The sequence below is a fragment of the Talpa europaea genome (assembly GCF_964194135.1).
Source record: "Talpa europaea genome assembly, chromosome: 11".
NCBI classification, from domain to species: Eukaryota; Metazoa; Chordata; class Mammalia; order Eulipotyphla; family Talpidae; genus Talpa; species Talpa europaea.
In genome coordinates this window covers 68286100-68358188 of record NC_140078.1, presented here as the reverse complement: position 1 = coordinate 68358188, position 72089 = coordinate 68286100, and the positions used below count along the sequence as shown (strand labels likewise).

Here is a 72089-nt window from a genome sequence, read left to right as displayed (position 1 = left end):
ATCTTTAGGCCACTCCCGTTCCCACTAGGCCGTTACTTTTCTGACAATGTAAACAAATCTGAACTCTGAATCTACCTGTGGCTACGATTCAACAGATCCCTCAGTACACCAGGTCAACAGGCCCCAAAGTGCATACAGGAAGGCACACTCTTCTTCCTTCACCCAGTTGGCAAACGCACAATTTATTTTCAGACATTTTACTTCCAATGCAATAAGGAAACATGACATCTCATGTTTGAGGGGGCATCTCAAAAATGAGGTGCAAGAGAAAAAGGCAAATGCAGAGATTGACAAAATCCTTCTTTCCTTTCAAATCTCTTTGATGCTTACTTGGTCCTCAAAACTATCACCGCTAAGCAGGAGTCAGGAAACCTCGCTGGCCAGGCTTTGAGTTCCCCGCTGAATAACCCCCCCCACTAAATAAGAACGCTGTCTCCTGACAGGGGTGTGCTACCCCACTCCCAGTACCAAGACCTGCAGGTGACCTGCGCTTTAATGCAAGGCTTAGTTTTAGACCCCAGCGAGCAGCTGACATTTTGTGAAAACTTAACATGCATCCTTTCCGCGGGAATTTCTGTTCTCACAAGGCGTCTCTGCTCCCCCACAGAGCAGGCCTTGCTTCTCAGGACACTCGCTCGCCTCTCCGCAGCCTCCTCGGTGTCCAAAACGACACTTCAAGACCAGAAATCGAAACGGTCACCGACCTCCACAGGACCAGGTCGGGGTCCCTAACCGGTCGGCGATGGGGTGGGACGGCGGGTTCCCGGCGAGCCCATCGCCCGCTGGCGCGCGGCACCGCGAAGGCCCGGCACCCTCCACCTCGCCGGCCCGAAGCAACCGGTTGTGCGGCCGCGAGACGCTTCCTCGACCGCGCAGCGGCCACCTCGGTCCTCGGAAGTTAGGACAGCCGCGCGGGCGGCGCGCCCTGGGCCCCCACTGCGGGTTCGCGCCCCGGCCCCGGAGCGAGCCCGGGGGGCGGGTCCGCGGGGGCTCGGCGGGCGGGAGCGCAGGACCCGCGGGGAGGGGCGCGCGGCGGGACGAGCGCTCCGGGGAACTTGGGCGCCCGCCCGTGCCGGCGCGGGGCCACTTTCCTTTCACGCCTGCCCCGGCTGCCGCGCGCCGCGCTGCCCACCCGGGGCCGCCCGCCGCCGCCGCGGCCGCCCGCTGCAGAGCGGCGAGGCGCCCAGGCGCGCTCCTGAAGCCCGGCCGGCCGGCGCGCAGGGCCGCGGAGGCGCGCGAGGCCGCGCGCGGGCGCCGCGCTCCCCCCGCGCGGCCCCCGCCCCCAACGTGCCGCCGCCGCCCGTTGGCGCCTCAGCCCGCGCGCCCGCCGCCCGCCGCCGGCCGCCCGCCGGGGCTTTTCCGTTGGCAAAGTTGTGCGGCCCCCCCGAGGGGGACACCGCGCCGTCCCCCGCCCCGCGGCGCCGCCGCCCCTTCAGGCCGCCGCGCGGGAAGGCCCAGCCGGCCGCCCCGCTTTTATTACCTGCCGGGAGTTTTCGCGCGCGCGCTCGCTCGATAGCTCGCTTTTTCCCCTCTCGCGCTCGTTCTCTTTCTTTCTTTCCGTCTTTGCGCTCTCCCGCGCGGGCGCGTTTTCCGCTCGCGCCGCCCGCGCTCGCCCGCTCGCGCCCTCCTTCCTGCTGGGCTCGGCGGAGCGGGGCGGCCGGCAGCTCTCCCCGCCCCCCTCCACCCGCGCTCCGCGGAGGCGGCGGCGGCGCTCCGCGCTCCGACTCATTCCAATATGGCACGGGCGGAGAGCGCATGCGCCCGCGCCCCCCCCACCCGCGCTCCTCCCGGCAGCCCGCGCCCCTCGCGCCGCGCGCGTGGCGCCCCCGGGCCGGGCCTCGCGGAGCCCGTCCGCGCGTGTCCCCGCCCAGCCGCGGTGCCCGGAGAGGCGAAGCGCCCGCGGGCTGGGGTGCCGAGGACCCAGCGCCGCCGGCCTCCCCCGCCTCTGGAGCCCCCAGCCCTCAACTTGTCGCGGAGGCCGTGGTGCAGCGCACGCGGCGCCGCCACCGGCCCCCGACGACGCTGCGGCCGCGCGCCGGGGAGCCGCGCCTGGGAGACGAGCCCCGGGGGACCCGGCGCCCACCGGTCCCTTCGCCGGCCACGAGGACGGGGCCCCCGCGCCTCACCTCGGGGTGTGGACCTAGCTGCGGGGAACCCCGAGGCGCCCCGGGTGGGTCCTGCAGACCGCGCTGGGGCCGAGCGCGCCGCGGTCGCCCGCACGTGACCGCCTCGGACAAGATGGCAAGAGCCGGGGAACGGACGGCGCCTCGGCGGGGTGCTCCATGCGCGCGCGTCGCCGCCGGAGAGGGCTGCGTGCGCCCGCCCGCCCGGCCCGCGTCGAGCAGCGGGCGCTCCCTTTGGAGACCTGGAGGAGCCCTCAAGTGCTCCCCGTCTGCGAAATTACAGCCGGGCCCGCTGCGCATCCCTTTTCGCCAGGCTGCCGCAGGAGGCGCCCTGTAAATCCGAGTTTTCCTGCCGCTCGGGGCCCGGCGAGGGGGCGCAAGGCGGCTGCGGCGTCCGGGTAGAGAAGCTAAGGGTCCCAAGTCGGGACAGAAGCCCGAAGGTGGCAGCAATCTGGCCTCGTAAGCCGAGGTGCCATGGGCGGTGACGCTCCCGGTGCTTGCTCCTTACCTGCGAGCGCAGGTGCTGGTGGAGCACCCTCTCCCCACCTGCTCCGAAAAGTTCCCTCCGAAGGGGAGTCCCCGCACCTCCAAGACTCAGGAGAGCCCGGACTCCCGGCTCAGGGGAGGCGGTCTCGGACCCGAGTACTGATGGCTCTTGAATTAGAGGAAGAAGGAGGCGCCCCCAGCACAAGGAGGAGGTTTGGGGTGTCAGACGCGGGGCTCAAGCTACTTCCTACTGACCTCGCCACTGCGCAGCAAAATATGACTGCACTTTACGGACAGAACTGCTCAAAGTCGCACTGCTAGCTGGATTTGAACCGAGATTTTTTTTTTTAAAACACTATTTAAAAAAAAAAAAATGACAGAGGGGAAAAAATACATGACAGATAAAATAGCCATACTCCTACTATAGAATGCAACTTTTCTCACAGAAAGCCTTTCATCTATGTACATGTCTTAACATAGTTGCAGCCATGCTATCTTTTTTTGTGTTTGCTACGATCACTAACATTTTTCATTTGTTCACATGATTCATTTGTGAGGGGTGCAGGTCTCCTAACGTGGGGTATTTGGGTTCTTTACAAGTTGTTTGCTGATATCTCCTGGGCATCGAATAACGAAGTGGAAGGCTAGCCCTAGCAGAGTGATCTTGATTCATATTGTCCTATGACTTTCCCAAAGAGCTTTCCCACTAGCTCTACAGTCTCCCAGGAACGAGTGTAAGGAGTATAATGTACTTTTCTAAGCATTGGGTACCCTCTTTTCCGTCACCCTGCTTTGTTAGTGTCTATGGGTAGTTCAAGTTTACTTTAGCATTCTTAGATGACTTAAAATGAATGTCTTTCCACCCATTTTTTTGTCCCTGTTCCCTTTACTGTAAATGATTTGTTCATATCCATTCATTTGTTGGGGACTTGCACCTCTTCTAACTTTAAGTAAGCATATTTTATTTTGAAGCTGTTATTCCTGTGTCATCATTGATGCAAATATATCCTAGTTTTGTTTTGTTTTGTTTTGCATTGACGATCAATCCTTTTCTAATCTTTGTGATATTTTTGATTTAATGCCAGCAGAGTTAGCTTTGTACCACCCTTCTGATAGTTTATTTTCTGCTAATTTTCTACAATTCCATTTTCTATTTAGTTCTTTGGTGATAATCCATCCCCCGCTTTTTAAAAAGATTTATTTATACATACGAGAACTGGGGTTTAGGCCAGAGGTACAGAGGGTGGGAGGATTTACCAGAGACAGAGTGGGGAGCAGGACAGGTGGATCTACTGAAATACACTGCCGGGGGGAGCAGCAGGTGAGACAGGAAAGGTCTGCTGTGCCATGTGGGTTAGCTCCCTGGCTGGCTGGGGATCAAACTTATGCCACAGTGGCTAGCAATAGTTTGATAGCACTGAGAATTTAACCCCTGCACCATCATGGAGGCTCCGTCATCCCCCCCCCGCCCCCATTTTTTAATGCTATGTGAAGTGAAATATGGATTTAACTCACCGCTACAGCTTACGCAGTCACCACTCATGAAATAATTCTTTACTCTGTTTAGCAAATCTACTTTTATGCAAGGTTTTGATTTGGGTTGGTCTATTTCTGAAATCTCCATTCCCATTCATTGACCTCGGTTTGAGCAAATACCATATGGATCTAAATATTGATTCTTTAAAATAGGTTCCTACATCTGACAGGGCTAGATTCCCAACTCTGTCTCTACTTCCTACTGGTTCTGTGAGGTGGGGGTTATAATTCCCTGTACTCACTGCCTAAAGGGTCAGTGTTTGACTATCCCACATAAACCCCCACCCCCCGGCACTTTGCCTGCTCCTTTCAGGCAGGCCAGCTCTCTTGTCAGTGGGCGTCAACTCAGGGCCTTCTTGTGAATAAGAGTGTGAGTTCGAGGCCTCCACTCTGAAGTCAGTAGCATCCTGGACCAGGGCATGGAGCTATTTTCAACCCAAAAAGAACCCAAGTTCCATAGCCTACCAGTCAGTGGCCTCGTTAACTACCAACCAGTCAACTTCCATCAGCTCAAGTGTAAAAAGCAAAAACAAAACCTGCCCAAGTAAGGCAAGCCACATCATGATTCTGCTAGGCGCTAACGCCATGTGACTCTCCACTGAGACCTAGTGGACTAGGCTGGTCCTGCTGCCTTGGTGGCACAGGCCGTTGCCACATGTCCCTTCAACATTTGCCCCTCTCCATCTTGGCACCTGCAAGTCCCCCCACTAAACTTCCCTCTCTGTTATGTTGTCAGGGAAAAGGCAGTGGACTTGGGGGCAGAGAACTTGGGTTCAAGTTCAGATTTAATCACTGCTTGTGACAGAGACCTTCTTTATGGGACCCTTAACTTATCTGGGTCTGTTTCCTGAGCTCTATAAAATGAAGATGATGCCACCTATTGTGTTGAGTTCTGAGAATCAAAGCACGATGTTTATAAATATTCTTTGCACACTATAGAGCACAACAGAATTATGAGAAATAATTGGCCTAGTCCCAAAGCCATGTCCTCCAGGAGATCTCCAAATAGCTTCCCACATATGTTTGTCTACCTAGGGCACTTAGCTTGCTTTTCCCTCTTGGGAAAAGCATAGCCCCTCCTCCCATCCCATTTCCATCCTTGAGTGCCCAGGACCATACCCCACTCATTCCCAGGGAAACCTCTCTCCTTCCACAGTCTGCTTTTTCCAATTCATGGGGGGAGAGGGGACAAAGAATAAATTGTTGAGCACAATATTCTGGATTTCCTATTAATGGGCCATATACTGAAGCCTTTTTTAACCTTCAACTTCAATTAAGAACTCACCTCCCTGGTGGCTCAAGGGGTTAAGTGTCAGCACTATGAAGCAATCCACAGCTACTGCAGCTCGAGTTTGATCCCCAGCCAGGGAGCTGACCCACATGGTGCAGCGGACCTCTCTTGTCTAGCCCACTGCTCCCCTCAGCAGTGTGTTTCAGTCGATTCACCCGCTCTCTTCCCCATTCTGTCTCTGGTGAATCCTCTCACCCCCCGGCACCTTTGGCCTGCACCCCAGCTCTTGTATGCATAAATAAATAAATCTTAAAAAAAATAAATAAAGTTGTCATTCACACTCACAAATGAGATTAATACTATTTTTTAAAGGCTTATTTTATTTATGCATACAAGAGCTGGGGTGTAGGCCAGGGGCATGGGGATGTGAGAGGATTTACCAGAGACAGAGTGGGGAGCGGAACAGGAGGACTGACTGAAATATACTGCCGAGGGGAGCAGGGAAGAGATAGGAGAGGTCTGCTGCACCATGTGGGTTAGCTCCCTGGCCGGGGATTGAATGCTTGCTGCAGTGGCTGCTGATAGCTTCAGATTGTTGACACTTAACCCCTTGTGCCACCAGGAAGGCCTGAGATCAATACTATTTTTAGATAATTTTCATTTTATTTATCAAGAGAATATAATCATTTGGTCTTCAAAAATAATGCATTTAATGATATTAAAGAAAATTATGATATTGAAAATATTAGTAATATTGTTGAAGAAAGGTGATCAAAGATGTGTTTTATCCTACATGGTCAAAGTATATCACTGCAACAAAGAAACATGTTTTCATTACCCCCCAAAAAGTTACTTTTTTGTCTCTTTGCAATCCATCCCTCCCTCTACCCCTGTATTCAGGCAGGCACTAGTCTGCTTTTTGTCACTACAGGTTAGTTTACATTTTCTATAATTTTATATAAATGGAATTATATAGTAAGTAGTCTTTTTAATGGTCTTTTGTCAAACAACATAATGATTTTGAGATCCTACCACATTGTTGCTTATATCAGTAATTCATTCCTTTTTCTTGCTGAATAGTATTCCATTGTGTGGCTTTACCACACTTTATCCATTCTGCTATAGATGGGCATTTAGCGCTACAATGAATAATGCCGCTATGAATATTCATGTATAAGTCTTTCTGTGAACATGTGTTTTCATTCCTCTTAGTTAACAGCATATATATTACATATTAAATATAAAATATAATGTATTAATAATTACATAATTTACATAGGCTCTATGAAAATATGTAATAAAATGTAATGTGAAAAGTATGACATGTAATATATAATATATATAAAAATATAAAAATGTACAGCACAATGTAATTCATATAGTATATATTAAATATATATGAGGGGTTAAGCACAGCACTGTGAAGCTATCTGCAGCCTCTGCAGTATGAGTTCAATCCCTGGCCGTCCAGGGAGCAACCCACATGGTGCCATGGACTTCTCCTGTCTCGCCCACTGCTCCCCTCAGCAGTGTACTTCAATCAGTCTGCCTATTCTGTTCCCCATTCTGTCTCTGGTGAATCCCCTCACCCCTGGCACCTCTGGCCTGTACCCCAGTTTTTGTATGCATAAATAAATAAATCTTAAAATAAATAAATATGAATATGCATAATAAAAAAATCTCAATCAGGGGCCTCCCCGGTGGCGCAGCGGTTGAGCGCTGGGTTGCGAAGCTGCCCGCGGCCTCAGTGGCACCGGTTCAATCCCCGGCTGCTCCCCGGCCACCGCAGGAGGGTCCCACATGGCGCGCAGACCTCTCCTGCCGCCCGCTGCTCCCCTCAGCAGTGTGCTTCAGTCCTTCTGCCTGCTCTGCTCCCCGCTCTGGCTCTGGTGAATTCTCTCACCCTCCCACGCTTCTGACTGTACCCAGTGCATGTATAAACAAAACAAACAAACAAACAAATAAATAAATGAAACATGCCTCAATTAAAAAAAAAAACAAAAAAACAAAAAAAAATCTCAATCAGTTGTCATTCACATTAGAAAAAGCCACACATACACCAATATATGTAAACATATAAATACACATACTTTTATTTAACGTGTATGGCTTTGATTGGGCATTTAGTCTCCATTCCTTGTGGTCCTCTAATCACCTGCTCTGGATAGCTTCAACCTAGAGAGGCTAATGCCAGGACCTGGGGGTCAGATTGGGATTGAGGGATTGCTACTGGAAACCAGGACACCAAGGCTTTTTACTCTGGCCAAGGACACCTGTCTGACTACTTGCAACCCAGGAGGTGGGCGGGGACAGGAGGGCCAGCTCAGGCATTCTCTAAGGCCATCATGACCCTCATAGAGGGGTGGGAGGTTCATGAAGAGGATTGGTCATTGAGGTCCTGGAAGAGACTTGGTAGGAGAAGGTCATCCAGGATAGAAAGTGGTAAGGGGAGATATTTCCATAGACCTTCCCAGCCCTACCTGCTAGACTTCGGCCAGCATAGCTTATATCCCCCTCTCTCCACACCCCGCCTGCTTGCCACAACTGGAGACCCTGTTCTCCACTTGTCTCAGCCCTCCATCCTACTCCCTGCCTTTCCCCAGGCTGCAATTTTTCCTGTCTTATTAAAGTATTATACACACTACATACAACAGCTATTAGGACAATGGTATGAATCTATACCTGCCTTCTATAGCTACACAGCAGTTTATTTTCCCTGATAGGCAAAAGCCTCACAATTACCTGCCTGAGCTTACCAACCAATGAGTGATACCACCTCTATACCCTCCAGCTTGGTCCCTGCATGTCAGTACTGGGTAGATTTAGGAGAAAAAATATTTCTGTGTAATACAGACAAAATCTGGGAAAATGTCAATGACTCATGTTTTCAGCTTTGTACAAAATGAAGTGTGATTAATTGAATGCTAATATTCTCATTAGTTACTTCATAATTTCTGAGATGTATGATTTTCATTCCTATAGGGCCTGGCTCCTAGGACCTCCAGTTTCTATTCTGCACTGTGTTCAACCAATCATTCTATCAGGTCTGGGGGACAAAATCTGAGGCAGTAGCTTAACTTTCTGACACCAATTACTTAATCCTTAAAATTGGGCTAGTAACACTTGGGCTGTTTAAAGTAGAACAGTACATTCAAAGATACCTAGAAGTTCTTTCAGTTCCAAGATTTGGGATTGAGCTGTGAATACACTTGTAAGTATTTCAGAGAATGAATTTTCTAGCATTTTTTCAAACAGTAGAGTCAGACTAAATCACTCATTCACTCATTCATCCATCTCTCACTGATGCCTGCTCTGTGCCCACACAAAGGCTTACACACAGGACTATGACATGACCCACCCAGAGCAGCTCCCAATTGAGTGACCCCTTTCTAGGGTTGGTTTTATATGGGTGTGTGTGATTGTGTGTGTGTGCAGGAGGCCTCATTTCCTTTGTTTGGCTGGAAGTAGAAAATCACAATTGTTGCCCAGTTTTACTTATAACTGTGGTGTCAGAGTCCCTCTCTCTCAAGGCCTTGCCTTTGGGTGCAGTTGGAAGATTGAAGCCAGGTAATACACACCTTCCCAGGGCCTTTGTGCTGGGTCCTAGAGTCCATCCAATGTGGCGTCCAGAGAGAGGCTGTTAGGGACTTTGTAGGTGGGGGTAGGGTTCTGTGGGTAGTGAGTGTCTGCTATTCGGGGAAGGATCCCAGCACCCAGAGGATTAAATAAGAGCCTTCATGTGGTGCCTGACTTGCAGCTGGTGCGCACCAAGTTTGAGTTCCCCTCTCCCCTGCTGGCTGCCCCAGAGTATAACTCACATCAGCCAGCCCTCTTCCTGGCAATAAGACTTCTATTTCCTGGAGGATGCCTTCCACCCCCAGTGGCCAGGCCCACCTCCAAATGGGGCAATTGCTCTTTGATGCAACAGATGGTCTAAAGCAGAGGGACCTCCAAGGCTAAGGAACAATGAGAATTCACACACATTGCTATTGGTAGTTTCTTACAAAGTTAAACACACTTACCCTTTGATCTAGTCACTCCATTCTTAGATGTTTACCCAAAAGAAATAAAAACATGTCCACACACAGAGTGAACAAGAATATTGCACAAGAATATTTACAGAAGTTACTGATGATAGCCAAAAACAAAACTACCCAAATGTCTGTCAGCAGAAGATTGACTGAAGTGTGGTACATCCATACACTGAAATGCTACTCAGTATTTGTTCTCTGAAAGCTAGTAAATAAATATTACACACAACAACATGGATGAATCTAAAAAACATTATATTGCTCAAAAGAAGACTGACACAAAAGAGAACATAGTGTGTGACTATATTTATTTGACAATCGAGGACAGAAAAATTCATCTCTATTGATAGAGATCAGAACAGTAGCTACTTCTGGGGTAGGAGATAATGACTGAGAAGGGGCCCAAGGGAATTTCTGGGAAGATAAACCTTCAAGGTCATGGTTTCATGGGTGTCATCTATGTGAAAGTCATGATTAATGCACTTTACTAAATGTAAGCTATTCCTGAACAGGAAAAACAAGCCTCCAGGGTGTGCTCGGCAATGAAGAGCCCCTTGGGAAAGGCCTTGGGGGGGGGGTGTGGGCAGGGGAGGCAGACAGTTGTCCTGTGCCTGCACACTAGTAGCCCTTCTTCCAGCCCATCCTGTGTGACCCTGGCCGGTAATGGGTCTCCTAGTTCTGATATCAGTGACAACTGAATATCTAGCCTGTTGGCTAATGAATGATGTCATGAACATATAAGTAGCAGTTTATAGCATGGAAATTTAAAGCTGTATACCACCTCTAATGTTTCCATCTGTAAAGAACAGACTTTTTTTTCTTGTCATTATTCCCGAAACAATACACAATCACAACTATTTACATAACACTTATATTGTACTAGGTAATACAAGTAACTCACATCTGATTTAAAGTATATGCAATTACCATTTTATATAAGGGACTTGAGCATCTGAAGATTTGATATCTGGGGAGGGTCCTGGAGCCAATTCCCCCATGGATACTAAAGGATGACTGTACTCTATATTTGAAAGTTGTTAAGAGGGTAATATTTTAAAGTTCTCATCACAAGAAAGAAAAATTCTGGTACTATGTGTGGTGATGGATATTAACTAGATGGATATTAACTAGATTTACTGTGGTATTCATTTCCTAATATATGCAAGTATCAAGTCATTATATTGTATACCTGAAACTAACATAATATTAAACCACAATAAAAAAGCTAAAATAAAAGTGACAGACTAGAGAAAAAAATACCATACATACAACAAAGGATTAAAATTCAGAATCCAAAAAGTGTTACAAATCAATGAGAAAAAAGACAATGAGAAAATGGACAAAGGATATAAACAGATTCTTCATATAAGAAAAAGTAAAGGTGGCCACTAAATAAGAAATGATGAGTCAACAAAATGAAAAGGCAACCTATGAAATGGGAGGAAATATTTGACAAGTATATGCCTGCTAAGGGGTTAGTATGTAATATACTTAAGAAACTGAACTCAATGCCATATAAACAAATAACCCAATCAAACAATAGTCACAGACCCGAACATTTTTCTAAACAAGGCAAACGAATGATAAGTGGCCAACAGATATATGAAAAACTATTCACTAATACTAGTCATTAGGGAAATGCAAATCAAAACCACAATGAGATACCCTCTCACACCTATTGGGATGGCTAGTGCTTAAAAGAAGAAAAGATAACAAGGGTAGACAAGGACATAGAGAAAAAGGAACCCTGGTACACTGTTGGTAGGAATGTAATTGGCACAGCCAGCCATTATGAAAATTAATCTGGAGGGTCCTCAATCCTTCTGGGTATTTATCCAAAGGAATTGAAATTGGGATCTCAGAGACACCTGCACTCCCACATCCAATGCAATATTATTCACTATCAACAAGATACAGAAGCAACCTAAGTGGCCATCAACAGATATGTTAATTATCTTGAATGTGGTGGTTATTTCACAATATATTTGTGTATTAAATCATCAAGTTGTACATCTTAAATATATACAGATGAATGTATGTATGTATGTATGGATGGATGTATGGATGGATAGATAGATAGATAGATAGATAGATAGATAGATAGATAGGATGAGCAAACTCAGGTAATGAGGGAATTCACATTGATGGGAGGTATTTTGGCAAAATGCTAATGCAACAAAGTGCAGTAAGTCCCCTAATGCTTGCATACCCTGTGGGCATAAGCTTTTTGGAGACGACATAGCACTTCTCCTCAGCTCAGAAATTCCACTTTTCTGTGTCCCCAAGGAGATCCCTGAGGAGATCTCTGCAGTGATGTCCAGGGTGACAGTCTGTAAGAGCACCCACTAGAAAGAGCCAAGAGGTCCAAGAATAAGAGAATGGCTAAACTCCAAGGATTCTCCTTATAGGCACACGCTCTGCAACAATGACATGAATGGAGAAGGGAGATGGAGATGGCTGGTTTGAGGGGGTTTTGTGTCCATGGAGAGAGACCACCCTCCACTGTCCCTCTCAAGAGAGCAGGCTCTGCTGGAAACACCTAGTGCTGGTGTCTGGAAGACATTTCTTGCCCTGCTGGGCTTCTCCCACTTCCCTACCTGCCCCCATTCCAACAAAAATCTAACTATAGGGGGTGATGAGAAAGGAGAAAATAAGATCTGAAAACAATTGAAGCCAAAATGAGGGGACAGAGGCAGGAAATTGGGACATCAGGCGACTTATCCTTATGTAATGGGCCTACAGGGCCCAGGCAGTAAGCGCACTCAAGCACTGTTGCTGGGAGATCAAAACCTTTTCAAAACTTTAACCTAATAAAGGTTAAATCAGCCACGTATGTTAAACACATGCACTACTATCACCCTGGTTATTTTTTACAGCAAATAGCTATAGCAATAACAAGCCTGGTGGTTGAGTAGAGGAAGTATTTTGATTCTCATTTATTCATTTATTTATTTATTTACTCAAGATTTATTTTTATTTATTTATGCATACAAGAACTGGGGTGTAGGCCAGAGGTGCCAGCTACCTGGCCAGGGTTCGAACTCATGCCACAGTGGCTGGCAATAGCTTGATAGCACTGACTTTAACCCCTGCACCACCAGAGAGGCCCTTATTCTCATTTCATAGAAAAATAACAAACTATGAGTGCTGGTGAACCCCAAACTTGTGGGGAACAGGCCAAGGGAGTTTTCATTTAATTTTATTATACTGCATGTAAAAATGTTTAAACATGTATTCATTTATTTATTTTTTTTTTAATTTCTTTTTTATTTATTTATTTTTTTTTTAATTTTTTTTTATAAATTTTATTGTTATATTCCCCATACAATTGCAGCCCCCCATTCTGACCCCAATCCCTCCCCTCCCGCCCCCGCCCCCCTAAAAGTGTCTCTGGTTCATAGTTTTTTGTTGATTTTGATTTTCACTTTCTTATAGTTATTCATTTTCCTGGTCCCTTATTTAAGTTTTCTAGATTCCTGCTATGAGTGAGACCATCCGGTATTTTTCTTTTTCTTTTTGGCTTATTTCGCTGAGCATGATCCCTTCCAGCGCCATCCATGTTGCAGCAAATTGCATGTGTTTATCTTTTTTGAATGCTGAGTAATATTCCATGGTATATATGTACCACATCTTCTTGATCCAGTCATCTATTTTTGGGCATTTGGGTTGTTTCCAAAGCTTAGCTATTGTAAACAGTGCTGCTATAAACATAGGGGTGCAGGTGCTCTTTGGAATTGATGTTTCTGTGTCCTTTGGGTAAATACCTAGGAGTGGAATTGCTGGATTATTCATTTATTTTTTATGTAAGAAAGTAAACAATTCACTTTAAACTTTTTTGTAACTTTAAAATTACTTTTTGAAAGTTGAAAACAGGGTGCCTCCCTGGTAGTGCAGGTGTCAAAGTCTCAGCGCCATCAAGCTATCGCCAGCCATTGGTGCATGAGTTTGATCCCCGGCCAGGGAGCTGACCCACATGGCCCAGCAGACCTCTCCTGTCTCACCTGCTGCTCCCCCCATTTCTTTTTTTTTAAAGATTTATTTATTTATGCACACAGGCCAGAGGTGTGGGGGGTGAGCGGATTCACCAGAGAGAGAGGGGAACAGAACAGGAAGACTGACTGAAATACACTGCTGAGGGGAACAGCGGGCGAGTCAGGAGAGGTCTGCTGTGCCATGTAGGTTGCTCCCTGGTTTAGGATCGAACTCGTGCTGCCGTGGCTGAGTATAGCTTCATAGGTTACATCTTAACCCCTTGCGCCACCAGGGAGGGTCCCCCAGTTCTTGTATGTATAAGTTTAAAAAAAAAAAAAAGTTGAAAACAGGAAGGAACAGAGTGTACTAAATCCAAGGAGGCCACTGAAGAAGCTGTTAGCAAAATGGTGGTGTCCCCGTCTGTAAAATGGGTACACCAATTCCTATGGTCACTGGAGCTGTAGAGAGGGCCTTTGCATTAATGTGGGTGTACTCTAAAGTCTGAGGGGTTTGTTCCCTGGATATTTGGCAAAAGGACAGGGGTCTCCCAAACCCCTTGTCTGGGGCTTCCTGTAGGATTGTTGTTCCAGACATGCTTGATGCTCAGGGCTCAGACACAGGCTCTGCCATCCTCCTTGCCTGGGCTGGAATCCTAGCACCACCCTTCCTGCAAATGAAATCCTGTCTGAGCCTCAGGTTCCTCATCAGCAAAAGCAGGGTGATCCTAAAAGCCCCCAAGCTGTGGGTTCCTGGTTCAGGAAATCCTCTCTCAGCCCTCAGGAAATATCTACTTCAACCCAGCCATAGGGTGGGGTCAGCTGATTTCTTGCCTGTCTCAGTTTCCCTAGTGTACAGGAAGGAGGCTGACCTTTTAAGATGGACTGACAGGTCATTCGCTGCCAATGCATGAGCCAGGCACCCAGGGCTGGGCTCCCAGGAGGTTGGAGCCTAAAGACACAGGGAGGTCTTGTGCTCAGTGGTCTAGGTCTAGAGCTCAATGGACTTCTGGGCAGCATCCCAGCCTCTATTAGACCCTACTAGCAGGCAACTCAATCCAGGGCAGGAAACACACAGGAGGAACCTGCCCTCTAGTGGCCACCAGTAGCTCAGCCTCTTCTCTAGGCTCCTGGGCCTGGGAGGAGGCCACTGCCTCCTTTACCATCTCTAGTGCTGGCAGCACAGAAACAAATCTATTTCACAAAGGCTGAAACAGGCTGATCCCAGCTGGCATCCAGGAATCTTAATCTCTGAACACCTTTGAACCCTGAGGGTTCAGAAATGAACTCCCCCAGTCTAGGACTCTGGATGATCCTATGTTCACCAGGTCCAAGTCTGCTAAGAGGGAGGCCTGAGTGTGCCCTGGATGAAGGTGGTCACTGTCGATGGTTAACATAAGTACAACACAGGGTGGGGAGAGCAGTATCTCTGGAGTGGGAAGTGTTTCTGCCCAGGCTGGGGTGATGCCTGTCCTCATGTACCCACACCCCATGTTTCCCCCATTGCAGTCTATGTCATCAGGCTGTGGCCAGTACCTGTGTGTTGGGGGAGCAGAGTAGCACAGAAGTTCAAAATTGGCCTAATGCTTGACGCAGTAGGTGCTTTGCCTCTGGACTCCCCTATCTCTGCCTCACATGAAAGGAGATGGGGTTGGGGGAGCATGGGGGGAAAAGGGGGATGTCCCACTACTTTAGGACGGGCCTCTGCATCCTCTGTCCCTCAAGGGAGGCACAAGCATGCACCCAGTCAGAGATAGCAAGTCTTTTCTTGTGTTCCTGCGCCAGGGGTTGAGGCTGGGACAGAGGACACCCCCAGCCCCTCCATGCCTCTCTTGCCAGACACTGAGCCCTTCATTCCTAGGGTTTAAAAACTGTCAAGAACTATGTCTCTCTGTCAAGGTATAAGGGCAGGAACTGGGCACAGTGCAGGTTTTCTGATCCCATGCAGACCGGGTAAAGGAGGAGTCAGAGTCCTCAGTGGCTTTTTGCAGGTCTTTTATTGGGGTTCACCAGGCATATGGCAGGCAGGGGTGCTGGGGGGCCGGGAGCCTGGCAGGCCTCCCAGCCCCCAGAAAATCCTCACTCTATCTGGGCTCTCTGGTGATCTCGGCTTCTCTTCGGCTTCTGCTGCTGCTTTCTCGGCTTCTGGCATCCCTGTGATGCCGCCCTTAAAAGCACAGTCTTAGCGCAGGTGTACCCACTTCAGGTGCCGCCATCAGGCATGCATTCAGGATCACAGGGTTCCCTCATCTATCCTGATGGCGGGAGGACAGAAAAGCCTGATACCTTTTACCTTACCCTACACAGGGGTAGGAGATTCAGCACAAATAGGTGACCTACCCTGAGCTGGGGGTGGTTAGCACCTGAGGAGGAGGTAGCCAAAGACAGCACAAGCCCTCTGGACAGAAGTATCCTGACTGCACATGGACTCAGTGTACACAATGTTGGGGCCACCCTGTGCAACCCCACCCAAGCCCCATGGGAGCACCTGTCCCTAGATGGCTCAAGGTGCTGACAAGGACATCAGAGCTTCAGACCTCCCCTCCCTCCCCACTTCCTGTTCCCAATTAGCACTAATTGGATAAGCAGGAGAACTCAGAAACTGTGTAGCAAAAGCGTCTGGGCTGCAAGATCCCAGGGAGGCAGCTCCCATCAGGGGCCAGGCAAACCAGGCTCTGAGGGATGGGCCCTGGGGTGCCTGTCTCTCTGAGGGGAGATCAAGTGACAGGGCCACAGCTGCCAAGGACCTCAGTGGTCCCTTTGGAAGATGGGAGTTGTCTCTGGGGGCAGGGCAGAAGCTGGGGGTGGGGAGCCTGACAAATACCCCTCTGGGCTGGCATTTAAGGCATTCCCGTGGGCTGTTCACCCTAACCTGGCCCTTTCATTTCCTCTGCTCTCAGCCCTTACTCTACTCACCCATTCATTCATTCACTCATCCCTTCATGTATTAGGTCTTCTATAGCCAGGTCCTGGGATGACAGAGATGGACGTTACAGGCTGAGCAGGTTAGCTGGACCTTGGAGGTCTGCTCAAGAGCCAGAACCTTGTCCTGGGGGCCCTAGGTGCTCAGAGGTCGACCGGTGATAAGACAGGTCCAAGGGCAGGGGAGGTTCCTGATGCTTAGCTTCTCCTCTACAGCAACAGTCTTCTCCTCTACCACCCACACCTGGGCCCAGATTGGCACAGGCCACATGGGGCAACCTATCAGGCTGATTCTATTTCATTCTTGGTGGGGAAGAGAAGGCCAGGTTGGCAGCACAGTGTGCTTGTGAGTGGAAGATCAGTCCCACATCCTTCCCCCTGTGGTTTGGTTGGCACTGATATGAGGCTGTGGGTCCCTCGATCCTTCAGACTGGACTCAGGGGTTGTACCAGGCTGTGCCCACATCCATGACCAGGCTTATGGGCACCAACTCTTCCAGGAAGATGTAGGATTGGGGAGCAGCAGGAACAGGAGGCTCCACATCCAGATTGCTCTGGGGTGTGACTGGCCCTCCAGGAAAAGGGAAAACTGCCCCTCAGCAAGAGGCTGGCTCTGGAACACACATGCTTAAGCAACCTGGACCCCAGGCCCTAGATTGGGGGCCATGAAACAGCCAGCCCCCTTTGTACAACACCACTGGGCTCAGGCTCTCAGACCCAAGTTAGGGAGGTGGGAAGGATGCCTCTGCTTCCCTGCAGGTGTGTCCAGCCTGCCTCCCTCCCCCATTCCCCAGAACATCCCCACAAGAGAGACAGAGGCTCAGCTCTGATCTACTCCCTTCCCCACCTCAGAGACCAAAATGGGCCTGGGCAATTTGGGGTTGCCATAACAACCACACATTTTCTTCCCTACTTAGCAGATTGAATCTGAGTTGCAGATTAAATCCTATTGAGTTTTCTGTTTAGAGAGCGTGTGGCCACTTAGAGATAGCTACGTGTCTTCCATTTCCCAAATGTCTCTGACGCCCACTCCTGTCTCTTGATGGCTAAGGCGGGAAGATGTGTCCTGCATTGACCTAAGCCCCGGGTGGTCGCAGAGCACCCTTTGAGGTCTGGTCCCCCACTTGCAGAAACACATGGATGACATTTGTGTGCAGTCTCTTGTGATCATGGGCAGCCCAGACAACCACAGGCTTCTCCTGTTGAGGCACAGTCGTTTCCAGGAAGAGCTCTGGATTCAGTGGCTTCTCTCCATCTGCTCCAGCACAATATCTGTGTGCTTCTCCTAGTTGTTGCCTGTCCCCAGAACCATCTTGACCTCCATACTTTCCCCAGAGCTGACCTTAGCCTCCTCTGACCTCCAATGCAGAGCTCCCTGGGTGCGGGCTTAGAGCTCAGCTCTCCCCAGCCATGAAGGAGACCTAGGGCCATAATAAAGAGTGGCCCCATCGTCTCCCTGGTAGTGCAGAGGTTAAGTCTCAGCACTATGAAGCTATCACCAGCTACCACAGCATAATTTTGATCCCTGGCCAGGATGCTAACTCACATGGTGGGGCAGACCCCCCCTGTCCCACCCGCTGCTCCCCTCAGCAGTGTATTTCAGTAGATCTGCCTGTTCTGTTCCCCACTCTGTTTCTGGTGAGTCCCCTCATCCCCCCACACCTCTGGCCGGTACCCCAGTTCTTCTATGCATAAATAAAATAAATCTTAAAAAAAAAAAAGAGTGGTGCTGCACCCCCCCGAGACGGCCTCATTGTCTACTGCTGTGCTGGTCTGCGGCAGAGTGGCCCCATCAGTGATGAAGGGTTGCTGGTGGCACTGGGAACACAAGTCAATTGGCAGTTGGGTAGAAGCTGTTTTGGCATATTTAAGGGGAGGTTGCCATGGGTAGTCAAAGGTATTGGGCAGACTTGTCACCCAACCCAGTGAACCTGGCTATTGGGCAGACTTGTCACCCAGCCCAGTCTCAGAGCTGCTCAGGATAGGGATGGAAATGGACTCGGGGGACTCAGTAGGGAGGGTCACTTGGACAAGACAGAGAGGCCTGCTTCTGCCCTCTGCAGTCAGATGCCCCAGGTATTAACCCCATCACGTGCTCCGGCTTACATGCTACACCCTTTGGGCTGTGGCATTCTAAGCTGGAGCTGGCTGGCCCTTGACCCCTAACTGCATCTGCTGGGCGGGGCCCCACCTCTGCCCAGTAGTGCTACCTCTGTGAGGTTGGGCGGATTTCCTTGACTTCTCTGAGCCTCAGTATTTTCACTCTGGCAAAGGGAGAGGACAAACAAAAGAGATCATGAGGGCAGCAGGAGGATGAGGGGCTCCCCAAGCCGTATCTCCAGGGTTGTCATGTTGAGAAGAGCTTTATGGCATTTAGTCAGAGTTTCCTGATTTTATAGGGGAGAGCATAAATTACTCCAAAAAACCAAACATGGATTGTAAACCATCCCTCTCTCAAAAAAAAAAAAAAAACCCTCACCAAGGAGAGTGGCAGAAAGGAAACAGGATACTACTTGGGTTAGAGACACTAATACTTACATTGTTTTATTTTTTTTTCTTTTTTTTTTTTATAGAGGCATGTTTTATTTATTTATTTATTTGTTTGTTCGTTTGTTTTGTTTATACATGCACTGGGTACAGTCAGAAGCGCGGGAGGGTGAGAGAATTCACCAGAGCCAGAGCGGGGAGCAGAGCAGGCAGAAGGACCGAAGGACACTGCTGAGGGGAGCAGCGGGCGGCAGGAGAGGTCTGCACGCCATGTGGGACCCTCCTCCGGTGGCCGGGGAGCAGCCGGGGAGCAGCCGGGAATCGAACCGGCGCTGCAGAGGCTGCGGGCAGCTTCGCAACCCAGCGCTCAACCGCTGCGCCACCGGGGAGGCCCAATACTTACATTGTTTTAAACGTATAAACATCGGACATCAAATGGCCCCAAATCAAGACATCGGAAGAATGAGAGGGAAGTGTGCACGGATGTGTCTCTCAGAGCTCATATTTCCATACTAGGTCAATACAAAGGGAAATTGAAGAGAAATGGCCACAAGTACTGACAGTGATGGAGTAAGGAGGCGGGAACTTGGGGTGGGAGGACAGAACCTGCTGTTTGGAGGGGGTTACAGACTTGTAATGTTCAACTTTTATTTATTTATTTGTTTGTTTGTTTGCTTGTTTGTTTATACATGCACTGGGTACAGTCAGAAGCGCGGGAGGGTGAGAGAATTCACCAGAGCCAGAGCAGGGAGCAGAGCAGGCAGAAGAACCGAAGTACACTGCTGAGGGGAGCAGCGGGCGGCAGGAGAGGTCTGCGCGCCATGTGGGACCCTCCTCCGGTGGCCGGGGAGCAGCCGGGGATCGAACCGGCGCCGCAGAGGTCGCGGGCACCTTCGCAACCCAGCACTCAACCGCTGCGCCACCGGGGAGGCCCTAATGTTCAACTTTTAAAACTATGTACATGTATTGTTATGGTCAAAAGAAAATTGGACTTCCCTGGTGGCTGAAGGGGTTAAGCACAGCACTGTGAAGCTGTCCGCAGCCTGTGCAGCATGAGTTTGATCCCCAGCCAGCCAGGGAACTACCCACATGGCACAGCAGACCTTGCCTGTCTCTCCCACTGCTCTTCTCAGCAGTGTATTTCAATAGCTCTGCCTGTTCTGCTCCCCACTCTCTGGTGAATCCTCTCATTCCCCCCCCACCCCCACACCTCTGGCCTATACCCCAGTTCTTTTATGCATAAATAAATAAATCTTTAAAAATACAAGTAAAAATAGCTAGGGTATTGAGAGTAGGCTGAGCTGCGAGAGGTGGAGTAAATCATCAGGGTCTCAGCATAGCAGGAAGACAGCATTGCAGGGTCCACGCTCAGGTCCGCAGCCCAGAGGCTCTGAGCTGGCGTGAGCGACTCCACTCACAACCGGGCAGCTCACAGGCACCAAGATCACCAAAATGGGCCTCAAGGGCAAGGGACAACACCCGTGCTTCTGGATGGAGAAACAAGACCCTTAGGAAATGAGGCCTGAAGCCACGTTGGGGGAGCAGAGTTGTGAGTTGCGATGTCTGCCTTGGCTGTTCCACTTTTCCTCTATCTACTTGTCCCCAAGGTCCCCATCTGCAGGGCTGGTTAAACAGATTCTCTAGGGGGAGGGTTGGGTCCTCTATGACTTTCCTGACATTTCTTGGGAAGGCTTTTCTTGGGGTAGATGCATACTCTCCACATGGAGCCTGCTACACTCTGCTGAGGAGGCCGCAGAGCCTAGAGGCTGCAGAGCCTGGAGGCCCAGGTCCTCGTTGCTGGCTTATGCTCACCAGGGACACCAGAGTTCACTGCTCCTCTAGGGTTTTCCCAGCCTCTGCAGTGGGGAAGTGTGCCAGTTAGGCCTGCTGTCACAGATAATGTTGGCCATTGCCTGGGTGTGTGGCAATGTGTGAAGCCCTTTTTCAGACATGGAACCAAGCGAAAATAGGGCTTGGCCACTGGCCAGCAGGCCGTGAGTCCCGGGCTCCATGCTGGCAGTTCATTAACTTAGTGTGACCTGCCCACGTTGGTTTGTTCCATCCTGGGCTCCATTTAGGGCGAAGTTGCAGTTGAGGGGCAGAGGCCTGCTCCAATACAGTAAGTGTATTCTCTGGGCTCACCAGCAGGGAAAATGCAGAAGCATTTTCTGTGTTTCTGTGTTGGGAAACTCACCACACAGTTTGCAACATAGAAAAACAACGTGAACACCCTTAAACAGTATACCATGTACATATAAAGAACATTATAGGGCAGTATAAGGCAAGATGTATGGACTACATGAAAGTGAAAAGAGGCCGAGGAAGTTAGTTGTGTTCTGTCTATAGGGCACTGGTTGCCCCAGGATCATTTATAATTTACAATTTAGAATTTAATCTCAGAAAATACACAAAAGACACAATACTATCAGGAGACAAGGTAGTTTATCAGGAAAAATAATACACAGAGATATTCTAGAGTCCCTCTGTGATTCCCGCACTGGTTTCGATTTGGGTCTCCATCCTCGGAATGCAGCGGCCCTCTGCTCTCACATGTGGAGCAAAGTCAGACCAGCCTTTGGGTTCTCAGGTAGCAACAAAGACAGGAATGGGATTAGAATATGGTTCTTGGACTCCCGGTTTTGTTGATCATCTGGATCCACAGCAGACTCCCAGGTCAAAATGTCATCTGTCAAGCTCTGAAGACAAGTAGAACCCTTGCAGAGTGGGGAATGGCCCACAGAGGCTGATGGACGTAGGGGAGCCCAGAGCAGTGAACTGTGCACTCAGTATCAGGCATACAAGGTCAGAACTCTTTGGGGAGGAGCAGGAGGAAGAAAAGGAGAAAAAGAAAAGCCAGATGGAGCCCCCAACACTCAGCTATGACCCGCTGGTTACAGTTTTCCTCCTTCCCCAAGGATTGGAGCTCCAGACCCAGAGATGCCTGGTGTTTCCTTCTGTCTGTAAGTCCTAGCTGTAGACAGTTCCCTTCTTAGGAAAATTCCACCTTAACAGTAGCAACCTAAATTCTGGCCTTTCTTTTCTTCCCAGTTGCTTCTGGAAGGAGAAAGCCAGTAGATCTCAAACTGGCATCCTTCCTGCCAGTCCTTCAAAGGAAAAACAATGTACAACAACAGTTTGCAGAGGTTAAGTCAGAGAGGCTGACTGCAGAGGCCTGCACTGATTTTTTTGCTGTCTTTTTTTTAAGAGCGAGGAGAAAGAACCCAGTAAAATTGTCAGATAAGCTGTGATGAGTGGATTCAAGGTATAGACACTGGCAAGTTGCTGAGTGAGGCTGTGCATGGGTCCTGGGTGTCTTCATGGCCCACCATGGCCCAGGCCCACAGCGGAAGCCCGCATGCCTGCCAAACAAGTGGCAGGACCAACTCAGGCCTTTCCATTTTTTCCAGAGGCTGCCAATAGCAGTAGCCCTTCTGGGACAAAGCTAATTCTCTATCATTGGGGGCCTTTTCCTTTTCCACTTTAATCTAAGGCTGCAGGGAAATCTAAACAACCAGCTGTAGCATCTTCTGAAATTGCTGAAAATCATTTAACAAGCTTTTAAAACAGCTCCTTTCGTTCTGGAGAACCACTCAGGCTGAGTCAGAAAGAGCATTTGTCAGCAGCCTCTGGCGCCCCCTGTAAGCCATGGCTTTGCTTCCCCAAACCTGGTTGCTGGAATTTTCCCAGCTTTAGGAGCCCTGAGCCCAAATCTGCACCATCTCCCTGACCCATCCATCCTCACCCTTCTAAGTTCTTTCTGGGCAAAGTAGACAAAGACGAACTTTTGTTTCCTCTTCACCTGCAGCATCTCTTTCAAGGAAAGGGGGGAAATATTTCCACTGAAAGGGGAAAAAAAACTTCTTAACCACATGGATGCAGTTTCTGTGGACTGGGGTTAGGAGGAAAGGAGAGAGCAGGCAGCGGTGTAGAAAACATTCGCAAGGGCCACAGTTCCTTTCTAACTCTGTTTGGCAGTTTTATAGTCCACTTGCTAAGCAAATACTAGGCCAGCACTGGGCACCCCAGCTCCGTGCCCCAGTCACCTCTCATTTACTCCTTGTCAGATACTATAAGGCAGGCGCCATTATGGTATAGATGCGCACACCGAAGCTCAAGGGGATTAGCTACCTTTCAAGATCACAAGGCATGAAGTGTACTGGGTCTGAGGTCTGCTTCCAATATGCTCTCTCTGGGTCCACTACCACAATGTGCCTTCCTAATTCTCAAGGGAGAAAGCAAACAGGCTGTTGGAAGGGAGTGTGATGGGACAGAGTAGCCTGGGGGGTCCAGAGCATGAGCAGCTGCCAGCTGTCCAGACAAGAGTGAGGGTGCAGCAGGAGAGGAGGTGTGGAGAGACATGAGGGTGGGGGACCGGACATCAGGTGGTGCAGGGGTTCCCCAGGGCACCCTTAGGACCAGGCAGAAGCTGGGAGAGTGAGGACCTGTGCTTACCCATGCTGTGTATTCTGGGTTTGGTGTCTCTCTAGGTGACAGGGCTAAAGAAAAAGGCTAAAGGGGGCCTCCCTGGTGGTGCAGCAGTTGAGCTCTGAGCTGCAAGGCTGCCCGCAGCCTCTGCAGCGCCGGTTCAATCCCCGGCTGCTCCCCGGTCACCGGAGGAGGGTCCTGCATGGCGCGCAGACCTCTCCTGCCGCCCGCTGCTCCCCTCAGCAGTGTACTTCGGTCCTTCTGCCTGTTCTGCTCCCCGCTCTGGCTCTGGTGAATTCTCCCACCCTCCCGCGCTTCTGACTGTACCCAGTGCTTGTATAAACAAATAAATAAATCTTAAAAAAAAAAAAGAAAAAGAAAAAGGCTAAAGGTTAAATCATGAGTATCTGTAATGCCCTTGCACCTCTCTCTTAAGCTAGCTCAGTCATAAATAGCCTTTGATTAGGGTCAACAAGGATGAGTTGGGGGCAGAGGAGAGCGGACAGAGGAAATGTGGACTGGCAGGAGAGGAAAATTGCGGAGGGGCGGTGGGGGAGCAGAAGAGAAAGTGGGCAGAGAAGAGGATATGCAGGACGTCTAGGAAGCTGTGCTGTAATTGTGCTTTCCAAGACTTCAAAGCTGGACTTGCCTGTCCTATCTCTGTTCTCCTTTCCTCCTCCTGGGATCATGCAAGGTGAGGGGTGACAGATGAGGAAACTGAGGCAGAGAGAGACAAGATCTCCTGCCCCTGGTTACAAAGTGAGGAAGTGGCCTTGAGAGGTTCAAAGTTAGCCACATTTCCACTCTTTGGTGATGGGGACATCACCTGGGGTCAAGGACACCCAAAGATGGGTAGCCAAATTCCATACAGGCTTTGTGGATGCCACCCCCACTCCATCAAGACATGGGGAACTACAAATCCCAGGATCTTCAAAGGGAAGTGGTGATGACGTAAGGGCGGAGTTAAGCAGCCATTTTCTCTGTTTGTAGATAAAAACCAGCCATGTTAGTGGGGTCGGGCATACTTGGCTTGTGCTCTTGGCCAGGCAGTTTTGGTCTCCCGGGGGGTCATTGGGATTCCAGGTTGGTGGAACAGGTAGGACACATTTAAGAATTTATCTCCCTCTTTTCTCCCTGAGTTGTACATTTTCTCATTCCCTTCCCTTGTAAATAAACCTTTTGTAAACCTTTAAAAAAGAAAAAAAAAGAAAATAATTTTGAAAAAAAAGAAAAAAGGATGGGTAGCCATAGGGTGCAGAGAACTTTTATTTGAAATACAACAAATTTTTGAGCCAGATTTATTTCCCTCAAATATTTTTTTCTCAAATATTTCTTATTCATATTAATGGTAATGTCCTTGTAAAATGATTACCTCAAAATTTTAAAGATAAAGACTGAGCAGTGGAGAAACTTAGGAGAAAATAAGTCATAGTAAATCAGGGAGAAGGTTAAAAACATTCAAATTCTGTAAATTTCAAACTTTTATTTTTTAAGCAAACTCTTAAACCCCCAAATTCCAAAATAGATAAAAATGATGCCCTTGTCTTCTCAGATTCCCATTGTAAATATGGAAGATCAAATCCTGCTCCTTTTAATACAGGGAGAAACGGAACCTGGAGGTAAAGGGAGGAGGACAGAAATCAGGCAGACCTGTGGCTGACCCAGTTTTAACGCTTTCTTCCTCAGTTGCCAGGGCAAATCAAGTCACATCTCTGTGCCTCAGTTTCCTTGCCTATGACATAGATGGGCTGCTATGGAGCTTTAATAGCTGTTACATATGGATGTGTATTCACATACTACCTGGAACATGCTCAGTAATTGGTGGAGGGAGTCAGTCAAGGTGGCCAGGGTATTCGAAAAGGGCAGCCAGGAAAGGGCAGCCAGGGCTGGCATGTCACCTACAGCATGTTTACAACACCACGTGCCATTTAGAAAATGAACCCCTGCTTGTGCACTTCAGAAGGCAGACAAGGCCATGAGGACCTCCCCAGTGATGACACAGATGGAAGAAATACTGCAAGTGGAACACCTCTGGGGTCCTTCCACCCAGAGCCTGGCTCTTGGCTCTGTGTTTACAGGTCGGCTGCATGGAGAGCTGAAAAAGGCCAGGACAAGTTGCCAGTGTGACTGGGAATCATGCCATCAGCCCCATTGGGGAGCCAGAGCGCCACATGATTTCACTCATGGTTACAAAAGGAAAAAATGCAAGTGCTTCTGTCCTTTCTGGTTGCCTCCTACAGCCTGACATTTACACACCTGTAGGAACATTCTTTTGTCACTGGAGAGATGCCACTTAGGGATCTTACAAAGTGCTTGAGGAAGAAAGGGATCTTTAGCTTTAGTTCAGAAACATAGAAATGCGCTATGCTAATCTGGCTAATCTGGCATAAATTGTGTTAATACCACAGGGGAAACAAAAGGGAAAGCTATTTTAGCAACATTCCCTAATTAGGTTGAGATTACATGTGGAGGAGAATGTTCCCATTTTCCTTATGGCTAATGTTTTGATTCTCTCAAAACATGGTTCTGCCTGGAGGGCCCTCATGGCCGGGTGAGGGTCAGATCAGAGTGAGCTCAAGACAGGGGAGGCTGGTGTTTTCATCACAGGCCTGTTGAAATGACAGGTTCTCATGTCACCCAGGTTCCCCTTGGAGTTGTCTCATAATTCTCCTGCAAAAGGGGTAGAAACCAAAAGCTCTTCTGAAAGAGGCAGGTACCCTTTAGCACATTCACTCCAGTGACAACTTCTGTGATTTTCAAAAGGAAGTGCAAAAAAGTAAGAGAGGAACAAACCAGTGTTGCCCACAGTGGGTCATGCTTTCATTTGAGACTTCCCTCCCTCCCACCCAGCATGGCTGCATGGAAGCCACATGCTATTAGTTCCACATAATTGAAAAGTGTGTCAGGATCTCTCGGACACAAACCAGAAACATGCTGCTCAGTTGTCACCTCCAATGTGACTAATGCAGTCGTGTCTTAATTAGTCTCACTGTCTATGCTGACAAGCTCGGAGCCTGTTCCAAGGCCCCAATTCCTGATAGGATGGTGCAGATGAGATGAAAGGACCAGGCCTCTTCCACCGAGCATGGTGAACACAGTGTCCTCTACCAAGTACATGTCAGGCTATCACACATGTTTACTGTGATACTAGAGGCAACAGGGAAGAAAGGAGGAAATGAGAAAAATAAACAGTGATCTAGAAGATTGCTTCACAAGTCTCTCTGAGGCTGACAGGATAACGTGGGGTGAGCCAGGTCACCCTGCACACCCTCTACCCAAGTAGAGCCAGTTGAACCAGGGCTCACCTGACCCATCTATTGGCTCACTTATGACCATGACCCACAGTAGCTGCCCTAGAAAGAGAACCGGGGCCAGCTGCGCAAGCCATTAGCCCTAAGGGTCACTGCAGGGGGAGGTGCAGCAAGCTGCATTTCAGTCTTTGCATTCAGAACAGAACTTCAAGCTGAGAAAAGAGACTGGAGGTTAGAGAGAGAAGGTGGTGAAAGAAACTGTCTCATCAATGGAAGAACTTGGGTCTCTACCCTGACAGCAGCCTCTGGTTCTGGGAACTCCTCCTCCCTGCCCACCAGCCTGGCCCCACTGACTGCTATCTGGGCCTTTGGAAAGGTGGGAATCAGTGCAGCACGAAGCCTGGGGAGCAGAGACAGCCAAGAGCTGCCCTAGTGCCCAGTGCCTGCCAGCCTTACGGGAGGCAACCTCACGGAGTCTCCCACCCTTTCTTCCCATGTTCATTCAGCTTAAAGGCATAGCATCCAGAGCCCTCAACTCTTCAGGAACCTGCTGAAATGACTTAGATGGAAACAAAATTTACTGGCTCCAAATTACAAAGCTTCAGAACTGATGCTAAATGTCTACAGAACACAGCATCAAGTCAATTAGCCAACTCTAACATATGTGCAGTGGGGCTTGGTGTACTCTAACAAGTTTGATAAGCTGTGGGGAGGGGTCTCCAACAGCATGTTAGCTAGAGTCTGCAGAGGCTGGAAGAGCGTTCTGGGTACACTTACTCTGCCCAGGACCTATTTCATAAAAGGAAAAACCCTAATCCCTAGACGTCACCTCTGACACTTCCCATTTAAGCCTTTCTGCCCAAGAAGGCTGGAGAAGTCAACAAGCAAAGAATTGGCTGCATTTTGGGATGTGGGGCCCATCTGAGGATAATTAAGCAGTATTTATAAGATACCAGGCTCCTAATGGAAGCTGAACTACATTAGGACCTCACTTTTCCTATTTTATTCTTATACTCTATTTTACTCTGGCTAAAAAAATCAATGACTCTAAATAGCGGGACTGATTATGCCATGGGAATTGGGGTTAATTGATGAAGCAAATCAATGAGTCTTCCTTGTCCCCAAATTCTTCAAAACACTTGTTCTGCTTCCCGTAAAAGTTAATTAGCAAGTGAAATATTTTCAACATTAAAGGCTATTCACCTAGATACAATAAATAATAGTAAAACATCATTTTTCATCTGCATTAGATTGGCTCAGAAGCCTCATTTCCGAACAAATGCTCAAGTCTCAGTCTCTTCCTGGAGACTCATGGAATCATCGCAAATAAAATGGTATTTCAGAGTAGAATTTTTGTGCAGTTGCTCTTTTGAGGTCTCTGGGTTTATTGTTTTCAAGAAACTTTTAGGGGATTTCTTGACAAGATACCTCAGCTCATTTCCCAAATCTGGTCCTTCTGAGAGACTCCACAGGCATCATGGCTACCAGTTTGCCTTCCAGAACTCTTCCATTGGGCTACTGAGATTCTGGGACAAGCAGCATTCTAAGCCCATGGGTCAGCTCCCAAAGGCTCACACACCTGAGCTCCTGGTGGGAGTGCTGTTCAAATTGCCATCAGTGCCAAAGGCCACCCCCTCTACGTCTGGCCTAGCCTCCCCTAAGAACAGTGATTTTTAAGTTTGCAAAATGGCCCCCCGCTTTCTGTTTTCTAGTTCCTTCTCAGATCGGCCTCATTTTCAGATATGGTCCTCCAAGACTGGGCCAGGGAACACATTCTGCCTGATTTCCCCACTGCAACTGAATTCTATCCATCCCAGAGGCCTTATGACATCCCTCACATGAGCTTCTCACCTGAGCCCCTTCTCCTGGAGCTCCTGGAAGCTCTATTCCCTTTTCTCCCACAACATTAAAGCTGCTCAGGAAAGAATTGCTAACAGGTTATATTGCATCTCAGTGTGAATGAGTGTCACTGAGTCCTTCTCTGGGGGAACTGAATTTCAACAGAGTTTGATCTCAGTGAAAAGATGTCATAAGGGTGAAGGGCTAGTTTGGATTCACTAAAAAGTGCACTGCCTATAACCATCCACTGACCTACCTGCCCCTGGTCTTAATCCTGACCTGTCAATGAATGGCTGCTTAGTTTTAAAAAATAACCAGTCCTCCCTGGTGGTGCAGGGGCTAAAGTCAGCACTATCAAGCTATCACCAGCCACTGCAGCATGAGTTTGATCCCCGGCCAGGGAGCTGACCCACATGGCGCAGACCTCTCCTGTCACACCCACTGCTCCCTTCAGCAGTGTATTTCAGTAGACCTGCCTGTTCTGCTCCCCACTGTCTCTGGTGAATCCTCTCATCCCCTTACACACCTGTGGCCTATACTCCAGCTCTTATATGCATAAAGTAAAAAAATAAAAAATAACCAAGACAAGGACCAGGCCAGAGAGAGAAGATGGCAGAGAGAAAGTACAATAAACAGTGTACTGTTTATTGGGCAGGAAGGGAAGAGCAGTGACTTTAAACTGCTAGCCTTTCAGGCCCAGACTTGGGAGACTAGATCACAGAGGCCAAGAGCCTGCCCTCACTTTCAAAGTCAGAAATCACAGTCCAGAGAGAGTAAGGAGAAATGTGCCAATGAGGAAAAAAATGGCTCACATACATAAGTTATTTGCCTACCTTCCTTTCAAAATTTAATAGTTTTTGGAAGAAGGGTGTGCGAAAGAAATACCTTTACAAAGATGTGAAGAAAATAATTTATTCATTTTAAAATCAGGGGATTGGCATGAAACAGCACTATGGATACATGATTAAATAGAAGTAAGTGCCTGGCTGGGATATACAGCTGGGACAGGACAGAAAAAGAGCTCCAGCTCTGAGGGGTGCTGCTGAGGAACTGACAGGACAAATCTGAAGTCACCAACACATAAGTATGGCCAGAGCAGCACAGACAGAAGAGATACTGCTATTCTCACCAGCAAAAGCATCTTTGTTTCCGAAAAGGGTGTGCTTTAGAGACTTGTTTCCATGGAGAAGTTGCCTCACTATATTTTAAGTGGTACTTAAAGTGGAAGTGTGACTCCCCCAGCCCCCAATCCTTCTTGGGTAAAGTGAGGCAGCTCAGCACCCATGTGGACACAGGGAATGCAGTGGTCAGACCCAACTGCTGTCTTCAGGGAGGTGACCAGTGGTTAGGGGCAGAGGTCCTCTGACTGCATATGGCCTGTTGCCAAAGTGACAGCGCAGGAGGCAGGTGCTAGAAACAGGAAAACCCCCACTCCCAGAAAATACTCAGCCACAGGGACTATTCTTCTTATTAAAGGGAAGTAGGACACAGCAGAGCTGGAGCTGCCATCCCTGGGCCATCTTTCAAGGGGAGCTGGCCCTGATGCGGCAGCCCTGTGCTGACAGCAGCACCAGGTGGAGCATAAGACGAGGGAGGAGATAGTGTTGGCTGTCAGACACCAACCCTCTCTCCATGCTGGAGAACAGAGCAGAAACCTTGGTGGGCCTGTTCGTGAAGAGCTGGTAAGTCCAGTGTTGCTGGGGTGAGAGCAGGTCTTTCTCAACAGCGACTGGACACTGGACATATGCACAACTGGTCCTGGGCACTGATGCTGATAATGACGATGGGATGTGCCAATCTTGATTTGCCCAAGAGCTGATCCCAACGAGAGCCCTGTCCCCCAGACATGCATATTCCAAAGCTCTGGAGTGGATTGAGGAGAGTCTAAGGCTCATAAGTAATGACTCTGTTTTGAGTCTGGAGTCAAATGGGAATGGGGTACATGATAGCATTCTAGGGAAGAGTGGTCAGTGGAGCAGAGAAAAGAACTTGTGAGGGCAGGAGGCCCACTCCTGCACTGTTGAGAAACAAACAAACAAAAAAAAGTACATGGGGGAAGGGTAGACTGCCTTCTGTGTATGCCACCCTACACCAGGGGACAATCGGTTTTTCTGAGATAGCCTGATCCTGCCATATAAACGCATGCCCAAGGTCAAGCTTTTGGCCTCTGGCTACTCAGTGATACCTTGCATTTAGCTACTTTCCCCCAATTAGTGCAAAGCATTCTTCCCTTAGATCACACACAGAGAGAATGCATAAACACACAGAAAGGTGTCCAGGTCACTAGTCTCCCTGCACTAGTGGATCTTGATCCTTCGCCCCTTGGCATTGACTCCTGCTCAGTATATTTAAATGTGTACATTTTAGCCAAACTATTGTGTGATCAAGATGTGCCAACTTGCCCAAGTGAATCACCTGCTCTTTGGATGTAAAGTTTGGGGACACTGGGGCCAGATGACCTATTCCATCCAAGGTACAGTCTGTATATGCTACCTCCAATGGTCAATCGTATCCAAAAGAAATGGACACATTAGTGAAAGAAATATTCAGGGTGCAGGAAGGTGAGCCTTAGCCTGGGCCCCCAGTCTAGCTTGGAGGACCAGACCTCCAGGCTGGCTACTTGTTCTGAGGCTGGAATTTGGGTGTATGGACCAGTGCTGAAAGTCATGGGCCAGTGGGAGAGGTCTTACTCAGTGAGACTTGCCATATAGAATTTATCTTATTCTTTTTGAGGGAAAAAGATAATCTATTCTACTTTAGTGGCCACCTGTGTAATCTTCAAGTGCAAAGTTACAGCCAGCTGCCAGACAACCTTCAGAAGACAAGGTAGCTCACATTAGATCAGTCTCGGGCGGCCAGGCCAGGGATCTGGAGGCAGCTTTCACCTACTTTGGGAAAGCGCATGCTAAGCCAGGGAACACAGCAGTGAAGATGGAAGTGTGACATCCCCTGGTTAACTCTGGAAAATGGAATCTGAAAGACTTCATGTTTTCATTTCTTGGATTCTTCATTGAAAACATTTTTCCTTCTCTAAAAATCCAGACCACAGTGTTAACATGGTAAAAACCACAACTTTGTTCATGTTTGGTGCATAACAAATCTCCTTCTTTCTTTACAGAATTAAATAATCCTGTGAAGGGTAAAATACACTCTTTTTCTGAACCAGGTGATTATTACGATCCAGGATATAGTTTGTTGCAACATGTAGCTCCTAAGATGGATTGCCCCAAAAGGAATTAATACATTCATAAAAGAGAAAAATGGCAATTTCAACAAAATGGTGAAAAAAAAAAAACAACTATTTTAAAAGACCTTTTGGTCTTCTGTTAAAAAATGGAATTCCTCCTTCGTGTTTCTGCCTAATTTCAAATGGATGGTAAGTGTTGGTCTGTGGTTCTCTCCAAGGTTTCAACTGTCTGGGTTGGTCTCACTCCACTGCAGGTCTCACTCCACAGCAGGGCTCTCTGGCACAGAAAATTTGTTCCACCCACAAACTGCCACGGCGAGTCCAGCCATCACAGGCCCCAGTGCATCCCTGAGGTCACGTCGTTTTATCAGTGAGTCTGGACACACCTAACTGAGTTCTAAGAAAGTGGATCAGTTTGGTCTCTGTGAAGAATGCCGTCCCAAGAGTCACTCCCAAACAGAGGGCCCCCACAGCAATGTGGGCCAGCCTGGCCGGCCAGCCCTGCTCACAACACAGGAACACCTGGGGGAAAGAAACCATTGTCACTGTCAGCCCCTGGGGTCAGCACCTCCTTCCCCAGGGCAGCCCAGAGAGGGCATAGCTGCTATCATTCCAGTTTCAAGTCAGATAAAAGGATGGCAGCTACATATGAGGGTCTATTTTGTTCCCACTGGTGGCACAGGTCACATCAATCAGAAGATGATGTCCTAGAGACTTAGGGGGCTGGGGGAGAGGAGGCATGTATTTGCCCAGCTGGCTCAGTCAGCCCAGCAGGGGTGCCTAGAGTGAGGGCCAATGAACAGTTTGCAAAAGCAGGCGGTGCAAAGGCTGCAGAGTGTCTCACCTCTGAAATACTAGTTATCCCACCACTGAGGGCAAATGCCCCCAGGAGGACCGGTGACATGTACAGACCGGCCAGGGGCCTGTGGGGGCTCTTTCGGTAGTAGCGGTGGATGAAGAAAAGGCTCTGCGTGATCCGAATGCCCATGTTAAAGCAGTTGGCCAAGATGAAGCCCACGCTGCCACACCACCGGGTCAGGAGATAGGATAACACCAGGAATGAAGATGACAGGGCTAGCATCGTGAAATTGTACCTGGGGAGAGGGAGACAAGCAAAGCAGAGCCCAAGGAGTGAGCCAACACTCTGACCTGACTCCTGGTCCCTAATCACTGCTCCCCAAGGGAAATCGCCCTGTAATCTTGGTTAGTGGACATACTCAATATAAGTAGCCAAGTCTTCAAGTTGAAAGATAAACAGGGAGTAAAGTGTAAATCACCCCGAGTGTTTTCTAGACTCTCACACACCCATCCTTCTGCTCTCTGTATGCTTAGAGCTCTTTGGATTCTATGACTGAATGGAGAACTGTTCCTTTCATGGCTGTTTTCAAAGTCATGAGAGAGCACTGCCCCAGACTCTTGTTCTCACCTATGAACGGGGTAGCAAACAGTCACCAAGCTTCTCAGTGAAGTAGACCAAGATGGGAAGCAGACAGAGGCTACTCTAAATGATAGGAAGGGCTCCCCAACTCTTTGAGCTACCCTTTACCCTCCTACCCCAACCAGTCTTAGAGGGCCTTCACAGCACTGAAGGCATGACAGAGACCCATGGGCCCCAAAGCCTCAAGGAGCAGTGGCCCTCAAGGGCCACTCTCCCCATTTGCTATACCCACCTCTTATATTCACCTCTATACCTTCCTCTCTGTTCTTTTCCCTATTGGCCTTATCCTTCTCAACCTCATGCTGCAGTGATGTCTTAAGATACTACCTTGGGACTTTTTGGCATTTGGGACAAAGAGATGGATGACCCTGGGTGGAGCCAAAGTCATAACCAGAAGTTCATGTAAGAGTCACTGTGGAGCTTTTAAAAAACATGCACATGCAAGGGAGCCCACTGGCTCTGTAGGGTGGAAGAAAGAGAGGAAGACGGAAATATATATTTCTAACAAGCCCCACAGGGGACTCTAAATCATAACTGGTATTATGAACTCCTGCCTGAGGTTTCAGGACAAAAAAAGTTCTGATCTGGGATCAACAGATGCAAAAGTTATGGGAAACGTGTCTGTGCATTTGGGCCTTTCTCTGAGGAGAGGTGTTAGAGAGATTCTCGGGGGTAGGACTCTGAATCTCCAAGAAGCTCCTTGGTAACCACCAGCTAGAGTACTGGGCAAGGAGGTAGAGGAGTGAGGGCTAGTCTGTCTTGTGCCTGCCTCTGCAAACCTGCACTAACATAACCCTCAGGACATAGATTCCTTCCTCCACAAAGCAGAGGCAAAGAGCAGTTGCCTAGCCCTATGGTGGGAAGGACTAATTGAATTGTGCCTGGGCTAGGCACCCCACAATAGTGGCCTAGGTGTTACCTCTTAAGAGAGGCTTTGTGAATGCAAATCCAGAATGAAAGAATGAAGATTGTGAATTACTTCATTTTGATTAAAGGTGTGTCTTTAAAGTTACCCACCTGTCAACCTCCTCTTTGCTCATGGCAGCAAACGTGAAACACTCTGTCACTCCATTGATGGCAAGCAGAAGGACGTAGAGACAATAGGAACGTAGCAAAACAGGACCTACAAGAAAATAACCCAAGATTCCAGAGCCCAAACAGGAGATACCCATGCATCTTCAGTTCAGCTGGGCATGCAGAGAACACCAGAACTGGGTCAAGACCCGTGCTGGCATCATCAATGGGCAGACACATGCTTGAGCCTATGGTCTTAATTATTTGGAAGGATTCCCAGCATTCCATGGCACTGACTAAAATAATAGCTAAAAACAAAAGGACAGTTATGAATAAACGTACAGACCTCTTGCTTAACAACTAAAAGTTATCTGCACAGCAAGTAATCCTCACTTTTTCAGTCAGCAGGAGGAGGTTTGTCAGTCTGACCACCTAAAGACACCTGTGACTCTACATATTGAGATCCTAAGTTGAACATCTTCTGCAGAAAAGACCTTTTGGGGAAGCCCCAGGTCCAGAAGCCGTAGAGCGATAGAAGACCCACAAATCTGCAAGAAGAATCAGAGCCCGTATGTTTTCTTCTAATTCAAAGTGATGTTGTTCTGTAGCTAACTACATAGCTCTGAAAAAAATCTGCTAAAGGAGATTGAGAGCCTTAAAGATGGGGTGGATCCTCTCTTAAGAGGGCCCTTATCAAGAGGCAGCCAAGCAATTTCTAGTAAAATAAATATTCAACCAACCTATGACCCAGCAATTTCACTCCCGTGTATAAATCCATCATAAATGAATATACACAACACTTGCTCATAAAACACTTGTGCAAAGACATCCATCACAGTTTTATTCCTCATAGCCCAAACAGACCACAAACAGGAGAAAGAGAAACAAAGTGTGGGCCATCCGTACAAAGAACTGCTTCTCAGTAATCAAAGAGAAAAACCTATATTGATCCATAGAAAAACATGACTGAACCTCAAAAAGCTTCCTTCTGAGGAAAAAGCCAAACACAAGTGCCTCCCCTGGTGGCGCAGCGGTTGAGCGCTGGACTGCCAGGCTGCCCCCGGCCGCTGGCGAGGGTCCCACAAAAAAAAAAAAAGAGAGAGAGAAAGAAAAAAAAAAGAGAGAAAAAAAAAAGAGGAAAAAAATAGAGAGAGAGAGAAAAAAAGCCAAACACAAAAGTATACCTAACGTATGGTTTCATTTACATGAATTTTTTTTTTAAAGATTTATTTATTTATTTATTTATACAAGCACTGGGTACAGTCAGAAGCGCGGGAGGGTGAGAGAATTCACCAGAGCCAGAGCGGGGAGCAGGGAGCAGAGCAGGCAGAAGGACCGAAGTACACTGCTGAGGGGAGCAGCAGGCGGCAGGAGAGGTCTGCGCGCCATGCGGGACCCTCCTCCAATGGCCGGGGAGCAGCCGGGGATCGAACCGGCGCCACAGAGGCTGCGGGGAGCTTCGCAACCCAGCGCTCAACCGCTGCGCCACCAGGGAGGCCCTAAAATTCTTTTTAAAAGCAATACTAGTCTATGGTGATAGAAATCAGAACAGTGGTCGCCTCTGAGGTTCAGCTGACTAGAAAGGGTCCTGAGGGACCTCTCTGTGGTAATGGGTAATGGAAATGTTCTATATCTTAATTTGATGCCGCGTACATGGGTGCACATATTTGTCAAAACTCATTAAATTGTACTTTTAGGAGTACAGAATTTTACTTTATGTAAATTAGACCTCAATTCAGAAAAACCTTAACCACTGAAAGAAAAGGGTGGGGGGACTAAGTACCAGAATCTGAACTTAAGTTCATGGTTATTAAAGCTGCTTAATATGAAACATGCCTATGCCAAGGGGACCAAACAGTTTTACTACAGTCAAAAGTACAAGAGGGATATTAACAGGGCAGCAGCCCTGATGCTCAATAAAAAAGTTTTCCGGGGCTCTCCCTTGGGGCCCACATTTTATTGTGTGGTACTGCAGAGACCTCTGTCCCCCACCCCAGCTGAAGGACAATCCCAGTAGAGGACGCAGGGACCAGGATGTGCCCTGGGATGGTCTGAGGCTACGCCCAGTGTGCTTTGCACTTCCCTCCCTCCTCTATAAGGCAGAGAGGAATGGGGCACCTCTCGTAACTGCACCGCTCACTTGGTAACTAAAAGCTAATGATGTGTGTGAGTCTATGTGAAGTGGCTAGTGAGCTGCTTTGAGACATAAAAAACACAAACTCAAAATAAATAAATAAATAAATAAATAAATAAATAAATAAATAAAATAAACAGAAAACACAAACTCCTGCATCAAACAGTGATTTCAGGGGAAGGGTTTTGAGTCAATTTGGGGGAAAGAGTTTGAAATTGGGGAATCCAAGGAAGGAACCTTAAATTATGGACTGACTTGAGGGGTATCACGGGTTGAATTATATCCCTCCAAATAGTATGTTAAAATCTTCATCTCCAGAACCTTAGAAAATGATCTCATTTGGAAATAGGGTCTTTACAGAGAGACTCAAGTTAAATTTCTCATTATGACTGGTGTCCTTATTTTTAAAAAGAGGGGAGGAATTTTGAACATGGAGAAGACTCTTATAGAGGAAAACAATGTGGAGACATACAGGGAGAAGACAGTCAAGAGACTGGGGTAATGCACCTAGAAGCCAAGGACCCCTGGCAGACAACAGAGGCTGAAAGAGACAAGGATGCATCTTCCTCTAGAGCTGTCAGAGGGAGCATGGCCCAGCTGACACCTTGATTTAGACCTCTGGCATCCAGAACTGTGAGATAGTGAATTTCTATGAATTTTAAGCTGTCAAGTTTGTGATACACTGTTATTATAGTCCTAGGAAACTAATGTAAAAGGAAAGAGGAGAAAAGTTGATTTTAAAAAGCAAAGGAAAGGGGTAAGAGAGAAAACTAAGAGATAAAAGTGAGAAATCTCAAGGAAGTTCAGTGACTGTTTTTCTGAAGGATGGAAAAGCTAGGCTTGAGAAAGATCTTGAGAAAATCTCTAGAGCACTTACAAGGCCCCTAAATTGAATTCAGTGTTAATCCAAACAATATAAAGCAAAACCATAATGCTCCACACGAAAGCCTGTGTGTGCTGTGTTCAAGCCCCACATTTGGAAATACCAGCATAGGGGAGGAGGGTGTGTCAGAGGCCAATTCAGGTCACGGGAAAGTTCACTTCACAGTTGGGGACAAAGACCAATATGCAACTGGGCAAAAGCAGACACACATAGACCATCCCAGGAAGCCACAGAAGACCTTAGAGAGAGCTCAAAGTATGGTCAAAATGAGAGGCAGCCATAATGAGGAGACAAATGCTAGAAAACACTGCTGGGGGGCCTCCCCGGTGGCGCAGCGGTAGAGCGCTGGGTTGCGAAGCTGCCCGCGGCCTCTGCGGTGCCGGTTCAATCCCCGGCTGCTCCCCGGCCACCGGAGGAGGGTCCCACATGGCGCGCAGACCTCTCCTGCCGCCCGCTGCTCCCCTCAGCAGTGTACTTCGGTCCTTCTGCCTGTTCTGCTCCCCACTCTGGCTCTGGTGAATTCTCTCACCCTCCCGCGCTTCTGACTGTACCCAGTGCATGTATAAACAAAACAAACAAGCAAACAAAGAAAGAAAAACATGCCTCTATTAAAAAAAAAAAAAAAAAAGAAAACACTGCTGGGGTGGTGTCCCCAATGGAACCCTGGCCCAGGCAAGAGGTCACAATGGTCCCAAAGCCCTGATGGGGTACACTGACCCACATGCTATTTTCAGAAACTGAGAAACCAGATCATTCTCAAGACTCTACTCTCTCTAAAGATGAGATTGAGAGCGCATCTTTTTGAGTCTAAAATTAATGATGAGGGGGCCTCCCCAGTGGCGCAGTGGGTTGAGCGCAGCACTGTGAAGCTGCCCACAGCCTCTGCAGTGCGGGTTCGATCCCGGCCGGCCAGCGAGAATCCCACATGGCTCAGCAGACCTCTCCTGTCGTGCCTGCTGCTCCCCTCCGCAGTATATTTCGGTCCGTCTGCCTGTTCTGCTCCCCACTCTGTCTCTGGTGAATCCTCTCACCCTCCCACACCTCTGACCTATACCCCAGCTCTTGTATAAAAATAAATAAATCTTAAAAAAAAAATAAAATAAAATTAATGATGAGGGTGACCCTAGTGGCGCAGGGGTAAAATCTTGAACTATCAGGCTACTGCCAGCCACTGAGGCCTGAGTTCGATCCCTGGCCAGGGAGCTACCCACATGGTGCAGCAGACCTCTCCTATCTCACCCACTACTCCCCTCAGCAGGTATTTCAGTAGATCTGTCTGTTCTGCTCCCCACTCTGTCTCTGGTGGATCCTCTCACCCCCCTCACCTCCGGCATACACCATTCCATAAATAAAAAAATTGAAAAAAAATTAATGACAATGACATAAACCACTAGATACAGAACTCATTATCTTAGAAATCAACTAACACCAACCCTTGTAGTTGATAACTCTATTATCAGTGCTCAAAGCTGACACCTTTCACTTGGGTAAAAAGATGACACAATTACAAGTTTGTTTGTGGATTGACTATGATGAGTTATTCCACCAGGAGAACCATATAGTGATGGACAGCCTGTCCTCATGGCAGTGTCCTGTGACCCCAGTACATTAAAGGCTGATGTTTGGTGATTACCTTTCTAAAGGGGCAAAGCAGCTGTGAAATATTCGAGTCCCCTGTCTCTGCAAACTAACTTGCTAATGGTTTCCTAATGAAGCCTCCCTGCAGCAGCCTGATGGAAATGTACTTCTCAGAGCACAAGCCCCAGGAAGCTACAAACCACTCCATTGGTTTCACAGCAGGTACTTCTCCCAACATAATCACCTTTGTTCTAGTGTAGAAACTTGGCCCTTCCCTCCCTAATAACAAAAGTTTGGGCCCATTAGAGTGGAGACTAAAACATCAGTGAGCTTTAAAATGGCATTTGACAAAGCCCTCTGCAGTGAGGTGGGGCAGCAGGAAGACTTCAGGGTTCTTGTCAAGTAACTGAGGAATTAAAAACATCTTTGCTAAACCCAAGCTGAAACATTGCAAATGGACTGTGAGCTTATATCCCAGTACAATGGAAACTGAAGTCCCTGGGGCCTACCAAGTGAGTGCTGGGAGATGCTCAGTAGCCTCGACACCAGGCGTTTCGAGTTGGACTCATTCAATACTTTTCTCCTTCGAAAAGCAAGAGTCACTGGATTAAATATCCATTTTATTTGCCAAAACCAATTTTATTTTCTCCAAATGGCTCTGGGTTATCCTTCAGAGGCTTTTATGCACCAGCCCCTGAGATTTATGTGGCATTGACTGTTTTCAGATGTTTTTAGTACCAAGGGGAGACTCATTAGAGCCCACTCTCTGCCTTTCTCCCTCACCCCAGAGGGAACACAGGAAAGTGCTTGGCAAAACACATTCTAGGCCTGAGAGGAAAGCCAAGGCTTTATACCAATTTCTCCGTGTAAGGTTGGAGAACTGATGAACCTGGTGGCAAAGTCCCTGGATGCACCCTAAGCTACATCTAAAGGGAATCATCTCACAGCCAAGCCGCCTCCACTTTTCCCTGTATTCACACAGATATCAACTGTGTGTGCACAGCTCTTGAATTTCCTAAGACTCTCCTATTTCTGTTGGAAATTAGAGCAAATCTGGCAAAACTCTTATGCATACCTGATCCTGAGCTAAGCATGGTTCCGCCATAGATATCCAAAGCCAGCTGAGAATAGGCAAAGCCAAAAACGGTGATAGTCAGGCCAGCTAGCAGGGCCAGCTTAAGCAGGGACTCCAAAACCGCTGCCGCCACAGCAATGTCCTCCTGAGGGGAGGTAGAGAAGGGGGATGGAAGGAAGTTGGATAAATCATGAGCTAAAGAAAATCTTCACATCTTGCCTTCTCCCTTTGCTGTTTCACACATCAGTCTTTCAACTAGTGAGGGCCATCACTGTTTTTCTCTAGCCTATGTTTGTTTCTGTCAATTAGCAAACGAATTAGCACAAGACAATGTGTGTCTCCTTAGGTAGTGTGGGGAAGGACACTCACGTTCACCTCTGATATTTATTTTTAAATGGACAGCGAGTTTTTAGCTCTCTCTATCGTTGTGCTTCTCTTGACAAATACCTCAAAATTCTGATGTTGCTGTCAATATACACTTAGGAAAAGTCCTAAATCAGACTGAGAACCATATTAGCTTATTTTGAAAAATTGTGCCTTAAATTGTATTTTGCAAAATGTCTTCTAAGACATATAAGAAGTTGACCTAGCTTGCTTTCATCTTAAGATAAGTCAGATATTTTCAATGGTTTTGGAAAAAGTGAAGTTTCTACAATGTAATAAATCCTGGATTAAAATCTCTTCTTTTGTATTTACCAACCAGAGTATAGAGCGAGATTTATAGAGCGAAAGTAGCTCTGAGCACTTCACAGTTCTTATGAAGCTTAAACAATTAGTGTGGTGAGTGAAAGAAAAGTGACCACGTCCTTCCCTTCCCATGACTTAGGTTAGCTTTGTTCCAGTCTCAGCATGCTTTGACTCACTTTTGGTTCTGAAAATTATTATTCACTAGATCATTCCTATGCCATTGGGAGGGGGTCTGTGCTGCACTAGGGACAAGCAGAGTTTTGAGAGGACAGGATCAAGAATAAGGTCACAAAGAAGAAGAGAGATGAGAAGGCAGGGCCAACCAAAGGAGAAGGCCATGAAAGAAGTGGGCTCTGGGTCCTGTCATCATTCAGAACGTGATAAAAGAATGAATACTAGAAGAAAATTTTAGCTTTAAATGGAAGGAAATTGGCAGATCCACATTTCTGTCTGTTCACCTTACATTTAGAGAGGGAATTTACTTGAGACAGTGACATGAGAACCAAGATTACCTGCTTCTGAAGTGTAGCCTCCTTTTCTCTCTCCAGCACCTTAGCAAAGAATATATAAAAACTCTCCTCTATTGGTTGGAAAATTAATCTGGCCACAAGGGAGCCAAGATTATTCACTATATCATATACACCTACAAAACATAAAGAATGGATGAACAATCTTACACATTTTCTATTTGAATTTTCACACTATAATTTTTCCCTAATTTTAAAATTAAACTTTTTGAGATAATCATAAATTTGGTTCATTTGGAAAATTAAGAGAGTCCAAGTACCCTTCACTCTGTTTCCCTGAATAGCTTGCAAAACCATCTGCGATATCAACCAGGATACAGACAAGGATACAGTCAAATTCAGACCCTTTCTATCACTAGCACTTTTTAAAACAAAAGTCATTCAAGCCAAGTTGATTTTCTCATGCTCTTCTTTCTACTATTTTGGGATTAAAGTAAAAAATAACTGTATAAAATAATACTGAGGTCTATCTAGTCAAACAAGCATGAAGTACATCTTTGTGATTGTGATGATAAGTTTCCTTTTCTCTTTGCTCAGCACCCCTCACCCTAAAATGAGCAGCAGAGCTACACAGGAAGCAGAGTAAGGCAGGGGATTTCAACAGTCACACATGCCACCAAAGTCACACGTGAATAGAGAGTCAGTACACTCTGTGTATTTACAAAGACCTACATTTTTCAATCTTCTGGACTCTTTATTTTATAGTCTTCATTTTTAAATAATCTTTGGGTTCATTTTTTCATTAAATGTATCAAACTGCAGAGGAAGGTATTACTTTCCTCTACTAACTACTAAATAAAGGTATCTACTAACAGTATTTACCTTTATTTGAAACACTACAAAATTCCATCTTACCTTGATCACCAAAATTTAACACATTCAAAAATGTCATCACATATCTCTCACCTAAAAATGGAAAAGTACAAATAATTAGCATTTCAAATGCATATTATTTTCCTGTTTCCTTTCACTGCCTGTCAACTTTTCTAGTTGGTAAATATGCCCACAGGAGAAAAATTAGGTAATCAGTTATAAAGATCCTTGATCTAATGTTGATTTAAAACAATCTCAAAATAATAATTTGGAATGTGCTGGGGGCTTTGTTGACAGAAAATCTCCAAAAAAGTTAAAAGCAAAATTATTTAATAAAACCAGTCTAATAAGTTAAAAAAAAAAAGTATGGGGAGATCACTAAAATGTTAATAATGAAAATGATTACCCTAAATTTTAAGGGAGGTCAGATAATTAAAGTCTGTGAAATATAAATTCCACAATTATATGCACAGACTCATCAAAGGTTCCTTCCAGACTGGAGAAAATTCTAAGGAGGCTGGTAAGGCTCTGGAGACCAAGCTCATGATTCAAATCTAAGACAGTCAAATGCCTTCAAGGCAATGACACCAATCCAGAGCCCCACCCCCGATTCCATGAATTTTCTTATCCGTGAGTGGAAAGCATTGACCACTATGGTGAGGGAGCACTGAAGATTGCCTACTGCCCTACAGGGGAAATTCTCACCTCCCTTTGCCCAAAAAGGAATGCATTATTAATACACTAGAAGCAGTGATGCTCTCTCAAGTCTCTCTTTAGTCCTTACCTCTGTGCAATTCCACAGCCACTGCATCTGGGCAGGGACCCCTGCAGGAGCTAGCTCACAAAACTACATTTGCTCCCACCAGTATCTCTGCACTGTTTCTGTCCATCCTTGCGGCTAATTGTTGCTGCTTTTGCAAGTACAATCTTAAGTCAATCCCTGTTTTCTCACCTTTGAATGGCTCTTTATTGTTTAAAAAAAGCTCAGTTCCTTAGTTCTGCATATGTGTCTTTTATAAACTAACTGCAAGCTCTCATTTTGGTCTTCCTTCACCAACCTCACCCCCATCTTCCTTTACCACACTGTCACCCTTCAATACCAGGTTTTATTGCCTGGTAAAGGGTCAGACTGAGCCTGGTCATACTCCCAGTCTCAGCTCTTGTCAATCTTACCATCTAGAATGTTTTTTTTAATCGGGAAGTCCCTCTCTTCTGGCACAACAGGCCTCACCTTCCTACATTCTATAAGCTCCCAAGGGCAAGAACCAGGTCTCTGTGTCCCTGCTTTCCTAGCAGAGTTCCAGGAAATGAGATGGCACTCAAGAGACTCTGGTGAGTGCAGTTTTTCTAAGTACATCCTGCATCAGAGTTAACCACACAAATGTGTCTTTGGTCAGAGAAAGAGCTCCTTGAGACCATGACCTGTGACTCATCTGTGTATTCTCAGCTTCTACCACAGTGTTCAGGAATGTGGGAGCAGAAGGTAAAAGCATATACATTTTTGCTACTATAATGAATGATTTCAACTCGTTTAGAGCTACAATATTTTTAAAGATTCATTTATGCATACAAGAACTGGGGTATAGGCCAGAGGTGCAGGGGGGTTAGAGGACTGACCAGAGACAGAGTGAGGAACAGAACAGGTAGATTGACTGAAATACACTGCTGAGAGGAACAGCAGATGAGTCAGGAGAGGCCTGCTGCACCATGTGGGTAGCTCCCTGGCTGGGGATCAAACTTGTGCTGCAGTGGCTTTGGATAGCTTCATAGGTTGCATCTTAATCCCTTGCACCACCAGGGAAACCCTAGAGCTGTAATTTTTAGGTAAAAAGAATCTAAGGGTCTCTCTGGTGGTACAAGAGGTTAAGTCTCACAAATGGGGACAGAGAGGCCTGGGGGAGTTAAAATAAACATGTGGGGGAAGAAAATAACATGATAACAATGATGGTTGTATTGGAATGCTGGAATTAGAGGGAACTTTTTTCTGTTTTCCAAAATTTTTATAATGGGATTCTATTATTTTTAAAATTAAAAGATAATTTTGAAAAGATTTTAAAATGTGTTCAGTAGTAGATAAATAGATGTATAGACATATGAAAATTACATATAGAGAAAAGCTATTACCTTCAGCAGCTTACAGAAGCCTCAAATCTCATTCTTTGAACTAAAGCTGGGTGTGAAAAAACTAACATAGTCATATGTGCTATGAATGGACTTTCAGCTCTCTCCTGGCCCTCTGCATCAAGAGCTCTGTCACTATTCAAGGAAAGGACCTAAGACATTTAAGGCTCAGATGGCAAGCTCAGATGGCAAACTATAATCCTATATCCCTGAAACCTATATAAGTCAATGTTACTTCAATAGATTTTTTTTTTAAAAGTTGAATTTTATTGGTGTTTAACAAAATAAAAGGATGGAAACCTGGCTCTTAGAAAAAGCAAAAAAAAAAAAAAAAAAAAAGAACACTGAAATATATCTATGTATAAAATGAAAACAGAAAGGAACAAAAAAAAGAAGTTAATGTAGAAAAATTTAGCACATGATAACAAGATTATGGATAGCTTCTCCCTTTTCTAAATTCTCTGTAATCAACACAATACTTTTATAATACATTTCATTAAATGATATATATATAATTTGGGGTTTCTTGGGTTAAAGTTGGACTCAGAGGAAGCTGTTCCTCATTACTGTAAGAGCCTGCAGAAGTTATATAACCTCACTGACCTGCAGTTTCCTCTGAGACAATATTTTTCTTACAAGGCTTTGGAGAGATTTAAATTAGACTACTTAAATAAAGCAGCAAGCTAAATAAATGTTAGCTTCCCTGTCCTTATATAAAAAGCTCTCATTGCTGAGGCTCCTCTGCTGAGAGCCTTGAGACAACAGGTAGCCTGGATCTAGGTAACAGGCCATTGTGACTCCACATGCTTGCCTTATGCTACAGTTTTCTCACGGCTGAGTGACCTTTTACTTACCTTCTGTCAGAATCTGTTTCAAGAAAGACTGTTTGAAAAAACTCCAAGTTAATTTAGCCTCTTTCCAATTTACAAAAGCCTAGAAAAGAAAACAAAACAAAAACTCCCAGTTACTGCAAGTCTAAGAATACAGTAATGCTACATAAGAGGCAAATCCATTTTGGTTCCTAAATATCAACTTGGATAGCACTGAGTAATTTTTCATTTAATGTTAAGCATAGAAAGCATCTGACGAGTACTGGCAAAGAACATACATTCCTAAACATGAATACAAAGGCTCTAGGTGGAAGAGCATCTCTATAAGGGGCCTGCCCAAGCTCCATTCACCAGGATTCCCGAAGAACTGCGCTGTCCAGGGAAAGCAGGACAGGAAGCTGACCACATCTAACAAAGACAGCTAGCAGTCAGTTTTTTCCTTAAAAAATGTCTGATATCAGCTCTTTGCAGATTTTTGTGATCAGTCCTTTATCATTAGTGTTGTGTGCAAAAATGTTCTCCCAGTTGGTGGGGTTTCTCTTTGTTTTTGTTATTGTCTCTTTTGCTGTGCAGAAGCTCTTTAATTTGATGTAGTCCCAGCTGTTGATCTTTGCCTTCACTATCACTGCTTTGGGTGATGTGTCTGTAAAGATGTCTTTGATATGCAAATCACGTAGTGTTTCGCCTATATTTCCTTCTATGTATTTTATGGTTTCAGGTCTTATGTCTAGTTCTTTAATTCATTTTGAGTTGATTTTTGTGTATGGTGTGAGGTAGTGGTCAAGCTTCATTCTTTTGCATGTAGCGACCCAGTTTTCCCAGCACCTTTTACTGAACAAACTTTCTTTGCTCTAATGCATAGTCTTTGCTCCTTTGTCAAATATTAGCTGACCATAAATCTGTGGGTTTATTTCTGGATTTTCTATTCGATTCCATTGGTCTGTATGTCTGTGAGACTCAACAACAACAAAGAAAATAATCCAGTCAAAAAATGGGCAGAAGAGCTAAAAAGAAACTTCTCTGAAGAAGAAATGCAAATGGCCAACAGGCATATGAAAAAATGTTCAACATCACTTGTAATCAGGGAAATGCAAATCAAAACTACCATGAGATTCCATCTTACACCAGTGAGAATGGCACATATTTAAAAAAACTAGCAACAACAAATGTTGGCGAGGGTGTGGAGAAAAAGGAACTCTTCTGCACTGTTGGTGGGAGTGCAAACTGGTCCAACCAATACGGAGAGCTGTGTGGAGATTTCTGGACCTACTAAACATAGAGATTCCATATGATCCAGCAATTGCACTCCTAGGTATTTACCCAAAGGACACAGAAACATCAATTCCAAAGAGCACCTGCACCCCTATGTTTATAGCAGCACTGTTTACAATAGCTAAGCTTTGGAAACAGCCCAAATGCCCAAAAATAGATGACTGGATCAAGAAGATGTGGTACATATATACCATGGAATATTACTCAGCATTCAAAAAAGATAAACACATGCAATTTGCAGCAACATGGATGGCGCTGGAAGGGATCATGCTCAGCGAAATAAGCCAGAAAGAAAAAGAAAAATACCGGATGGTCTCACTCATAGCAGGAATCTAGAAAACTTAAATAAGGGACCAGGAAAATGAATAACTATAAGAAAGTAAAAATCAAAATCAACAAAAAACTATGAACCAGAGACACTCTTTGGGGGGTGGGGGGCGGGAGGGGAGGGATTGGGGTCAGAATGGGGGGGTTGCAATTGTATGGGGAATATAAAAATAAAATTTATTATTAAAAAAAAATGTCTGATATATGCCAGACTACACAACAAAACCTGCTTCATGGACTCCCATTTTAATGCCATATTTGGCCATTGTGTAAATGCTGTATGTACACACTTTGCTTGTATATTAAAAAAAAAAAAAAAGAGGGCCTCCCTGTGGCGCAAGGAGTTAAGTACCGCATTATGAAGCAATATGCAGCCTCTGTAGCATGAGTTCGATCCCCGGCTGGCCAGGGAGAAACCCACATGGCGCAGCAGACCTCTCCTGTCTCACCCGCTGCTCCCCTCAGCAGTGTATTTCAGTCAATCTGCCTGTTCTGTTCCCTACTCTGTCTTTGGTGGACCTACTCAACCCCTATCCTGCATCTCCAGTCTGTGCCCCAGCTCTTCTATGCATAAATAAATAAATCTTTTAAAAAAATAGAAAAAAGACAACTCATCCATGCCAGATTAGTGAAATTCAGAATTATTATGACAGAAGAAAGAGAAAAAAATCTTCTGATATAGTTCTTCCAAAACTCCTAAGGGGGCACCAAACTACCTATTTCCTAAGGGCGAGGAGGGTGCAGGGAAGTCAGCGCTGAGGCAGAGGTCAATCTGTAAGAGTGCTTGGAAGACAGTGAGCTGACCACAAAATGGAGGAGCACAGCAGCTAGCTGGAAGTGACTTCTTTTCTACCTCCTCCCAGATCTTTCCCAGAGACCTGCTCTGTCAAGAATATTCAGAATGGGGCCTCCCTGGTGGCGCAGAGGTTGAGCACTGGGTTGCAAAGCTGCCCGCAGCCTCCGCAATGCTGGTTTGATTCCCAGCTGCTCCCCGGCCACCGGAAGAGGGTCCCACATGGCACGCAGACCTCTCCTGCCGCCCGCTGCTCCACTCAGCACTGTACTTTGTCAGTCTGTCTGTTCTGTTCCCCGCTTTGGCTCTGGTGAATTCTCTCACCCTCCGGCGCTTTTGACTGTACCCAGTGCTTGTATAAATAAATAAATAAATCTTTAAAAATAAATAAATAAAGGCTTTTAAAAAAAATATTCAGAATGTTCAGTCTAGGAGTTAGGTTCACTTTGAAAAGTTCTGATTAACTAAAAAATGATGATCTTTGAAAGGTGGAATTTCAGTGGCACTTTGAGAGGAAAGGGGTAAAGCAAGAAGGCCACGTCCACTTCACCTCTGCAAAAGGTCAGCTTTAGCTGTGGAAGTTGGCCGAAGGGCAGGTCCCAGTTACACATGCCCAAAGCCTATCTGTATAGAACAATGCCATCCAGGAGAAAAAGAATGCAGGCCACATATATTTCTATCAGTGAAGAGTAAAAACAGGTAAAATTAATTTTAGTACATTTTATTTAACCAAAATATTATAAGTTCACCATGTAATCAACGTAAAAAAATATTAGAGGCATTTTACATTATTTCTCCAATTTAAGTCTTTGAAACCCAGTGTGTATTTAGCACTTACAGCTCATATTTCAAATGCTTTATAGCCACATGTGGTTGCTGGCTACTATTTAACACAGGGCAAATCTAGAGTACCCCTTGAAAGCAAGGGCACTCATGCCTTGATCTAAGAATCTATCTTCTAGACATAGGAAGGACAGGCTTGGATTTTCCCAAACTACACTGCCTTCAGGACACCACTGGATCCTAAACAGACGTCCCAGGGTAGCTCTAGGCCAGGACTAAATCTTCCCCTAACAGAGTGCCAGACAACCTACTACCGCTAGGGGGCACTGTGACCACAGCATCGGGGAGCAGTGGGCTCAGAAGCACTATTTCACTCTAAGCCCCACAACCTTGCCAGGCCTGATTTTGTGGGTGGAGAGATCCAGAAGGGCTCTTTTCAAACAAAACAGTCACAGTTGCTACATGAGGTTCTTGTGAAGCTTACTTGTGTGTAGGCAGTAAATGGGTTTGAGAAGATGCCTGAGCTCTTTAAAAAAATTTTTTTTAAGGAGAATGAAATCGTGATAGTAAATCTGATCTAAAACTTTAGGATTCCTTTCTCCTAATGACCTTCATTCAAATGGACCTGTGGTTCAGAAGGAATGGCCACACTGCTTAATATCTTTATTTTTTTTTAATTAATTTTTTGAAAACCTTTTTTTATAGGTTTTTTTTTTTTTTAATAGAGGCATGTTTTATTTATTTATTTGTTTGTTTGTTTTGTTTATGCATGCACTGGGTATAGTCAGAAGTGCTGGAGGGTGAGAGAATTCACCAGAGCCAGAGCGGGGAGCAGAGCAGGCAGAAGGACCGAAGTACACTGCTGAGGGGAGCAGCGGGCGGCAGGAGAGGTCTGCGCGCCATGTGGGACCCTCCTCCGGTGGCCGGGGAGCAGCTGGGGATCGAACCGGCACCGCAGAGGCCGCGGGCAGCTTCGCAACCCAGCGCTCAACCGCTGCGCCACCGGGGAGGCCCTGCTTAATATCTTTAAAATGCTCATTAAGGGGCCTCCCCGGTGGCGCAGCGGTTGAGTGCTGGGTTGCGAAGCTGCCCTCAGCTTCTGCAGCGCTGGTTCGATCCTTTGCCGCTGGGCGAGGGTCCCACATGGCGTGCGGACCTCTCCTGCCACCCCCTGCTCCCCTCAGCAGTGTATTTCGTCAGACTGCCTGTTCTGTTCCCTGCTCTGGCTCTGGTGAATTCTCTCACCCTCCCGCGCTTCTGACTACCCAGTGCTTATATAAATAAAATAAATAAATCTTAAAAAAAAAAATGCTCATTAAGGAAATGGAGGCAGGAAGTCAGAACAGAGATTGGGTTTTCTCTCAGAGGTATCTGTCAAGTGGCAGCAAAGAAGAAGCTGTTTCTTTGGGCTTTTACCATTCTGTTCAGAATGTATTTGTCACTTGGGCAGTCAGGAGAGGCCTATGTCACAAGAGCTGGGTTGGCACCTCTGAGCTGTGACTTTCTCTGGCATCCCCTGACCAACAAACCATTCCACTGCCTCACTGTATGGATGGGGAAACTGAGGCTTGGGTGGCAAAAGGTGATGAGGTGATGGACAGTATCTCCAGGCAAGGTCTGGAATCATAACTGGGAAGCTCATTGTACTTTACCCACTCTTCCACTTCCCAAACTCTTCGGTATCTGGATGCCCCAACCAGCTGCATTCTTCACATTCTTAGCACATGGAATAGCCACCAGGGAATACCTGTCCCTGGTCTCCCTCACCTTTATATCCCACATGGCAAATCTTCCCCTCCCTCTTCCTCCAGGGCTATCAACCTGCCCAGTTTTATCCATGCTCACATTTCCACCTTCCACTGACCTCAACACTTCTCAGCTTTACTTAATTATTAGTAAACCTCTCATCTGAAATCACTCAGAAGTAGCAAGCATATAAAAAACGTTAAAAGGCAGTCATTATGTGAGGTATCACTAATTTAAGTATCTTAAAAGATAAGTATCTTTAAAGAAGATGAGATTCTAGAAGACTAGGAAAGAAATTTCACAATTTGCTCAAACTGATTTTGAATGGAATGGTCTGAGCAGTTTCGTATGAGGCAGTCCCCACAGGCAGAAATCTGCTCGAAGAATCGCTAGGCATGTTGCTGGTGGTAGAGTCATGTACTATATTCACAATCATCTCTCTCTCTTTCTCTCTCTCTCTCTTCTTTTTTTTTTAATTTTTTAAAAAAATATTTATTTATTTATTTATTTATTTATTTATTTATTTATTTATTTATACAAGCACTGGGTACAGTCAGAAGCGCAGGAGGGTGACAGAATTCACCAGAGCCGGAGTGGGGAACAGAACAGGCAGACTTGAAGAGAGGTACACTGCTGAGGGGAGCAGCGGGCGGCAGGAGAGGTCTGCGTGCCATGTGGGACCCTCGCCCGGAGGCCGGGGATCGAACCAGTGCTGCAGAGGCCGCGAGCAGCTTCGCAACCCAGCGCTCAACCGCTGTGCCACCGGGGAGGCCCACTCTCTCTCTTCTTTTTACTTAACAAGTAAATATATATATATTTCCTAGCAAATTGTCCTGTCTGGAAAATCTTGATCCTTAAGTAAATAAATAACTACCTTGAACATAAGTCAGTTTCATTTGGAAAGCAACAGCGCATAGAGGCTAAACACTTAGATTAAGGTTAGTCCACAGATAGCAGTGGATCCAAACCAGCTATGTGACCTCTGGTTAGTCACTTAACTCCTCAGAGCCTCAGTTTTCTCTTCTGCAAAATGGAGACAACGGTATTTATCTCATTGGGTTACTATGAGAATTCAAAACAAAAACCATGTAAAGTGCTTTAGTGGCATCATAGGGCAAGCTCCCAGTTAATGGCAGTTGTTATAAAGGGTTCCTTGTCAAAGTTCGAATACTTTCACAAGTCTTGAGAGGGGCCTCACAGGTCATTAGAGCAACAATCTCACTCTAAAAATGAGAGTCATGAGGTTTGGAGAGAGTTCTACAAGTTTCATGTCTGTATCTGCTGCCTCCCAAATCCACAGAAGACCCCTGAAGCCCAGCAATCACCTTCCTATCCATAGTATGAGCATGGGTACTTTGGGGCTCTCACTCCAATACCATCAGAATCTGCTTTGCTAGGAGGGTCCAGTGGAGCTATTCCTGTTCTCAGAGGAGCAGGGTGATGGAGAGGATGGTCTCTGCTGTCACTTGTGGACACACTTGTGCTAGGCAACAGCATTAAACACCTTACAGGGCCCATCTAATCTGCCTCTCACTTCCAGCTTAGGAGGAAGGTATTCTTAGTATCTTCATTTGACCCATAAGGAAACATTCTGTGTCCATCACAGGTTAAATACACACTTGAGGGCCTCCCCGGTGGCACAGCGGTTGAGCGCTGGGTTGCAGAGCTGCCCGCGGCCTCTGCAGCACCGGTTCGATCCCCGGCTGCTCCCCGGCCACCGGAAGAGGGTCCCGCATGGCGCGCAGACCTCTCCTGCCGCCCGCTGCTCCCTTCGGCAGTGTGCCTCGGTCCTTCTGCCTGCTCTGCTCCCTGCTCTGGCTCTGGTGGATTCTCTCGCCCTCCTGCGCTTCTGACTGTACCCAGTGCTTGTAAAAATAAATAATAAATAAATAAATAAATATGCTGAAATATTAAAAAAAATTGTTTAAAAAATTAAATAAATAAATACACACTTGACAGACTTACCCTTTCTCTTCTTTTGTGCAGTACATTTTTAAAAAATATTTATTTATTTATACAAGAACTGGGGTACAGGTTAGAGGCATGGGAGGGTGAGAGAATTCACCAGAGAGAGCGGGGAGCAGAATAGGCAGACGGACCAAAGACATTGCTGAGGGGAGCAGTGGGTAAGGCAGGAGAGGTGTGCCACGCCATGTGGGTTTCTCCCTGGCTAGCCAAGGATCAAACTCATGCTGCAGAGGCTGCGGACAGCTTCACAGTGCAGCTCTCAACCCGCTGCGCCACTGGGAAGGCCCTACTCTCTTATTGCCTGTATTAATGACCCTTGAGCTCCTTTCCAAAATAGTGCTCGGGCATGGAGGCTGGCCCAGTATGAAAAGCTGACCATCCTTGGTACAGGTGGTCACTGAAAGTACTCAGGAGACCTTTCTATATTCTCAGACCCAATCTGTGGGCAGGTGGCAGAAACTGCAGTTAAGGGAAGCAATCCTGAATTCTCCTCTAAGCTGGCAGATGCAGCACAATGGTATCCAAAAATTGTCATGCTGATGTAAGCTAAAGGTAAGATCTAGTTGATCAGAGAACTCTTATCTAACAAATGAGGACATATCTGGCTTTGTTATGTAATAGTTGGTTTTTCTTGAAAAGTTATATAACAGGATTCTGTAATTCTGAGAATGAGGTCCCAAATATTTTACATTTTTCCCCCCAAGTAATCACAAAAGATAAATAAGGAGAAGTCCAACTGAGGCCTTACCTCAAGTAACTGCACCACATCCTGCCAGCAAGCAAGTCTGAGCAAAAGGAAAGCAGGTCAGCACCCAAGGGAGCAGTTCCTAAAGTATCCGACAGGCGCCGGGGCATATGATCATGAGTACGACTCCAGAGCCCATGACATGGCCCTGACCCCACAAGAGCCAGGAAATAAAAGTCACTGACATTGACGAGTTGAGTAGAAAAAGATTATGCCTCACTGTACATATCAGCATCTGGAGTCTTCAGAGGTCTTGATGGGAAAGTGGATCACCTGAAAGTCTGGCCTGACACTAGATCAAGGAACCATGGGAGGTCATCCCTGCTCTGTCAGCACTCTGGACTGCCTGTACTAGAGGTCAACCTGGGGAAACTAAGAGACACAGCAGAATTGAGAGAGGAGCACAGTGGTTGGAGCCTGTACTCTACTGGGACTTAAGCCACAACAGGCTCCTGTTCTCACTCTGACCCTCACCAAGGGCAGGTATTTAGTCCCTAAACCTGTTTCTCAACCCTAAAGCAGGAATCATGAGAACATCAGCCTCAGAGTTGTCATAATAAGCAGTAAGTAAAGCATTTGGGCCTAGCACAATGGTTCTCAACTGGGGCAATTTTGCCCCTCCTCCTTCCACAAGACCATGTGGCAGTGTCTAGAGATATTTTTGGTTGTCACAACTAGGAGTGGCGCCCAATGGATAAAGATAGGGAATTCAACTAAACATCCGGTAATATATAGGGCAGCCCCCACAATAGTTATCCAGTCCCAGGTGTCAATAGTGCCAAGATTTAGAAACACACAGGAAGTACTCTGTAAATAGGAACTATCAAATTATCTTTACTATTACGACAATGAAGTTATAGCTCTTTACCCTCAAAGATAACCAGCGTCTGTGATTAAAGTGATGACAGAAAATTCATTACTTACTCTACCTCTTGTAACACTGGGTAACAGATCCATCATTCTGGAGACAGGAAGAGTCTGCTGCTTGGCTGACTGTGAAGAACCCAGTAACTTTGTGAAATAAATAACATAGCAAAGCACAAGAACTGCAGTATAGAAAAGCTGCAAAAAAAAAAAAAAAAAAGTTTTGAAATATACTTTTTTTTAAATGAAGTACAGTTTTACATCTTAAATTTTTTGACATTATAGGATTTCTCCCCTCATGTGTAGTCACTAGCTCTCCCACCACCAAAGCACCTATAGTCCTCTACCATAGTCCCCTGTGCTCTCCTCATCCCTCTCATTCTTTCCTCTGCCCTCCTGGATGCCTCAGATCTATGGTCAGTTTTCAAGGGTTAGTTTTAAAGTTTGTCATTGTCTGACCCTTTATTTGGTTTCTCTATATTCCACATATAAGTGAAACCATCCGGTATTTTTCTTTCTCCTTCTGGTTTATTTTGCTTAGCATAATCCCTTCCAGGTCCATTCATGTTACCACAAATAACATGTTTATCTTTTTTTGAACACTGAGTAGCATTCCATTGTATATATGTACCATATCTTCTTTGTTGTTAATTTTTTTTTTAGATAGATAGAAAGGGGGAGAGAAAGAAAGAATGTATGTGCGCGCGTGAGTGCAAGCAAGGGAGCGTGACGAAAAGTACATCTTCTTGATCCACTCAGCTGTTTTGGGGGCATTTAGGTTGTTTCCCTATCTGGGTTATTATTAAATAGTGCTGCAAAAAGCCTAGGAGGGCAGGTTTCCTTTTAAATTAGTATTTCCTTTTTTTTTTTTTTTTTAAAGGACTGAAGTTTTGGGTTTTTTTTTTTTTTTTTATTTGTTTGTATTTATACAAGCACTGGGTACAGTCAGAAGCGCGGGAGGGTGAGAGAATTCACCAGAGCCAGAGTGGGGAGCAGAGCAGGCAGAAGGACCGAGTACACTGTCGAGGGGAGCAGCGGTCGGCAGGAGAGGTCTGCGCGCCATGCGGGACCCCCCCTCCAGTGGCCAGGGAGCAGCCGGGGATCGAACCGGTGCTGCAGAGGCTGCGGGCAGCTTCGCAACCCAGCGCTCAACCGCTGCGCCACCGGGGAGGCCCAGTATTTCCTTTTGAATTAGTGTTCTTTGGGTAGATTCCTAGTAGTGGAATTGCTGGGTTGTATGGTAAATTACACTGTTTTAATATAGGCATAATTAATACTTGCCTATAAATTTGACCTCCAAGGCCAATCAAGAAATAGAATTGTTTTAATTAACTGCACCTTCTATTCAGCAACACCTCACCCTCTGGAAAACAGCAGCACTTTTTAAGGCCAGCTCCACTGTAGCATCTCTGGGGAAAGTATTGCACATACTTCATCTGACGGGAGCACAGAAGTTCTTCAGGGCAGGCAGAACAGAATTTCCACGACAGATATTTATTAGTACAGTCACCACCAAAGTGTCAGATATGATCTCAAAAGATTCATGTTTGGCCAAAGGATCGACTTTTCCACCTAGAACAGCACCCTGTGAGGATCCATGTGTCCCCGCTGGGCTAATCTAACATCCAGGGACTGCCATCTAGCACTGGGGATTTTCCATAAACCCCGGAAACCTGTGACCTTATGATTACAAAGCAAAACTGAGCTGCTTGCTCCCTCCTCTCTGGCCAGTGTATGGGCAGGGCAAGAGCTACTACAGGATAGAGAAGGAAAGGGTGTGGTGACATGAGGACCCCTCCCTCCACCCCTCTGCGACAAAAGGATGACTTCTGGCCAAAAGCAGCAGTCTGGAGGTTTGTGTGCCGGTTGAAGAGGTGTATTCACACCTGTTCACAAACTCCTTTCGACCATCTTTCCCCTGAGAACAGAGAGCACACAATTTCAACAACAGGACCTACAATGCCCAACCTGGAAACACCCAGCTGCTCCTGAAGTGAAGGCACAGAGCAAGGAGTAAGAGGACTCTCAGTTTAGCAGGTTTGGGCTCCTCTGCTCTCCACACCCAAGCACGCTTGGGGACAGAGTCCACCGTCCACATCTTTCTTCTTTCCTGCCTCAAACAGAGCAGCACTGCTGTGAGTCACACCACTTGAGGCCAACATCCTCTGTGACAAGTAGCCTCCTCCAGGCCCCCTTCTCCACCTCTGTTCATCTTCTCAGTCACCAGAGCCAGGGAAAATAGTAAGACCCTGCGGGTAGTTTTCACAAAGTATCCTAATACTTGGTTCACTAACATAACATGGACAATTTTAACCATTTTAAAGCATACAATTCAGTAGTTTTTAGTGTATTCACAATGTTCTACAAACACCTCCACCACTTTCGATTCCAAAACATTTTCACCATTCCAAAAGGAAACTATATCCATTAAGCAGTCACTCTCCATTCCCTGGCCACCAGTAATCTGCTTTGTGTCTCTGGACTTACTTGTTCTAGACTTTACATATTCGTGGAATTATACAATACACGGTGTTCAGTATCTCAGTATTACATTTTCAAAGTTCATCTGTGTTGTCACACATAATGGTATTTCATTTATGGCTGGATAATATCTTATTGTATAGATCTACCACACAATTTGTCTATTCATCAGTTGATGGATATTTAGGTTGTTTCTGCTTTTTGGCTATTGTTAATAGTGTTATTATGAAAATCCATGTACAAGTTTTTGTTTGAACACCTGTTTTCAATTTTTTTGGTTATATACCCAGGAGTAGAACCGCTGGAAGATATGGCAGTTCTATGCTTAAATTCCTAAGGGACTGTCAAAGTGTCTTCCACAGGGGCTATACAATTTGACCTTCCTAGCAGCAGTATATGAGGGCTCTAATTTCTCCATATCCTTGCTAATACTTGTTATTTTGTTTTATTTATTTTTTATGATGATAGTCATTTTAATGAGTAGCAGCAATATTTCATTATGGTTCTAGTCTACATTTGTCTAGTGACTAATGATATGTTGAGCAACTTTTCTCATACTTATTGATCATTTATTTGTATATCTTCTTTGGAGAGACATCTATTCAAGTTCTTTACCTACTATTTAATTGGGTGGTTTGTCTTTCTGTTGTTGAAATTTAAGAGTTCTTTGTATAGTCTAGAGTTATCCTTTAATTTGACATATGGGGCCTCCCCGGTGGCGCAGCAGTTGAGCGCTGGGCCGTGAAGCTGCTCACAGCCTCTGCAGCGTCAGTTCGATCCCGGCTGCCGGTGAGGGTCCCATATGGCCCGCAGACCTCTTCTGCCGCTCCCGCTGCTCCCCTCAGTAGTGTGTTTCATCAGTCTTCCTGTTCTGTTCCTGACTCTGGTGAATTCTCTCACCCTCCCGCGCTTCTGACTGTACCCAGTGCTTGTATAAATAAATAAATCTTAAAAAAAAAATAATTTGACATATGATGCCGTGACCCTGGAGGGATGCTAGACAAAGGGGAATCCCAGAGCCTTGGGTGGAGCTCACCTGCTATTATAAGGTGCTGTTGGCTCTGAGACCTCTCACACAGACAGAGAATGTACCAGAGAGAAATGCTCTCAGAAGTCTTATGACAAGGAAGCAAATAAACTCAGAACTGCCCTTGCTGACCCATGCCATATGACATATCCGGGGGTGGGAGCTATAATAATCAGAAAGGCATAATAATGAAAGTGCCTTTTCCAGGAAGAGACAACCAATATCTATGGTCCTTGTGTCCTATTAAGAAGAGTGTATCAAAAACACTGATGAATGCTGAGAACTATAATCCCAGATCTAAAAAGTATGTAAAAATAATTAACAAATAACTATCCTGAAATACTTTATTTTGTAATTTTATATCTAGCTTTTGTATTTCACAAAAATATTTGAAGTTTTTCCCTAGGGCACAGGAAAGATTTTCACATAAATTATTACTAAGAATTTTAAGTTGTCTTCCCATACATTAAGAACAATTACAAACCACATTGTATCTTAAGATGCTCTGCTAACTATCTGCTCTTAGGTTTCATTTTTAAAATTAGCATTTGTATGCTAGTTATATTTTTATTAGAACTAGAAATATGAACCAGAACTAGAAGGAAATGAAAGATGGGAATGAAGTCAAAACTGCCAAAACTGAAACTGTAACTGAAAAAAACTCGATCCATGCCCTCTGAATTATGTGAAATTTTAATCTAAGTTTAAAACAGGCCTGGCAGAGTTTCCTCCTATTCTGATACAACTAATTGAAATCCAGGAAAAATAACACACATGCAACTTGAATCCCACCCCACCCCCTCACTGCCTTTTTTTCATTCCTCCATAAGACTATCAGACAATCAAAGATCGGTTAGATACTGGCTTGCCCACAGAATGTCTAAAAGAGTTTTTATGTCTGACAATGAGACTGAGATGTGGCCCTCAGCAGGGTCACCAGTGGAGACATCAATGGTGTCAAGGGCATGGAGCAGGATGAACAAGGCAGCCAGTGGAGAAGCAGGGCCAAGACCATCTTTCTAGAGCTTCCAGCCTATCCTGCATGCAAGATACTACAAATGAAATTTGGGTAGCAATGGGAACAAGAAGAAAGACCCAGTGAAGAAACATTATATGAAAGTTAAAAGTCCTAACTGAGGGCCTCCCCGGTGGTGCAGCAGGTTGAGCACAGAGCTGTGAAGCTGTCCGCTGCCTCTGCAGCGCAGGTTTGATTCCCGGCCAGCCAGGGAGAAACCCACATGGTGTGGAAGACCTCCCCTGCCTCTCCCGCTGCTCTCCTCAGCAGTGTCTTTGGTCCATCTGCCTGTTCTGCTCCCCACTCTTTCTCTGGTCAATTCTCTCACCCTTCCATGCATCTGACCTGTACCCCAGTTCTCGTATAAATAAATAAAATCTTTTAAAAAAAAGAAGTCATAACTGACCTGGGCCAGAGAGAAAATGTAGAGTCCCCAGTGAGGCAACCATAGCACAAGAAAAGCTGTCAGGAAACTCTTGAGGATCACTGACAGGCTCTCAGCAATCACCTGCAAACATGTGATGAACAGTGCACTTTAAAAACATTGCTAAAGGGCCTCCCTGCTGGTGCAAGGGTTAAGTCTCAGCACTATGAAGCTATCAGCAGCCACTGCAGTACCAGTTGGATCCAGGCCAGGGAGCTTACTCACATGGCACAGCAGACCTCTCCTGTCTCACCCACTGCTCCCCTCAGCAGTGTATTTCAGTAAATCTGCCTGTTCTGCTCCCCACTCTGTCTCTGGTGAATCCTCTCACGCCCCACACCTCTGGCTTACACCCCAGTTCTTTGTATAAATAAATAAATCTTTAAAAAAAAAAAAAACTAAACTAAAGAAGCCAAGGAATGACAAATAGAGAGGGGTTATTGGGGTGGGGGTGAGCCACATATTTGGACATAGTGTCAGTGAAGTTCTACTTGGGTTGGGTGGTAGGTTCTCTGATCATCAGTCTGCTATCATGCTGCAAGGATTATGTAGATGTTATACTTCTTTTTTGTATAAATCAAATTATATATTTTAAAAGATGAAAAGTTATCAGCATACCATGAAGTAAATCATTAGAAAGAGTCAGAAAAAGTAGCCTTCTTAAATTATTTAAACAATTTCCAGATTAGCAAAACTTTTTCATTAATAGAACAGCAGAAGTAAACTTTAGCCCACTTCATCTGACAAATCTTAAGTGAATGAACTAAACTGACCATGTTACCTCTTTCCAAATACCTTTTTAGATGTAGGTTTGAAAAATCATTCTCTTTTATAAAAGCATTTCTTGAAAATACTCTTTCCCTTATTCTTCCCATTTGCCATTCACAGCAGAAGGGAAACTGACCTTCAGTTTGACAAACATATGTGCTTGTGCCAAGACCCAGAAGGGCTCTCCCAGAAGTTCCACCACTGCTGAGAGACCGAACACCACCACTCCAGTTCCATAATGGGGGACGACATTAGAATTAGGCACCTCGAGCAACTGTAACCAGACCCAGCCCAGGAAAAAGGACCAAAACACACCCAGGGGGACACTAGAAAAGTAAAAAAAAAGAAAGAAAAGTTTTTTTTAAGATACTAAATATAAAAATAAATATATATTAAAATAGTAACAGAAAAAATTGTCATAATAAACATTGCTATCATGTATTAAGGCATTTACTACATGCCAGGCACTATGATTCACTCCTTTATCTCAATGATCCCTCACAATGATCCTCCATTATTATCCCCATTTAAGAGATGAGAAAACTAAGGCTGACAGGTACTGGATAATTTGGCCAAGGTCATGAACATTAATGAAGGCAGAAGCAGGACCGTTCCTGACCTAGCTTTAAAGCCCTCACTCCTAGCCACTGTGTTATACTGACTTGATAAACAGATTCCAGAAAGTACGTGCCTGATGTCTGCACTTAGAATAACTGAATGATGGTACATTGCTGGTTCTTGCACCCCAAATAACCAATAGTCCAATGCACAGTATCCCTTTATATGTGTACCATAGAGACCTAAATGATGGTAGTCATTTCCCTAATAAAATGAACACCTACCAGCCCTTATGATAGTCATTTCCACGAGGCAATAAGGAGTTGTGCAAAGACAGCATTGGGAAAAAACCTCAACCACCAGCTCCCTGCAGGAATCTAATTGCAGAAAAGCCATTATAATTTTTAGCTGATGTACTCGGTCTTCAAGAACATTCTAAAAGTTCAGAACTGAAATCAACATAACAAAATTGAAGAAATACATAATGAAACCCCTAAAAGGCTTTCAAAAAATACTAAGACTAAGTGGTTGCTAAAAGCACAGAAAATACTACAGGGGGAAATATTAGGAATAAAAAGATGGCACAATCCCAGTGGAGATCAGAGTGGTTATCAGGAACAGCGGAAACAATCCGCTGGATAAAACAGGGCTAGAAAGCTGGCTCAGAACTCCTACCTGAACCCTCCTCCCAACTTCCAGTCATCCAGAGAGAAAACTAGCCAAGAAGCTGCTCCTGCACAGAAGCTCTCCCTTCCTGACCCAAACCAAGGCTCCAGAAACCCATTGCAAAACCAAAGCTAGAGAACTGAGCTTTAGGCTATACCTCAGCCATTTAGCTTGCAACGCTTACTACACTTGCTTTTGTGCAACAGTCTCCTAGCAAAGCACAGCTCACCTTAGCCACAGGAGGTTGAGGGTTTGACTCCAGTCTCGCTGGGCACTTCCACTCAGACATGCCCTGCGGAAGGCCTCTCTGGCCAGGAATATGGTGGTGGAGTAAAGCAGCGTTAGCCTATAAAGGAAAAAAGCAGAATTGATAGAAATTCTAGTGTTTTTCATAATGAGAATGGCTAAGTTTTTGCCAGCAACAGGCCAGAAACAAAGTCTCAATCATAAATCACTGGTGGTGATGCAGGGGTTGGGCTTTTATAGGACCCCCCACTAGGCTGATCGACCTGAACAACACTTTGGAACCAAACAAGAGACATCTAAGTACGTGCCTACTGAATGTTACGCTGTTACAGAAACTGCCACAGTGGCCGTGACTGTCAGCATGAGATGTGGCCCCACACAGCAAGGGGACCTCTTGGTCACCCTGAGAAACTGGTGACCCAATGGCCCTAGTAATAGAAGCTGACAATACGGCTGCAGTCACTACAAGGCTGCTACAGTCCAGGTTGCTGTACACCTCCAAGGTGGGCAGCACCAAGGTGGCCCTTCCTACAATTCAGTGAGAAGCGCTAAGGTTTCCTTTCCTCACAGGCAGACAAAACCAGAGTGAGGATTGCCCAGGGCTACAGTCTCTGAGGTTGTCCAGGGATCATCCAGTGATTCTGTGCAACACTGTGAATGAGGAGCTTGAACCACACATTTAGCAGGGGAGGATGACCAGATAAGGACTGCAAAAGTAAGTACCTGTCAATCTGGGAGAGATGGGCTGGGCAAGGACCCAAAGTGCTTTAAAGTCTGAGTACCTAAGAGGATTTGGCTCTCTTCCTTCCTCCTTTTAAAACAGTATTTCTAAAAGTATGGTCCCTACTTCAAAATCACCAGAGGAGCGCACCAAAATGCAGAGTCCTGGGTCCCTCCTCAACCTTACCTAGTGCAAAGCTCTCAGATGATTCCTTTGCATATCAAAATGTGAGTCCCTCACTGAGCTCCAAGAACAGAGCCAAGTGCATATGTTTGGTGTGAAGTTGATGTGATGGAACATACTGTCTTGTTTATCAGGACATGAGGAGATACCTGAGCTATTCTGAGCACTCACAACTCTCCATATACTTGTGTGTTGTTTGTGAATACAAAGTAAGTGTAGGTGTACTTGAACAGAAGAGACAAGAGTAAAAAACAAACCATGTCTAAAAGACAAAGCAAATCAGCTTTCTAAGAGCCACTAAGGCACTAATGACAAGAACTCAAGTTCTCATCCCCACCACCATTTTCCAATTATAAAAGTCACTGAGGGGGAAGGAAGGTGGCTGTTCCAGCCCTGTAATTATGAAGTACATCCTCACGAACTGCAGAATTCTTGCTTCCTTTGCTGTCAGCAGGACAAGAACACAGGATTATACCTGAGACAGGGCTGGCAATAAATTACTCCCACTCCTCTCCTGGGCTCTAAGAGCAGGCAAACCGGAACAGCTGACAGAGAAATGTGCATTTGAAGGCTGCTAATGGAAAACACTCCATGGGTCCATTAAAAGCAGCATCACCAGCTCATCCTCCCCCACCCGGCACACTCCTCCCTTAGCCCACTGTTCAACAGTTTCTGGTAAAGGCCCTTGTTTCTTGAATCTGAGGGTGACACACAGGTACAGAATTTGGAGAAAACCTGACCAGGGTGAGCTGTGGACTATGCCAGGCACCAGCCCTTCTTACCTTACATTCACTATGCCAACGATTTCCTTTGACAGGAAGCGAAGAATAAATGCATTCAAGACAAAGGTGATCAATCGAAATAACACCTACAGATAAAGAAAAATGCATAGGAATAAATTATGTCAGGAATGTTTGCTGTGCTGATATGAAAACAATGTGACTGCCTCCCTAATGAGATGCAATGGCACACAGCAGCTCTGCCCGTGAGACTCTCTAAAACACTCAACCTGTCTGCACTTCTTGTGCAGTTTCATTCCTCAGGGTCTCAGCACTCTTGTTCAGTGGTCAAAGAACACAGGAAGACCCTTGGCGGTCTCCCTAGCTTATTGATTCAGTGATTTTCTTTAAGTTTAACGTCAGGCATTCCAAAGAGGCAAAAAGAATTCTAGTTAGTGCTTCACAGTGCCCCTCCCTTCAGCTTGTTCAGAAACGGTACACATATAGCAAGCAGGATCTGCTGGGTTATTGGACTCACTAGAAATTAGGGTCTAATTTCTCTTTCTTTTTCTGCCTAGTAGTATCTGGGGACCACAATAATGACATTTAATCTCTTTCAACTTCAATTTTATCAACTAGGAAGCAGAAAGGGCCGCTTTTATTTACTGAATATTTACCAATTTCTAGAGAGGAGCTGCAATACCTTTTCAACAAATGCGGTAATGAGATAATGTAAACTAGGGGGAAATGAAGACAGAGTCCAGCTATTGCCATTTGAAAGGGCTGTATCATGAGACTTCCAAACCCATCAATTCAAGAAAACCAAATGAGCAAAGCATTCTTCCCATGAGACAGAGAAGAATGGGTTGCAGATAAATGAAGTTGCTAAATGGGGATGCTGGCTGGGGTGCAAGCCTCATCTCCACCTGCATTCTAGCAGCACCAAGGTGTAACTTTAGCGCACTCCAGAGCATATGACAAATCATTCTACGCCAAGCACTCTCAAAATTATCCATGAATAGCTGCAGTCTGGAAGATTCAATCAAAGTATTCCAATGGACTACTTTGGACTGAAAATCTCCGGGGGGAAAAATGCATGACTGTAAAAGGAGGGTATAGTTTAGCACTGTCCAGGAGTGTCACGGAGCAGTTTTGGGTTCTCCAAAACCAAGGTATCACAATCTTAACCTTTATGGTTTCAAAAGTGACCTATGGAGAGTCTGATGAAAGTTCTGTAGCTCTCTTTAGAAACATACAAATACATACACACATACACACCAAATTCTGTCCTCCATCTTAGAAGCTGGAAGTTTAACTCATGGAGCCCTTAATGGAAAAAGCACTCAGCTGAGGGTCTCAACTCACCATTTAACTATGAGGTCTATTATGCTCTAATTTTTATAAGCCTCCATTTCCTCCTCTATCAAATGAGATTACTTATTTCATACAATTGATAAAAATGATCAAATGAGACTGAAGGTAAAAGCACTTTTGAAAGATGCATATACATAAAAGGCATTAATACTTTCACTGTAGGTGGTTCAGAGTTAAGACTGAGTAAGCACTCAAATTCTTGCAGAACACAATGTATCTGCAGCGCTACTTCAAGTGTGGGCACTGTGATCTGAGAAAGGATACAGGCCTGAATTTAAACACTAAAGAATCCTAAAGATGATGGCTATTTTTACAAAATCACATGCACACACTTATGTTAACTTCTAAGTTATCACTGTCTAAGAAATGTACTGACTTCTGACTCAGGCTAAATTCATATCTCCTAATTTGTGTGAACAAAGATTTGAGCTAATGAAGCTCTAGGTTGCTAATGCTACCCACTATTAGGCAAACCTGGGTTCCTGACCACTGCAAAAAAGTGAATATTGCAATAAAGCCAGTCAAACAAATATTTTAGTTTCCCATACATACAAAAGTTATGTTTAGGGGCCTCCCTGGTGGCGCAAGGGGTTAAATACCACACTATGAAGCAATTCGCAGCCGCTGCAGCATGAGTTTGATCCCCGGCCGGCCAGGGAGCAACCCACATGGCGAAGCAGACCTCTCCTGTCTTGCCCGCTGCTCCCCTCAGCAGTGTATTTCAGTCAGTCTGCCTGTTCTGTTCCCCACTCTGTCTCTGGTGAATCCTCTTACCGCCAACCCCACATCTCTGGCCTGTACCCCAGCTCTTGTATGCATAAATAAATAAATCTTTAAAAAAAAAGTTATGTTTATACTATACTGTAGTGCATTAGGCAGGCAATAGCATTACATCTAAAAAAAACCTGCAATGTACATACCTTAATTTAAAAATACTTTATTGATAAAACATGCTAACTATCATGAGTCTTCAGCAAGTCATAATCTTTTTACTGGCAGAAGGTTACAACAGTAACATGAAAGATCACTGATCACAGCTCACTATAACAGATCTAATAATGTTTTAAATTTTGTGAGAATTACCAAAATGTGACAGAGACACAAAGTGAGCACATTCTATTGGGAAAAAATGGCATCAAGAGACCTACTTGACACAGGGTTGCCACAACCTTCAATTTGTAAAATACAAACAATGCAGTATCTGCAAAGAGCAATAAAAAGCAGTAAATAAGGAATGCCTGCATTTGTTCACACAGTGGAGCAGCAGTCTTCATTTAACTTTGCAAAGGACTTTATAGTTCAGAAACAACTCTTTCACATCTGTTAATGACTTGATCCTTAAAAGCAACCAAATAAATGCACAGGAAGCAAGGACAACTCAGAGCAAAGTGATTCTGCTCTATATCACACAGCAACAAAATGACCTATCTTGATCTTATGAGCAGCCTAGTCCATTGTGTTTTCTACTATGACTTGTTTTTTTATGAAACCAGAGTAATGTTATTATCAAAGGTCAATCAATAATGTAGGTAAAGCACTGAATTCAAGCAGTTATTTGATTAACATGAAATAGGAAAAAAAAGATAAAAAAAAGTAAACTTAGGGTTTACCTAATTAAGGTCTAGGTGAATGTCTGTAAAGCACAAATCTTGTGGAAAGCTTGTCTACAAACTTTACATAGATTATCTCATTTCATCCCCACAAAAGAAAAATCTTTAAAAAAATCTTTATTACAATAATAAAAACCTTTATTACCAAAATAAAAATACCAAAAAAAAAAAGCATTGAGTACATATAATGTGCTAGGCACTTAACTGGCATTTCATCTAATTTTTCTAATAACCTTGTGGGGTTGTACTATTGTTCTCATTTAAGATGAAGAAACTTATGCTGAGAAGTCAAGCAACTTTTCCAAGTTCGGTCTCTAACAGGTGACAAGGTCCAAACTTAAGCCTAATCCCTTCTGGTTCCTTCTCCTAACTTCCATGAAAACACTAAATTAAAGGCGAGGGCAGATACAGGACATCTGTGAAGATGGGTTGAATGGCTCAGGAGTGAGACACAGAATTAAAACACTTGACTAAGAATGACCAGTTCCTAGGGTTAAAAGACTCTTTAGCTGCTGTTTGGACCAGCTGGCATGTACTATATCTGACAGATGATGCAAACCAGGACAAGAAGGGGAGGTGATTTGTCCAAGTCACATAGCCAGAAGGAAGATGCAGTTAACATTTACTAAGTGTACACTAAGAGTCAGGTACTGTGGTAAGTGCAATTATCTCGATGACCCCAATATAGCCTCACCATAACATCATGAGCTAGATACTATTATCATCCCCATTTAATTAATGAGGAACTGAAGTCTAGGTGAAGTTGCTTGTCCCAGGTCACGCAGCAAGCACATGGTAGAACCAGGAAGCCGATCTCGGACTGCCTAAGTCCAGGTATCTGGTTCCTGGCTATAGCATATCATCCCTCTGAAGTCAGAATTTAAAGGCGTTTGAGGGTCCGGGGTGGATACGGAGAAAATGAACTCGCCGTAAAAAAGATCAGATTCTAAAGCACCAAAGGCACCCCTGTCACCTGATCTAACCATGTCTTAACTGCCATATGGCAATTACAATGCTCAGAAAGAAAGTGGTTTGCAGTTTCCTAGTCGGGACACCGAACGCTAGCTCCCAACTTGGGGTTCCGGCATGCCCTCTCCGCCACCACCGCTTCCTGTTGAACCCCTCCGTGGTGGGGGTCCAGGCCAGAAGTGGGTCAGGCCCAGGGCGGGTTCTCCGGGGCCCCAGGGCCACCTCCCCGCAAATCCCGGCTGTCAGACGGACTGGAGCCTGCCGGGCAGAGAGTACCTGCAGGAGCAGACCAGAGGAGGCAAGCCGGGCCGCCTGGCCCAGAACCTCTTGGCTGCCCATAGTCTCGGCACCGGGTCTCAGTCACCAGGAAATGCCACCGCCCTCTGACTTTGTCGCGAGAAGATTACGTCACTTGGATGTTCGCTTGCTGATTGGCGATCTTGCACAGCAGAGGCGGGGCAACCGCTTTAAGTGGGGCCGGTGGGTTACGTCAGTATCCCAGCGCCACTACATTCCCTTTCTTTGTTATCTTCTGGGCCCGTCCCTCCCTATCCCAAATAAGTTAAACACTGTGACCAGGACGAAGAAAGGCAGTTAAAGTAACCGAAGCCCTTTCTGAGGTCTCAGCCTAAAAACCAGGAAATAATAACTATCTTGGCCTCATCTGCCAAAAAAGCTAAAGAACTCATTCGTTAACTCAAGATTCTTACCGTTTGACTTTCACTTACAAAACCGCAGACGGAGATCCCTGAGTTAGGCTGGCAGGAATTGTCCCCATTTTACAGAGGGAAAACTAGGGTTAGAACGTTAAAGACCGCATTTTTCACGTGTGGCTTTGTGTAATCCTCAGGCTGAGAATCGAGTCCTATTGTCAAAGATAAGACTCGGAGTTATGAAGTGACTTGTTCAAATCTACACAATGTATACCTGGATGGTGTGAACCCCAGGCTCTTTATCTTAAATTTGCCATAAAACGCCCAATATATATAATCAGCTGTTCTGTTGGTGTTTTTATTATCTACTGTGCAGACAGAGGAAGCCCAATTTTTCTCAATCTCTTTTAGGTCCTCTGTGATTTGATCCCTGCCAATCTTCTCAACCACCTATCATTCCATCATTGTCCTTTTCCAACAAAGTCTAGCCTCTAGCCTTTGGGAGCTCTTACCATCCCTCAAACAGACCCTTTCTCATTGAACTTTGCTTCTCCCACCAAAGTGCCATCCCTGAGGGTACTCCCTATGTTGTCCCAGGCCACTCTCTCCTGACTTCTGAGTTACAACAGTCAGTACCTGCTATGGACTAAATGTGTCCTCTCCAACTTCAGATGGTGAAACCCCAGTCTCCAATGTGATGGTATTTGGAAGTGGAGTATTTGGGAAGTGATTAAATCATGAAAGTGGAAGCTTTATGAATGGGATTTCCACCCATATAAGAAGGGAGGAGAGAGGGGAATTTTCTACCATGTGAGGATATAACAAGAAGACAGCTGTCTGCAAAGAAGGAAGAGGGCTCTCATTAGGAACAGAATCAGCCCACACTTGATCTTGGACTTTACAGGCTCCAGAACTGTGAGAAGTAAATTTTGTTGTTTTAGCCACCCTGTTTGAGGTATTCTGTTACAGTAGCCCAGGCTAAGACTGCATCTCTAAAGCACTTTGTAACCCTTTATAGATCTTAACAAAGTCTGCTTTGCTGTGAAGAGACTAGAGTAAGTGCCTCTGTTTAAGCAGTCCTTGAACTCCAAGAATTCAGGAATACAACCCACCTTGTTTTGCTTCTACAGCAGTGACAGAGAATATTCCTAGGACTCTCATAAATGCCTCCTGTCTGGTTACTGCTGCTGGAATCAAACTAAGGAGCTCAAGGCCTGTGTGCTACCACCCCTCCCATCCCCCATCTTGCCAGATTCACCAAGCTCTGTCATCCAGCAGGGGCTCAGAATGTGAACTTTCTGCCAGACAGACCTGTCCTAAATCCTCATTCTGCTGCTTACTTACCAACCAGGTGGCCTCTGTACGTTCACCTATTAAATAGGAGATAACATCTGTCCATCTGCCCTGTGGGAGCAGTCATAAGGATTAAGGCAGACAAAAGTTTGACCTTCAAGGGGCTCAAATTCTAGTTGAATGGAGAAGAAAGAAAGAAAAAAACTAACAAACAATATTTTTCACATAGCAATGAGTGCTTTGAAAGAATGAAACCAAGTAAGGTAAGAGGCTCTTGGAGGGGAAGGAGGCATGCTGTTATGGAATGCAGTGCAAACTGGGCACCCACCTGGGAGATGAATGTAACTGGAGAGGAGAGCAAAGTGCTGGAGGGTCAAGGTATTCAGCTGAATGAGGGGATGCCCAAGGCCTTGACCTGGGCAGCCTGCCAAACTCCCTGGATCTTGTGCTGCCGGGCAAGGTATTTTCCTGCTCCCTTATCCCCAGCCAAGCAGCTATCTCCTCTGTAGCTTCCCTGTAGCAAAACCAGTCAAGTGCTTTTCATATCCACACATTCCTAATCCTGGCCATCCAGGTGGGCTGGTCTGGGAGGGACAAGGGAATCATTTCCCTGGGGACAAAGAAACCAAAGGAGAATTGCTCCAAGCTAAGTCCAAAGGGCAAGGTCTCTCAGGAGTCCAGGGTACACCCAGGGGTCTCTGGGAAAGACATCAGGGCCCTTTTTCTCTCAGTCTGGATGTTAGCACTTAGCAAGGAGAGACTCAACAGGCGCTTTGTGCTCATAGTCATGCTGGGGGCTGGGGTGGGTTGGGGAGAAGAAACTGTGATGAAAGTCAAGGAGCACTGACCACTGACTCCATCAGGTACCTGTCTGAGCACTGTACAGGGAGGTATTAATCCTTTCAATGGCCCTGGAAGTCAGTAGTACAGATGAGGAAACTGAGGCCCAGAGATGTTAAGTAATTTACCCAAGACCATTCAGCTAGGGAGTGGTCAAGCTGGTACTTGAATCCAGGCCCTTTCTGACTCCAAATGGATGAAGAGTAATGTACCTGCCCTCAAAAAGTTTCTGGTCCAGAAGGAGACCTAAGAATTCCCATATCTGAATCCCAGAGAACTTAGGTCACATGGGGGGGGGGGTGGACTTTAGCAAGGCTGCTGCAGTGGTTGAGCTTCCCCCACTTCCATGCTGAGCCTCTCCAAAGACTTCCCCTCTGTAAGAGGTATTGGCACGAACTGGGCATGGCACACTCTGTGGTCTTGTGCTGAGGGCTGAGCTGCATGCAGTCCTTTTTTTTTTTAAAGATTTATTTATTAATGCATACAAGAGCTGGGGTACAGGCCAGAGGTGTGGGGGGTGAGAGGATTCACCAGAGACAGAGTGGGGAACAGAACAGGCAGATTGACCAAAGTACACTGCTGAAGGGAGCAACGGGTGAGACAGAATAGGTCTGCTACGCCATGTGGGTTGTTCCCTGGCCGGGATCGAACTCATGCTACAGTGGCTGCGGACAGCTTCATAAGTTGCATCTTAACCCCTTGCATCATCAGGGAGGCCCTGCATACAGTCATTTAGCTGTCGAGTATTGTATGGCCTGCAACTAAGAAGAGTTTTCATATTTTTAAATAATTGGGGAGGAAAATCAAGAGAAGAATATTTCATGGCACATGAAAATTACATGAAATTCAAATTCCAGTGTCTATAAAGTTTTATCAAAACACAGTCACATCCACCCATTTGTTTGCATATTGTCTACAGCTACTATGTAGCTATGACAAGCTGAAAATATTTACTGCCTAATCTTTTACATAAAAAATTTGCTAATTCCAGGTGATCTCCATTGACTCCACGGATGAAAGACTAGGAAGGGAAGGAAGACAAATAAGAGTTCTTTACTGGAGTTCACCTGGTTTGGGGAGCAAGTGATCCCTGGAGAACACAGACTATAATTGGTGATCACTGAAGGAGCTGTTTCCCCAGGCTTTCCCCTCCCTCCTGCCTTCTGGGCCAATTGGCCTCCCTGCCAGGGAAAACTGACCTGAGCCAGCTATTTTATTACAAAGCTGGAGGGAGTGCCAGGGTTGACACCAATCCAATTAGGCTCCCAGGGCAGCAGGGCAGGGAGAGGAGGCTACCAGAGGGCGGGGAGGCAGGGTGGAAGCTTTGGCAGGGAGGGCCTTGGACCTCAGCTGGGTAGAGGTTTAGCACTGGGCTTGGTCCCATACACTAGCCACTAGGTGGCAGGGCGTCTTGGGCGAGGGCCCTGTCCTGCCAAGGTTTCTTTGCTGCCCAGAAGAACCTAAAGACTCTGCCCCTCACTCAGAAGTCCCTGGGTATGAGAATGCCACCGTCTACTAGTGGTACACTTGTGTGGAGCCCGCACTGCTCCTTATACCCCACTTTCATGATCTCACCTTACTCCTACAGCAGCCCCAGCAGGCAGGTACCATTTTCATCTACATTTTACAGACCAGGAAACTGAGTCTCAGCAAAGTTAAAAGATCTGCCTAAGGCTAGCAAATGGTACCAGAATTTACACCTAGCAGTCTGACTTTTATTTATTTATTTTTTAAAGATTTATTTTATTTTTATGCATACAAGAGTTGGGGTACTGGCCAGAGGTACGGGGGTGGGAGGAAGAGGAGAGCATTCACCAGAGATAAGAGTGGGGAACAGAACAGGTAGATTGACTGAAATACACTGCTGAGGGGAGCAGCGGGCAAGTCAGAAGAGGTCTGCTGCGCCATGTGTGTTGCTCCCTGGGGGGAGCAAAACTCGTGGGATTGAACTTGTGCTGCAGTGGCTGTGGCCAGCTTCACAGGTTGTGTCTCAACCCCTTGCACCATGTGGGAGGCCCAAGCAGTGTGACTTGTAGACCCTGAGTCAGGACTAAACCAGAATGCTTATTGTTAATGCTGATTCCTAGGCTCCACCTCAGCAGTTCTGCTGCAGGAAGGTTGAGGGACCTAGTAATATGCATTAACCAGCACTCTGTATGGTTCTGATACAGTGGACCAATCCCTGAGAAGCACTGCCTAAAAGCAGACCTTCAGGCACCTTGGAGAAGCTGCCTCCTGTGGACTGGGAGAGTGTCTGCTTAAGGCAACAAAGCAAGTTCTGAGATCTGCCCTCGATTTGTCCAACCCTCAAGGGGTCTTGCTCTTGGGATTGGGCCTTACATCAGTGGTCAGGGCAGCAGGGGCTGGGAGTGGTGCCTGTGTGAGGGTCTTGGGGAAATTCTATTCTGTGTCAGGAAGGGTATACAGCATGGCCTTGGGTCCCGGGGCCTACCCATGATTTGGGAGTTAGTAGGCATTGATTTGTGCAGAAATAAGAGAGTGACCCTCTATGTGCACACCTCAGCTTGGTTCACTTCACTGCAGCCTAGATTCTAGAGCCACCTCTCTGTGCTAGGCACGGGGAGCAGATGTGAGCATGAATGGGCCACAGGTTCAAATCAGGGGACTTGCTGAATCCATAGGAGAACCCAGGAATTAGCTATGCCCGTGCCAAAGTGCAGAAGTTCTGCCACTGGACTGTGGCCAGTGCTGAGCTGGTGGGCCTGAGAAGAAGAGTGAGTTCTTCTGACACATGGGCAAGCATGTGTGAATGAGTACAAATTCAGGCCATGTATTCACATGTGTGGGGTGAAAATGAGTATGCACTTGTATGTGTAAGCAGGCCTATTTGCAAGGGTGTGCTTTCTGATGAGTAAAGTCTATGTGTGGGTGCATGTGTCCATGCACATGAATCGATACATGTTTGTGAGTTTATATGTGAGTGTGGGTATGAAAGCATGATTGTAAGGTCACACATGGTGCATGCCTTGTGTGGGAATATGCATGCAAATCTACATGTGGCTGACACCCAGCAGGGAAAATGCCTCATCACAAATAAGGGTGCTGCTCAGGGGGCTGGCCTTCAGGCTCTCTGCTTATGGGTCCATGACCCCCACAAGTGTAATAACAATTACTATTGAGAGTCTTTTCTTGGAGTCAAGCCCCCACTCTCCATATAGCTCCTCAGTTAATCCTCTCATCAATCTTATAAGGTGGGCCTCTAATTATATAATAATCTTGTGAGTTAGTATCCCCATTTTACAGATGAAGATAACACCAATACCTGCCAGATGAACTATGGAAAATCAAGTGAGATAATGCAGTCACAATGCCAAGCACAAATAGGAGTTACACGTCATTTTCATTATATTTTCTTTCATTATATTTTCTGACATTTCTCCCTGTGACCATGGAAAAGCATTTAGTATTTCTGGACCTCTACCTCTCACTCCCATTCTT

General features: G+C 45.9%; 1 protein-coding gene across 3 annotated transcripts; it reads right to left on the bottom strand.

Annotated features, from left to right (window-relative positions):
* Positions 1-31839: 31839 nt before the first annotated feature.
* RFT1 (RFT1 glycolipid translocator homolog) lies at positions 31840-66385 on the bottom strand (the record flags this gene model as incomplete). Of its 3 annotated transcripts, XM_084246737.1 has the most annotated exons (13): positions 66121-66385; positions 61955-62040; positions 60252-60368; positions 58935-59124; positions 58013-58114; positions 53144-53281; positions 44610-44688; positions 41677-41727; positions 40807-40937; positions 39608-39752; positions 33941-34046; positions 32330-32579; positions 31840-32007 (listed from the first exon to the last, which is right to left on the bottom strand). In XM_084246737.1, the coding sequence occupies exons 1-13, from the start codon at positions 66181-66183 to the stop codon at positions 31840-31842; spliced, it is 1626 nt and encodes a 541-aa protein (XP_084102863.1). In that variant the 5' UTR covers positions 66184-66385. The 3 variants fall into 3 exon arrangements, with proteins under 3 accessions (XP_084102863.1, XP_084102864.1, XP_084102865.1); XM_084246738.1 differs by lacking the exon at positions 53144-53281; XM_084246739.1 differs by lacking the exons at positions 58935-59124; positions 60252-60368; positions 61955-62040.
* Positions 66386-72089: the final 5704 nt, after the last annotated feature.